This window comes from Rhyacophila brunnea, unplaced genomic scaffold (genome assembly GCF_057557595.1).
Source record: "Rhyacophila brunnea isolate RB1 unplaced genomic scaffold, BYU_Rbru_1.0 scaffold_13, whole genome shotgun sequence".
Classification (NCBI taxonomy): Eukaryota; Metazoa; Arthropoda; class Insecta; order Trichoptera; family Rhyacophilidae; genus Rhyacophila; species Rhyacophila brunnea.
This window is the reverse complement of record NW_028232785.1, coordinates 16,998,530-17,070,618: the sequence shown is the minus strand read 5'-3', so window position 1 is coordinate 17,070,618 and position 72,089 is coordinate 16,998,530. Positions and strand designations below refer to the sequence as shown.

The following is a 72,089-nucleotide window of genomic DNA, read 5'->3' as shown; positions in this document are numbered from 1 at the left end:
TATTCTAATAACTTAACGGTATTTATTTTTATTACAGATCATTTTAAAAAACAGTAGGTAAGTATAATTATATAATTTACTGCATTTTTCCTTATGAAACTGACATTGATCCATTCAAAATCATAAATAAATAGATTAATGTTAAGAAAGTTGAATGATTTTGTAATTTTGACACTTTTGTGTAATCAAATTGTCAATTTTGAGGTAGTCTATTATAAACCGACATATTTAGTGAGCCTTATACCGTTTTGGCTATTTTGAGGAGACTCTTTTGACTGGATGTTCCAAACGGATGCGATCGTTTTTGTTCAGGACATTTTGACGGGGTACTTAGTGAAAATGGAAAAATGCGAATTTTTCGCGTAATTTAAATGGAAAGGCAATAAAAATTTCATGAAAAATCATGTAATTAAATTACTCAAAGGTGTGCATTTAAAAAATGTGGATAAAAAATGTTTGGTTTTAAAACTTGACGGCCACTCAAAATCTAATTACTAGCTTAATATAAGAGATAAATTACGTGCTAAAAGTTTACATAAATTAACTTAATTGGATGCACTAAACAAAAAAATTTTAAGGCAAATTTAACGGTTCAAGTATCAAGTCACTAAATTTTAAAAAATAATATCTCTCACGATATAATCGATAAAACAAAAAAAGCACGTGCACAAACGTAAGCCAATAATAGACAAATTGATGACTTAATAAAAAGTTAAAAAAGTTTGTTGGGTGATTCTACTTAACGTTAATTAAATATTTCATATAGAATAACTCACGCACAATATGAGAAAAAAAATAAAAAAGTATAAAGAATTGCGCACTAGCTATGCAACAAGAGATTTAACTACAAAATATTTTTTTAAGCCCACCCAGTCAGGTTTTGCATACAAACTTTAAAATTAAATAGCGCGCTGAATATAGGTGAAAAAGCAAAACAAAATCGCGCACTAACGTTCACTACCAACGCACAAGTGTTTACAATTTAAATTTAAGGAAAAACACATGTTTAGTGACACAAGTATCCAGCATTTAGCTGGGTCACCCAAATTGAAATGCGAATAACCCCCTTAATGTGCGTGCACAAACGAAAAAAACGGGTGCACAAACGTGCACTAACGATGCACAAACGAATGCACTCGAAAAAAGTTGAAATTTCAACATTGGGTGACCCAACGTTTAGCTGGAACACCCAATTTGAAATTGGAATTTTTCGGTTATTATAGGTGCACAAACGAAAAAAAATCGTACACAAACGTGCACTAACGATGCACAAACAAATGCACGCAAAAAAAATTGGAGTTTTATCATTGGGTGTTCCAGGTAAATGGACCTATTTATTATCCCGGGATGTGAACCGTCTCGACGGATCTATGGGACGCTAGTTTGACTGGCAGCGGTGAAAGAAGGCTGGCAAGTAATAGGGATTCTTGGAGGACACCTCGTGGTGTCCATATGATTCAACTAAGGGGCGGATATGGCCGAAGAAGAAGAAGAATGAACTGAAGCTTTTAACACGGCTGCTCATGACCGTTAGCCAGTGACGTCCATAAGCAAAGTATGACTTTTAAGCAAACTTAGAATGACGTTTTCTTTTTTTTTTTATTTGTTGGGTCGGTACCTACTTCCCTATCTTAATATTTATTTTCAGCTATTTTTAACAGACAATCACAGTAGGAGATAGGTACTCGTCTATGAATTAGATCATTTCCATGAAACCTACTCTCTAAAAGTAATGGATTTAGGTATATAGAAGTCTGTGGTGCTGGCAGGTTTGGAGTCACCCTTCTAAACCACCCTAAATCACCATTACTATGGTGGTGATACTTTTTAATGAAGCGACCGCATCAGCTGCTTTGTGAGAAACCGCCAATTCACAAAAAAGTTGTAATAGGTACTTGTATTCGTTCGTAATACGTTCTTACACTCTCCGCCCAATTAATGTCTCTCCCATATACAATGCATGACATACCTACCCTCAAGGGACGTTACTGATGTCATTACAGTTATGAGCGAGATAGAGTACAATAAATTTGATGAACGATTTTTATGTAGGTAGGTACCTATCTCAAGTTACCGCAATCAACCGCGATTTACTGTTAGTGTCGTCGAGTAGGTACCAAGTTCTGCAATATTGTTTCAGAATATTTGAGGGCGTTGGTATCAAAACTCATAATCTCCAGCATATACCAAAAATGAGTTATGAATATGTGCTCATACCTACCATTCAAAGTATAAATTACTTTTCTAAGCTGACAATCTCCCATACAAAATGAATGTGAAATCTGTGTTTATTTACAAAGCTTATATTCTCCAATGCCCTATGATTTTCTAAACTAAGAATTTCTATTCCAGAGAAGGCAGCATTGAACTCTCATGGTCGACAGTATTTGTTTATCTATCAAAGTGTAAGCATCTGTTCCCCAGTTTTATTCAAGTTTTACTTAATTAATATACTTAGTTAATACATAAAATAGAATTATATTTATATTATAATATAAGTACCTATTTAATTAATAAAATGTAACTCATAATATCCTTATGGCGTAATTTCTAAACTAATAATCTCCATAGACTCACACCAAAACTAAGAATCTCCAAGTTTAAATTGAAGATATCTTGAATGTTTGACAAACATCTGTATTTACTACAGGCAAATTCTTTTGCGATCCACCATCTAATAAAACTATAATCAAACTGTTTATTCTTAACTGTAGCATGAAAACAGTTTTTTTTTGATTTGCCAAAAACACACATTGATGGAGTTATGATACTAAGTCCCTCATTTATTATGTCAAATATAACTTCTGAATTCCAAATGCGTCGCATTAGAATTAATTAGGGCGAAATAGGTGTGCTAATAATTATTGCCCTGTATACGGAATTTTCCCGGGTGATATTCGTGTTATTTTTGATCAAGAAATATAACTGAAACGTGTTACCTACCTAGTTAGAATTAATAGCCCTGCAGATATTCAATTAGTATTAAAAGGGGTAACGACTAATCAATATATTTTTATAGTAAATTAATCCTTTATTCAGAAAAGCGGTCAATTTACATCCTAATACTAATAATAATATGTCTATTTTGTGAATAAAATTGTTGTGTGGATCAACATATTATAACATTCACGATTCTATTATAAATCAAACATACATATTATTGTAATGCATGTTTTTTCAAGTGTTTCAGCCACATAAACTTTACTTAATAATACAACAAAACATGTACCTATAATTTGTTTCCAGTTTGAATTAATTTATATCAAATCAAATCAAATTTACTTATTTTACATATAATGAACATAACAAATTATAAATTCAAAGCGTTCACGACATGACGGAAAATAAGTGTTAATAATTTTTAAAAATAAAAATACAGAGAAGTGTGAGTTAATAATACAATAAGTAATAAAATAAGAAATACAATAAGAAAAGAAATAAAGTAAATTAGATGGAAGCACACAGAGTGTACTTTGATAGACCCTATCTTAAAAACTTATAAAACATCCACCTAAGTTCACCTTCACGTAAGTGGAATATATCAATATCCGAAGCGATTTCATTAAACATGGTTATTGCCCTCCCAATTGGCAATATGACGTAAAATATGACGACCTGACCTGCAAGTAGGTATTACTAAGGATATTCACCTGGGTACCAGTTAATGCGAGCTGTCGTATCTACATAATATGGTCATTGAATGAATACACATGGCTTAACGGACATAATTATTAAGAAAGTTAGTGTCTGGCTGTGTCGTTCGCGCTGTCTTGTCTTTTAGAGATGTCACATCGTAATGTTAAAGCATTAATATTGGATGCACCAGATAGTTGCACGTTGCACCATTTGATGAGTACCTTGTAGGGTCTTTTAGTGGCCACAGATCCTGCGTGTCGTAAACAATGTCAATATAAGTGGGGCTAACCCCTACAGAGGCTGGACCAAATCATCCGGATCAAGATCCTTAGTCAAGAGGTCCAGACGAAGAATAACATGTACTATTTCATTTACATTTTTAATTTAATTTTGAATTCGTAATGTGGTCCTATATTTCTTTTAGCCTCAATTGGATGGGATCATCCCGTGAGATAATAATTCAATGTATTTTTTTAAATTTAACTGATTCTTTAGAATAAAATATAATATAAGTAATTATACATATAATTTGAGCCAAGGAAAAGTCGAGTAAACCAACCGACATTTTTGAAAAAAATGATTTAGGTGTGTTATGGTATTCTACTTGTCATAAATTATCATAAAAGTGAAGTGAGCTAAGTAAATACATACTGAAATAGTGTTTTATTGTTAAAATAAAAATATTCATTGTATTATATTGTCAAATGGTGAAGTAAGCCAAGTCATTAGCTCACTTCACCGTTCTCACCAACTGGTTACCGCGTTGTTATCCTATAGAAGCTAACACGGCTAACACGCATGTTGCTATGGTAACATGCTTGTCAGCTGTGTTCACTTCTATGCAATAATGCAAGTTTCCTACGTAATGGTGCACATGACTGACATGACTAACTTATCAAAAAGTGAGCCAAGTACTATTAGTATGTAGAGGTGAACTCGACAATATAGGCTAAAGTGAGCCAAGTGACATTAATAATTAATAATAAGTAAAGGTGAATTACAATCAATATTATCCATAAATACTTTTTTCCATTTGTTTATGTAATAAACTTCCATTTAATATAAAAAAATAATACAGCTCTATACAAAAAAAATATGTAAAATGTTCATTAAACTAAAACCTTCAATAAGAAAGTTTCACCATTTTGTCACTTGGCCTACTTCACTTCTTGAGGGCTCATTTTATACGTCATTTTAAAAACACTACAATGATGCATATTAAAAAATATCCTAAGAAAAATAAATATTTATATAAAAATCGAAGTCGTGTGCCATTCTTTAACAAACTAAATAGGTACATTGATTGAAATTATTTGGCATTATGATATTTTATTTCCTATGACAAAATTAATGTCGCATATAATAACATCATATCATATCATATCATATCTACGTAGCATACATAAATAATTATTGAAGACGAAGCAAGTTTAAGTATGCCATTTGCGTTGTATTGACAATGACATTGAAATTCCTAGACGTCGGTTAGTAATCGTTGTAATAGTAAAATAACTACCTACTTTGATTTAATAAACAAAAATCGATTGCCGAAGTAACATGATTTCGAAGAGCGCTGAGTGGTAGGTATTTAATACCCAATAGCTTAAATATTTGTCGTTATTAGTATGTCTTCCGTAGCATAATGGCTGAATGCGATGAGTTTGGGGCGTTTACCCGTTGGAGATGCCGGGTTCGATTCCCGACCGGTTGGCTTACTTTTTTCAAAAAAGTTTTTTCTATTGGTTGTGATATACTCTCTCAGTGTTTTTCTAAATTATATAATGTTCAATAAAAAGAACTTTTTAAGTAAAATGTTTTTAAATTTTCTGTTGAATCATATAAACTTGATTTGACTAGCTTAAACGATCAAAAAAAATTGTACTTGATAGAAATAATATTGAAATGTCATTTTGACATTTCATATTGATTTCCATAGTAACGCACGTATATATTAATAATTTAGTTGCTAGGACCCCAGGCCCCTAGCAACCAATAAAAGTGGATTGGATTACGGATTTCTTCCGAAATGACTTAACTGAAAATAAATTCAATTCCACTTAAAGATAGCTAAAAGTATTAAAAATGTATTGGCATCGTGTTCTGATATATTATAAAAGTTTCAAATGTCTAGCTAGTCGGGAAGTTAGTTCAAAATTGATTGCAAGATTTGTACTGAATAAGCAACCACCGGATAAATAAGAATACGACCTAATAAAAACGTTGCAATAAGACGATGATATCTTTATTACGTTGTCAACTCAGATTTAATGGCTGATTATTCCGAAGAACTTTTGTATAAAATACTACTACATAATATGGGTTATTAACCAGTATGGATTATTTTATGTGCATTGAATCTGCCAATGCGTGAGGATATAAATGGGCATACATCACACTTAAATAATTTTTCCCCTCCGGTATGAACCTTTTTATGTCTTTTTAGATTCTTGTTGTCCGATGATTTATATGAGCATACATCACATTCATATGGCTTCTCACCTGCATGGTTCATTTTATGTGTTTTTAACTGTTGTGAGTTTCTGGATGAAAAATTACACACATCGCACTTATACGGTTTTTCACCAGTATGGGTTGTTTTGTGTCTTTTGAGACTAGTGTGATCCGCGGATTTATACGAGCAAATATCACATTCATATGGCTTTTCACCTGTGTGTGTCATTGTATGTGTCTTTAGGTTGTTAGGGACTCTACATGAAAAGTCACAATAATCGCATTTATATGGTTTTTCACCCGTGTGAATCATTTTATGCGTTTTTAAGATGTGGGCGGTTTTGCATGAATAACTACAAACATCGCATTTATGCGGCTTTTCTCCAGTGTGAATCATTTTATGTGCATTAAGATTGCCGAGGCTTCTGCATTTATATAAACACACATCACACTCGAATCGCTTTTCGCCTGTATGAATCATTTTATGCTCTTTGAGACTATCAATGCGCGAGCATCGATATGAACATATATCACATTCGTATGGCTTTTCGCCTGTATGGGTAATCTTATGTTGTCTCAGAGACCCTAGCAGGGAACATGTATATGAGCACAGATTACACGCATATGGCTTTTCACCCGTGTGACTCCTTTTGTGTATTACAAGATGACTTTTTTTCCGGCATACATATGAGCATACGTCACATTCAAATGGTTTTTTATTTTCGTGTACCATTAATTTATGTATTTTTAATTTGCTCGAAGTATCACAGATATGCGAACATATGTCACATATATGATAACTTTCATCGGAGGTTTTTGTATTCAATTTATTGACAATTGTTTCAGTATGAACTATTTTGGTACTGACGTCTAGTTTGAAGTCTTGTTTGTTTACGGAAATCCCTGGATATTTAATGCCATCACTGAGTGTTTCTGTTGTATTTTCCAAAGTATATTCTGAGAAACGTTGCTGAGTATAAATCTGTAAAATAATTAGATACAAATGTAAACAATTGACAGTTAAACGTTTAAAACAAACGAATTTATAAATTCCTTATTTCCTAGATGTGTATAAAAGAAAAAAGAAATGGCGACAGCCTATTGTTACCAGACAAAAGAAAAGGGAAGACCCTGGTGCCCGACAGTTTCAAATTCCAAATCCACAATTTAATCAAAGCCAGGAGGGCCCCGGCCAAAGATTTGAATTCTCTGCCGTGCGAGATGGCGTTTCCGCTTCACCGACGACTTCTAAGAAGGGCCAATTCGCACCCAAAATTTACAGTTCAAAGCTGCGACAAACAACCCGCCCGCACCCCTCGGATATCGCGCCTTCAGGGCGTGAAAGTACCCCTCGCCACTAACATTTTTTAGATATTTTTTTGAAAGTCAGCATCAGTTCCGATTTAGCAGTGAAGCTGACAAAAACATTCCCCCGTCCGCCCGCGGTGCGGCGGACACCCGTAAGACGTGTTTCAGTTAGGATCCTCGCGTTAAAAATAATCAATCAAAAGTTATCATATCTTAGAAAAAGTGACATCCCTTTTCCCGTTATTGTGTTAATAATAATTCATATAACCACCCTTAAAACGAATCGCGTGTCCGATAAAGTGTTTCGGTGTTAATTCCCCGCAATGTGCCTAAATATATCAATTCGCCCCAGTGTCGGCGTCGAATAAATTAAAGGTGTTACGATAATGGCCCGTAATGATAATGTGTATTCTCTGTTGTAACCTACAATGTAACCAATAATGTAACGCTACCAATGCTTGTATAATTTAGTGTAAATAAATCCAGCCTGCGCACGCTGTTAAATCAAAATAATATGTGTTATCTATAATTATACCCCGCGATGTCCACATACCCCTAACCGAAATGACGCTGACGAAGAATGCTGCCAGTCTACATGTGAGTCCATAAATTCTTCTTGGTATCACTATATACCTACTAAATATACAATACATCACCATTTTTGATCCTAATTTGGGCGTGCACAGAAAGTGGATTATTAATAGATTTTTAAATTCTAATCGATTCAAGATCTGTACTATTACATTTAACTCGTTTTTTGCGACCCGGGTTTCGCCTTTCGGCATCTTCATGCGTCGTGTATACTCACAAAAGGCAAACACACACTGACAACGAACACTCTTAACTCTACCTTATATATTAAATCAATACAATAAAGTAGGTTAAAACTCCATTACCTATATTATTGTATTGAAGATGCCGACAGGCGAAACCCGGGTCGCAAAAAACGACTTAAATAGAATAGTACAGAGCTTGAATCCATTAGAATTTAAATTCAAATTCCATCAAGTACCTTCGGTCGATAGTACTAATATTATAATAGATTTTTGTTTTTTAACAATAAATATAATATTTTGGCTACAGTGACCAACTTAATAGGTCCATACTCTTGATCCAACGATACATCGAAAACATATGAATTTGCTAGAGCTGGGATTCAAGCCCGGGACCCACGACACTATAGTTACCGCTCGGATAAAGTGAGCGTACTTAAGAATTCATATTGCAATATATAAATACAACGGCTGCAGTTTCAAATTCTGTCAAAGAAAGTACAACTGGTTTGTTAGTTATATTCTATATTTCCAGGATTTTAAATTATGTTTATTTTCGAAGTTTTAATATCAATATAAATTAAAAAATAAATCAAGTGATTTGCGTGAAATACCTGTGATAATACGTATTCTAGTGTTCCGTGGCGTAATAAGGATTTGGAATCACTAACATAAGCTACCTATGTCTATATTTTTGATCACTTCATTTTCCACCGGTTTTGCACATTCAAACCAAAAAATATGCCCGAATGTATCGAGAATGGCCCCCACAAGGGGGGGGGCTGACAGGGCTCTAGCCTGGGGGCCCGGGTTCAGGAAGAGCCCGGTGAGGCGAGTCGACCCCATAAATGAGATAAATACAATAATACAATAAATTAATAATAATTTTAGTTAAAAAGAAACAATGATGCGGTCCGTCGATTGTATAATGTACGTACGTAATGTATCTACGTATGAATACGCAGTCATCGACTGCCAGGCATTTATCACGGCTCCCGATACGCACGCACACTATCGACTGACTGAATTATTGTTTCGTTTTTACTGTAAGTTCATATCTATTAAAAATACAAAAAAACGCTAAAAAGACACCTTAATTTTACCGCCATTTTGGTAAACAATACTGCAGCGCGTCACACTACCTTTACCCTCAGCGATATATAGGACACCAACCATCCTAGCATGGGGGCCCTCTTCAGGATGTGGGGGCCATGGTACCGAGAAAGGGGTTTTACATAGTGTTTGGTTTATAAATCTAATTGTTACATGATATACTTACTTGTGTATCATTAGCGGATGTTGACGATTCGCCAAGCTCTCTAAATGAGTGACAGCTTCCATAGGCCGAATGGAATTGTGGATTCTCAGATTTTACTTCCATCTGAAATTGCAACACAACAATTAATATTTCAGTGATAAAATTCGTAATTCAATGAATACTGAAGTAAAGAAGTAAAAGTGATCAAATCAAAGGAACTCAACTCGAGCAGGTCAATATTTACAACTACCTACCATGGTCAAAAACTGTCCATATTAAGGCTGAAACGCCTCAGACAGAATGTGCTGTCCAGAATTCAATGGTGCTGAACAAATTTGTGAATCAGCAAGTCAATTTAAAAAAATACAGAGTATAATTTTATATAAGAGAAACATGTCTGCGAATAAATGCTACTTTGGCACCAAAAGTCGCAACAAAGTTAGATATTGGTGCATACAAGTTTGATACAGTCGGCAGTTTCATATACCTTGGATCTCTTGTAACTCGATATAATGATATTATAGAAGAAATCAACAAGAGAATCATGTCTGCGAATAAATGCTACTTTGGCCTGTTAAGACATTTTAAGTCCCGCATACTATCTCGCCGAACTAAAAGCACTCTTTACAAGACACTTGTAAAGCCAGTGCTCACCTACGCATTGGAAACCTGGACATTAACTCTGCGAAATGAACGAGCCCTGAACATCTTTGAGAGAAAAATTATCCACCGTATATATGGACCGATCAAGGACGGTACCAATTGGAGGAAAAGATATAATGCTGAGCTCTACGGGTTGTACGAATACTGCAGCGCAATTCAATCAATTAAGATTGGGAGACTGCGATGGCTAGGTCATGTGCACCGTATGAATGACAATGAACCAGCAAAGAGAGTGATGTCCAGCAATCCAAAAGAGCGTAGATGAATAGACAGGTCAAAGATTTGCTGGTTGTATGGAGCTGCCAGTGACTGCCGTATTCTGGGGGCACCGAATTGGAAAGCGGCCACACTGGATAGGGACAGGTGGAGGGAGCTGTTGGAGAAGGCCAGGACCCACACCGGGTTGTCGCGCCCCTGATGATGATAATGATAATTTTATATGTCACGTTTATATTATCACTAAGATTTCCAAACATCTCCCAAAAGAACGATATGAATCTCGAACTCGCCAACAGGCTGAAGAGAGGAAATGCAGCAGTTTTCACACTGAAGAGTCTACCTATTTAGGTCCAAGCTTATGTCCACAAAGACAAAATTCCGGGTAAACAACTTGAAACCAATCGCTCTCTAGGGTGTGAAACCTGCAGCCTAACGGAGAAACAATACAAAGCTTTCCAAATATTCGAATTGATAATTCTATGAAAAGTAAGTCAAATATAGTCAATGTCTTGAAGAGGCAAAGACCTAGATAGACCGATCACGGTGATAGGTGCGATCAATGACATTATTAATGGACAACGCACTCAATACAGTAGCTAGCAAGTAAATTCGCGCATAGCGATATTCGCACATATATAGGTAGACGTCAAGCAATTTCCATTATGCGATATCACGCATCGGGAATTTATAGCAATATCACCTTTATTGTAATGACGTTAGAATAATGTTTCTAGCAGTGGCGAAGGGTGGAGGTAGGCTGTTAAGATTCGCTATAAATAGTTCACACTAAACTTTTTTAGTCATATGTATTTGTTTTTATTGAACTAAGACTACAATTTACAGACGGTGTTAGTTAGTTTTTAAAAATCAATTAAACCATGCCTAAATGAAACCATAATAGTTTTGGTCTAATTTGGGCAATACGACTAAATTGTGCACACTTTTTCTTTCATAGTTATTTGTTTTCGTTGGATTAAAAATACATATTACACATATTGTTGGTTATTTTTTTAAATTCATTAAGCCCTGGCTAAACCAAACTATAATAAATAAAAAATATTATTCTATATAATATAACATATTGAAAGTTATGTATGATTTAATTGTATAATGTTAGATATTTTATAGATAGACATGTATTTTTTGACTATTATCTATTATGGCTTGGTTTCTCAGGGTTTATTAAATTTTAAAAACTAACCAACACTATCTGTAAAATGTAGTCTTATTTCAATGAAAACAAATATGTATGTCTGAAAAAGTTTAATGTGCACTGTTTATGACGGATCTTAACAGCCTACCTCCACCCTTCGCCACTGGTTTCTAGTGTCAATGTTCATTTGAGCGAACCCGTTCGAATCGAACCATTCGGCAGACCCGACAAAAAGTATCGAGAATTTATAGCAATATCACCTTTATTGTAATGGCGTTAGAACAGATTATGGCATTCGGCAGACCCGACAAAAAAGTGAGTGTCATTTTTTTTCCAGATGCTTCGTCCATATTAATGTCATTGGGTGCGATGGATAATATGAAGGATCCCCTGTACTTCGGAGATGGTGGATAACGTCAAAAAGGATGCAGAGTAGCTGAGTGTAGCCGACTGGAGAGAGAGAAAGATCGGGATAGAGATTCGTAGATGACTGTTGTCGGAAATACATCTGAATGGTCTATAGCACCAGCTCGAATAAGTAAGTAATTTATTTATCATATCCGACATATAGGTGTTGCTAAGTGTGTCTACAATATTTTAACTTCAGGGCTCGAAACCGGACCGCCTTTCCGGTTCGTGGAATTGGTAAAATTATCACTCCATCTCGTGGAAAAAATAAGTTGACCTTCTGAGCAAGATAGGCCATATAATAGAAAATCTAACACGCTTATTTTAATAAAATACACATACAATTTGATAACTATGTAAATATCTTCAAAAAATTGTTGAACTTTTCCATTTCGAGCGCTGTTTAACTTACATGTGAATCACTTTGACTCATGGGCGAATGGGTGATTTTTTCGTTGTCAAGTTGTCTCCGTAATAAATCGACATCGGGTTTTGTATCCATTTCAATTTTGATGTCGACCTAAAATTAAAACAAAAAATATCCAATTTAAGTGTGATGGCTGTTATTTTTTTATTTTAAAAATGATACCTGAAACCTATTATAACAATACGTCTAAATTTATATCATAGAAATAAAATCACCTTTAAGGGCCCACATGCTCAGCGTAGGTCAATATGGAGCTTTTATGGTATTTTAAGAGCATAACCCTGGACAGTCCTTAAACGTTGTAGATGATCTATTTATATAATTTTGAAGCCTTATTATCCTTTATATTTATTTTAAACATTTGATGAGTTTTATTACATAAAATAGTAGTCTTTTCATCCTCTCGCTCTAATGTTTTAGAATATAGTCATATTTCAGTACAACCATGTACAACAGTGGTGTAAGGATTTTTAGATTTATTACTTTTTAAACGCATTTAGTAAATTAATGTTAACATTATATAGTGACATATTTACGATAAAAAAATATATTTTATAATCTTTGTGATTCCGAATTAGGCATTTTATTAATCAAAAAATTGGCACGATTAACACATTTGAAGATAATCCTAAATACACTAATTATAAGCTATGTCTTTGACCATTCAAATTTGATAAACATCCTACGAATAATGATTGCTTTATAATAATTATTGACCTAAGAATAAGGTAGTATTTTTTTGAAATACGCCATTTCTATTGGCATTTCCCAGTGGCTAAGCTACAAAATACGGCCATAAAAGCACCATTTTGACCTACGCTGAGCATGTGGGCCGTTAATAATAAGTTTTAATACAGCTTTTCATATTTACCTTTGAATCATTTTGGTTCGGGAACGTAGTATGGTAGTTTTTATTGTGTGTTTGTCTACATAAGAGATCGTCTTCAGATGTTTCATTTATTTCAGGTTTAATCTCAATCTAAAAACAAAACAATATATATAGCTACAACTATACGAACAGTATTATTGTCAGAAAGTGGCAAAGGGTGGAGCTAGGCTGCAGAGATTCGACATAAATAGATAGTGAACAATCCAATTTGTTAGTCATATTTCATTGGTTTCAATGAATACTACAAATTAGATATGGTACTGGTTAATTTTTCAAACTAAAGTAAACCCCGCCTAATCCAAACCCTAATAGTAGAGGTAGGCTGTGAAGATCCAACAAAAATAATGCACACTTTGTCAGTCATATCTATGTATTTTCATTGAATTTAGAATACCAATTGCATATGGTTTTTATAATTCGCTTAAACCCTGCATAACCAAACGATACTTAATATATGAAATCATTTAATTGATTTATTTGAAATCATTTAAGGCTAAACCTCAGTTGAGGCATGGTCTAAAAAGATCGTGGCTAAGCGATAAGCGGATTGTGTAAATGACGCGTGCCGAACGAAATATAATTTGTCACATAAATCCAACAGGCGGCCATTTAAGTTTCTGTTTATTGTTCTATTAGTAACAATAATAATATATTCATTGACATGTTTTCTTTTTCAAGTAAATGGGTAACGTTTCTTAGTCATCTTTATACGATTTGAGAATAAATACCCCCTTCGCTATCACGAAACAAATTGACGTGTTCACACCTCAACTTTCGCTCTCCGATTGTCTCTTCAAAAATTTCGTCGCACCTATAGTTGAAGTTTATATCCTGTTTCACTGAAGTATGCTCTTAACTATCCCTAATAATAAAATTGTTTAGTAAGTATAAGCATGTGCCAAAATATTTAACCATTCATTTAGGTACCTACCATATAGGATAGGACTTTAGCTAAATTCGCATAGGTAGATTTGATGCATACCTACACATTTTCTAATAGTTCCTAAGAGCCATTTATTGGTCGGTGTATAATAATTATTAAATGATACGCAGCCAATGAGGTGTTGACTAAATAGTATGGAGTGATTTCCAGCGAATGAGATAATATTATTACCTATATAGGGTTTGCCCGAACTGAAAGTGGGCAATGCACGAGTTCAGTTAGTAGGAACGTTTCTATGAGCGCAGCGAAAGAAATCAAATGTCATTGAACCACACCTTAGTGAAATTCGATATACATACTAATTAATATACATAAGTGGAAATGAATATAGATGTATTGGTACTGTTCGGTTATGAGGAATACAGCGGAAAAAACATTTTGAAAATAGCCGATATAAATACTGAATTATTTGTTAGTTTAACCTAATCAAATCTAACCTAAAATAATGCAAACTAACAAATAATCCAGTATATCGGGTATTTTCAAAATGTGTTTTCCGCTGTATTCCTCATAATCGAACTGTACCGATGTATTATATATATATAGATATAGATGGATGTAACACCAAATAATTACAAGATAAAAAGAACTTTTTATATACAACGTTTTTAAATTTTCTGTTGAATTATTATGCTCAAACTTGTACTTGATATGAAGTAAATAAAAAACAAACAAATATAGAATACTGAAACGTAATTTTGATTTCCATAGTAACTCACGTATATATTAACTCTTTAGTGCCAGACTCAAATGCTCACGTTAGTGTCACCCGTGTCCATATGGACACGCAATTATTGTAGTACAGTTTACTTTGCCTAATTGTTATTTTAAAATAATAATTTTGTTTATAAACGTTAGTCAGTTGAAATAAGTACACTGCTTCAATTGTTCGTCATTTGAATGATCTAGCTGACATAATAAAGTTAATATCAAGTGTCAAAGTGGCCATTCATTTTATAATCAAAAAATGATGGACTTATGTTAAAGTTAACCGTGGTTTTCTGATTATATTGTTTCAAAGAATAATATTTCTGTCATTGAATGCATTATAAACGTGTTCACTTTCATGATATGTAATTACGAAATGGAATTATTTTTGTTCATGTGGTGTTATTGCACAATGAATTAATGAGTGTCCATATGGACACGCGTGCCACTTAACACTACAAATTTAAATTATGATTTGTTATCAGTGTTATCACTATATTTTTTATAAATTTATTATTCTCATTTTGTCAAATTATTTAGTTTCTGGGATATGTCTTAAGGTTCAAATAGACTATATGACGATCGGGCACATATATGCTAAGAGCGTTTTAGTGTCTATGATCAAATCTATGCCATTCCGACATTTATACATACATATTGTATGACAGCTATGACATCGTATTTACACTCTGTGACACCCTATGACACAGGACGCCAACATAAGAAACAGGTTTTTCGACATATATATGACCGATCGTCATAGAGTGTATTTGAAGCATAAGATTGAAGAAAGAGAAATGCTGGTAAATAATGCATTGAATGCACTTTATGAAGGTAGTGATGATGATAATGTCGACGAATATAATATTATTATTTATCTCACCACCGACCAGATCCTGCGGTTTTAACAGATGAGAATGGTGGTGGAACAATCGATAATTTAAATCATAGACAATTAAAAGCAGATACACAAGTGAAATCTCGGAATGCAAGAACATAGATAGACCAATCTGATATTTTATACTGCAACTGGAGATTCTACACGCAATTACACCTAGCTGCACAAAATATCAATTTTTCGGGGAAAATGTGGAAAATAAGAACGCTGATGGATCTTGATAGGATGGATATTCAAAACTATGTACATCAAAATCAATGAGTCTAGCAGATATTCGATTTAATGGGTTAAATTATTTTATTCAAAAAAATAGAAAAAATCGACGCTGTGACTGATTTTTTGAAAGAAAAAGAAACATCTGAAATCAGAACGCAGTGAAGAAAATGCAATATTAGCTTGTGAGTAATGTGTATTGAAAACTATAATACTTTATAATAATACTACTAATAAACCATACAATCCACAATAAAAATTGATAACATAAGTGTCACGCGTGTCCATATGGACACGGCTATTATCTCAAAACTTAACGTTATGAAAATTTTATTTTCACTATTCATTCTCTGTTATATTACAGATACATAAAAAATGTAAATAAACAATTTTTAAAACAAATAAAAATTCATGTCACACCATCAACAAAATTGATGTGTCCATATGGACACCTGTGCCACTAATGAGTTAATAATTTAGTTGCTAGGACCACACCCTTAGCATCCAATAATAGTTGATTACGGATTTCTTCCGAAATAACCTTTCATACAAAACAGAATTAACTGAAAATGAATTCAATTCTGCTTAAAGATAGCTAAAAGTATTAAAAGAATGCATTGGCATCGTGTTCTGATATATTCTTAATGTTTCAAATGTCTAGCTAGTCGGGAAGTTAAAAAGGTAGTTAAAAACGATTGCAAGATATGTACTGGACAAACAACCAGCGGACAAACAAGAATACGAGCTAATAAAAACGTTGTAAAATAACCTGCAAACCGGAACCATCGTCATATTCCTGCTTGACGTATGATCGTAATGTATGGTCTTCAGGGCTGAGCGAATAGTTAATTGTCTTTGTGGTACCACTAGACAATGTTCCTATATCCGATTCAAAGTCTGTTGGTTCGATTTTAATGTCCATTTTGAACATGAAATGAATAATACGCGCATGTGCGATGTTATATGGGAGGACAATATTTACACGCTACAGAAATGTGACAGCCAGAATGGGTGCGTGAACTTGCAGCCAGTGTTGCCAAGTCAAAATTTAAAATTTCAGTAGTTTTGACAAAAAATTCAGTAGTTTTCATAAAATATCAGTAGATTTTGAAAAATGTTGTATATTAGATATGATTTAAAACTAATAAGAATAACAATAACTAATAATATTAATTTATTGTAAACAATGATGATATTAATGGGTAAAATGGCGCTCTTGGGTAGAGTTACAATGCTTTTTATGTCAATTTAGAAGTGTATAACATCAAAAAAGGTCATGCGTAAATCATTTCAAGTTTATTATTAAAAGAATCATCGGTTAATTTTCCATTATGGAGAAACACAAATATCAGTAGATTTCTTGAATTTCGAAAAAAAATCAAAAATTTGGAAATCGGCAAAAAATATCTTTTGAATTACTGAAATTTCAGTAGACAAGGCAACACTGGTACTATGTACTACAGTGTTGCCAACTAAAATTTTCAAAATTCAGTAGATTTCTTCAAAATATCGTTAGAATGACAAACATGTATGAAATTCAACGATTGCGTTTGGTGACAGCGTGTATATTGACATAATCTCACAAGTTTCTTTTAAAAAATCATGTAAAAATGACTTTTATTCATCACAAATCCTATCATATCTTCTTTTTTTCCTGGCCAAAATTTCAGTAGATCTACTGAAATTTCAGTAGACATGGCGACACTGATGTACTGAGTGTACCATAAACATCAGGACTTCGATAACAATTTTTAATTGTCTATGCTCTGGGGTAAATAAAAAGGGGTTCGACGGAATGGTTATGGGGAAAATGAACGGAGTTTTACTTACCATTAAAACTCTTATTATTCTTGTTGACTCTGAAGTCCCTTGAGATGTTGATCGTATTTTTTGCCTTGTGTTCTTCTGTGCTGGCCCCTTTTTACCCCTTTTTCTTCTCGATTATTCACCTCTCTGGTTGCTTATCTTGTTTTACCGGCTGGCAGGACTGACGCTTGTATCGTAGCGTGCTTTGTCTTTGGTTATTCAATTGATATGTCTCAAGGAAACCAGGTAGGTGTTCTCTGGACTTCAGAGTCAACAAGAATAATAAGAGTTTTAATGGTAGGTAAAACTCCTTTCATTATTCGCTATTGACTCTGAAGTCCATTGAGATATCTGTTTGTTATCACCTGGTAAAGCGAGATAGATCCTGCAAGATAAGGTGGATGAACCTAACATGAGAATTAGGTATGGCATCTCCTTGCTTTTAGGCTCAGTGCACCGGGCTGAACAAAGAGGTCAACATATCTTGGCGCCAATTACCTCTCTGCAGGATGTCATCTATGGGGTAGTTCTCTAACCAATTTAGAGAGGCGACTGCTAATCGAGTACTGCCTAGTGATTCCTGTACCCCTGCATCAGCGAGTACTGACTTCACCCAATTTCCAATAACTGATCGAGTCGTCTGTTTTGAGGGGCCTCGTGACGAGATAAATAATGCCGGAATATTACCACCCTCTTCTCTTCTCTCATTGGAAACGCAGATAAGTTTTCGTAGCCAAAATACTGGATCGATGTTTTGGCAACTGGAAGCGCTTAATTTCCATCCAGATTGGCGGTGCTTTGATGTGTCCGTCTTGGAACCAAACACTGGCCATAGAATTATATGGTCGCCATTATCATCTAGGCCATTATCCGCTACGCTGAGTAGGGTAAGGTCATAAACCCGTCGTCCCGATGCGAGTAATAATAGTATAGCTGTTCTGCGTGAAACTTCATACAGGTTGTATACTAGTGGTGTTGTTTTCTTGAGGTAGTCCACGATTATTCTTGGATCCCAAATCGGTGGTTTTGTAGGTCTAGTCTTGCGGGTGGATATGGCTTTTAAGATATGACGCACTACTATGTTACTGCTGATGTCTTTACTGATCATTGGTTTGCAAAAAGTAGCTATGGCTGACTTATGTACAAGGATAGTGTTATATGAAAGACCTTCCTTATTGTATAATCTAGCCACTTCAATCGGCTCGGGGGTATTATAGCTTATCGTGTTGTCTATGCACCATGTCTTCCATTTGTCTCATGCAGGTATATAAGTCTTCAAAGTGGATGGTCGCCAGCCGGAAGTGAGAAGTGATTTGTCCTCTATCGACCAGCTATAAACTAACTCTGCCCACCCAAAATTATCCATAACTGGAGTGATAGGTCCCGGACTTGTGGAGGTAGATGGTTTGTCACCGTATCTACTAGAAATGACTCCAATTGCGGGATCAGGTAGGGGGGTTCCAATGATCTCTGCTGTAGGTCTGCGCTCCAAAAACACTTCTTCCACCATGGGGAGACTAGTAAATATTTTCCCCTTGCCATGTTCAGGTGTGCCAATACTTGTGGAGTTAGATTCGGTGGCGAGAATATCCAGGATAGTTTGAAGTCCCACTGTCGACTGAAGGGATCGTGGAACAGTGCAAGGGCATCGTTCGGATTTCGTGAGGCATACGTTGCGACAACATAGGCTGTGTTGAACGCGAACAGGTCTACGTCTGGGAGTCCCCATATTTGAAATAGGGGAGCTGTAGCCGCCATAACTAGGTGCCATTCTGGAATAATTTTGCTGCGTGAAAGATGGTCTGCAACGCAGTTGTATTTTCCTGGAAGGTATTGTGCAGTCAATGATATTATACTGGCCTGGTTGGCGATTTCCAGGATCTGTCGGCAAAGACTTAGTAGGGTTGCAGACTTTGTGCCCCCTTCGTTGTTGATTTAGGCCACCACTGTTTTGTTGTCGGTTTGTAGGAGTAATTATGATCCCCTGAGCGTTGGCTCCCGGAGTTTTATGGCTGAGAGTACTGCATACAGCTCTTTTCGGTTCGAGTGCCACGTGGATTGGCGTTTTGTCCATATACCTGATAGGTGGCACTCGTCTAACTGCGCTCCCCAGCCTGAATCGGCTGCGTCTGTGGTGAGGAAATGATTGTAGGTTGCCCTGTGAATCTTTCCTGAGGAGCCCACCGCTCGGATCCACCACACGGTGTCCTCTCGAGCTTGTGGTGGAATCGATGTTGAGTTGTGAGGGTGGCTCCTTGATAATTGAGCGCTCGTACGTTGTAGACGTCGGCAATGCTACCTCCCCTGTGGAGTGACGAAGGTTGCAAAATTGAGTCGCTCGAGGAGGCGTTGGGCCTGCCTGAGCGACCAACTGCCTTTTTGGATCTGCAATTGCAGATGGTGACGAAGTGATGTGCACTTCTCTGTTGATAGATATTTCCGATTGTTGTGAGTATCCCACGTGATACCCAAGAACTCCCGCTGTTGGCATGGAATCAGACAAGATTTTTTCTTGTTGATTATCCAGCCTAGTAAGTGCCTGCATGAAATCCATCATATATGTCAGTTGCAACAGAAGAATCTCTCTGGACTGATTTGCCATCAGAAAGTCGTCTAAGTAAGTAACGATTCTCATACCCTTTCCCCGGAGGTGTTCGGCCATCCAGTTTGTTAATGAGGCAAACAAGTCTTGGTGCGGCCGACAGTCCGAACGGAAGGCACGTGAATTGAAGGAGTTCTCCTTGGTAAACTAGCCGAAGAAATCGGCGATGTTGTAAAGCTATAGGTGCATGTAGGTACGCTTGGCTTAGGTCTATTTTTACTAACCAGTCTTCCCTTTGCAGGAATATTGGGACCTTGAAATGGTGGAACAGTTTAAACGGCCTTGGTTGTAGGAAACCGTTTAGGCGTTTTAGGTTGAAAACGGGTCGTTGACTGCCGTCTTGCTTCCTTACTAGGAACAGGGTTGAGAGAAAGCTCGGAGATGGCTCTGCCATTTCCAATACTCCCGATTTCTTCAGTTCCGTGATTTGTGAAGTGATCTCCGGCAATTGTCGCGTTTGGAAATCCTTCTGGAATTGTATGGAAAGCATTATTAGAGGAGGTTTCTTTATAAACGGAATACGGGTTCTCGTTATTATTTTTAATAATGGTGGTGGTGCACCCTTGGCATGCCAGATTTCCTGGAAATGCTGGAGGCGTCCCCCTTTGAACGTGGTGAGGGACCCCCGGTCACCTGCGTCTAGGGTAAATGCCCCTCGCACCACCTCGGTTATCTCTGGGAAAACCTCGGTTGGATGGGCGTGGGCCTCTCGGCAAGCCACCCCTAACCTGGTCTGGTATCCTCCTCGTATATCCCTGCCTCCGAAAGGTGTCCTTGTGTCCACCTGACGAAGTGCTAGGTTGACTCTCCCTGCCCTGGTCAACCACTTTAGTGGTCTGATCGAAAACCTTCTCACGACCCCCACCTCTTTCTAGGAACCCCGCCAGTTTATGTTTATGTTCGGCGCTAGGTGGGATCTTGTTAAGAGCCTCTCGAGTGAAGGTGTCTTTTATACCGGAGAGGATTTCTTCCGCCTCGTCTGAACCAACTCTGCCCGTTTTCCACAAAGGATTCGGGTGACGTCCTCAGACACTTTGTTTAGTGCTGTAGAGGGCCCGAACTCCTTTACGACCGTCTCAAAAAGAGCCGTACCGATGGTGTGGTCGCTGACAGAGTCGACCACTCGCTGTAACGCGTCCCGAATACACTCCTTTTGAGCGAGCATCGCATTTTGGAGGCCGGCGATCGTACGCTCCATTAGATGTATCGTTTGCGATGAACGATCGTAGGGGCGTAACTCATCGTTGGGTCCCAACTCAACGAAAGACGGGGCCGCCAAATATTGTTTTTGGGCTTCAGCGTAGCGAACCCCCGCCCAATTATCTGTGTCGAACAGTTGGAGCCTGGTAAGTTCCGCTACCCGAGCTTTGTCTGGCGTCGGAAAAGCAGGCTCCTGAACTATGACGCTAAATACAGGCAACGGAATCCTGTTGGGTTTTTCCGCTGTTTCAGGCCTTGCGGGTGGCCGTAAAAAACTTACCGGAGAGTCGATGTTTACCGTCGGCCTCTGCGGAATAGGCACCACTGCAGGCAGACCCTGTTGGGTCAAGATTGAAAAAATCTGTGATACCTTGTTGTCAAGAGACATTACGGTTGCCCTCAGTTCACCCACTGGATTGTCCAACAGCAATTCCGACTCATTCGAGTCGGTCTCCATCGCTAGTCCCTCCGCGACGTTGCTGGCTTCATTACGCTCCATTGTTGCACAAATTTCACAATTTAACTGCACTTAAAGGTTTCGTCGCTATAGGATTTGTTTCCCGAATAGACCAAATGTCAATTTTTCAGGAGACGAAAAACAAATTTCATTGTCGTATATTGAAATATCAGTAGATGTATCAATCATTCTTTCTACACTGTATGATTGCAACATTATCTAAGAATAGATTCCAAGAATAATATACTGGTATAAATCAGTAAATGCACAGAAAATGCGTTTTATTTACAAGTACTCGTTGTGGATATTCGGGAAATTTTTAGCGCTCTCTCAGAATAATGGATATTCGGGACAAAACATGGACGTTCGGGACTTAAGACCGTAGCGTATTGCTGCACGGCCCACGGATTACTGAGTGGTTAAAAAGTACGCACCTCAAATGTTATATTTATTTACACGATAATTGGTAATGATTACTTTTACTATTTAAATACCTAATGATCGTAATAACCCAAGTTCGTAGGTAATAATAACATGCGGCATTCGCTTTTTTCGGGTTTTTTCGTAATAAGTAATAAAATAGTTTTTAATATTCTTTTTTTTTTATTCAACGAATAATTCACAAGATTTAAGAATGTACCATTCTAATTATTGAACATACATAATTTTAAAAATCACTTCTGAGAAAATATATTAAAACCAATAGAAAAAATCTTTTTGAAAAAAGTAAGACACCCGGCAGGAATCGTCCCTGCATCTCCTGGGTTTACGACCAAGTCCACGAATTATCCACTATGCTACGAGGTGACATACTTATGACGACAAAATTTAACTATTGGCCTGTTAATACCTGCTCATCAGTATTCTTCAAAATCAAGCGACTATTGGCTATCGGTTTTTGTTTAATAAATAAAAGTAGGTATCTACTACTTCAATTACTAACCGACGTCACGGATTTCTCCAATATTTTTTGATGGTACTTACTCGTACTTGCTAACAATTTTATATTATTACTTTTTCAAAAAAAAAAAAAAAACTATGTATATATATCTGTATATTATTATACCTATATATTTCTATAATTAACAATTAAACTTATTACAAACCACCAAATAAATATTATATATTTACTATTGGAATGACAACACAAAATAATAGCATCTATAAATTAATTACCATTGGCTGCTAATATTAGGTAGGTACCAATATCCTAAGTATATAATATTCACCAAATAAATAGTTACTAACATACATATTAAATTAAATTAACTATCAGCGCATTCAAAAATAAATCATAGCATCGCCTTTATGTTTGATTAATAATAATTTGAAATAATAATTATTTTTTACGTCATAGTAGTTGCCGGGTCATACTGTAGAATTCATATAACCGTTGGGATTTTGTGTCATTTATCAAGACAAAATGCAGTTATTTAGGTTAAAATACTCACTTTCATAACTTTACTATAAGTTCAGGGCAAACTGGTGATGTATAAACAATCTCTTCAAATTAGATGAATTCACTATAAAAACAATAGTAACTTTAAAAACAATATCAATAAGATGAAATTTGAAAGAGGATTCCAGACGGCCGAAAAATATGAAAGTGGGCGTGATTGTTTTAGAGCTAGACAGCGTGAATGCGGGAGCGAGATGCACGGCGTCAGCGCGGTTTGATTGACTTAAAGTCATATTCGGGAAATAAAAACTCAGCCAGAGATTTATTTCGACCGAAATTAACTTGGATATTCAGGTACGAATAGTTGGACATTCGGGAGAACAACACGGAGTAATTGTAACTTAACATGGCGTATTCGGGTTTTTCAAAAAAATATCTCTGTTCCTAGATAAAAAAATATTTCTTTATAAATGATTTCGGTAGAGTTCGATAAAAGAAATTGAACTGCATTAAAATGTCGATTTCGACAAAAATGGATATTCGGGAAACAAATCCTATAGCGACGAGTTTGACAAATTTTTTTCGCTTCGAACAAAGGAAATACAATCAAACAATTAAATAACCAAAGACAAAGCACGCTACGATACAAGCGTCAGTCCTGCCAGCCGGTAAAACAAGATGAGCAACCAGAGAGATGAATAATCGAGAAGAAAAGGGGGTAAAAAGAGGCCAGCACAGAAGAACACAAGGCAAAAAATACGATCAACATCTCAAGGGACTTCAGAGTCAATAGCGAATAATACAATATTCTTTGACTGTTACATCCATATTATTCTAAAACATTTGTTGGTTCTTGTAAATTTACAGGAAGCCAAAGAAATTTTGAAAATAACCGATTAGGTATACTGCATTATTTGCTAGGTTAGGTTAGGTTGGGTTTGGTTTCCATTCTTTAATATAATAATATTTATTTTTGCCCTATACCTACCTTATGCTTCAAATACACTCTATGACGATCGATCACAATATATATGTTGAAAAATCCGTTTCTAACTCTGAATACCGTGAATACACATAAAATAATTTTGTTTTAGGTACTCTACCTACCAATTTATAACATTGGGAAAAAGTCGAATAATGTAATGCAACATTTTCTCTATTAAGTAAGGTTTCTAGATATTTATAAAATAGGTAGGTTCCCTTTTCATATATAGAATAGATTCTGTTTATATCAAGACATTATTATACATAAACAACCTTAATATAACGAAATAAGGTAATTAATATTTTCGATACTGGTAATACTGAATTTTATAATATTAACTTAGCTGTCAATATTTGCATTTCTTGATGCGTACCTATTATAATAGATTATATAATAAAGTGAGTAAACACGAAAAATGGATATAAAACGCCAACCGAATGAAGAAGAATGTAGTGCAGAAAGACAAATGCCGAGTCTCATTTGGTTTAATGTTCCATTGCCCAGTGGAGTGGACATAAAAAGCGAACCAGGTGAAGGTGAATCTAGCACAGACGGAATGCCGGATCTGGCCTGGTTTGATGTACCAATACAACCTTCAAATAACCAAGATGGCCGTACGTGTGTCAAACAAGAAACTGTAGATGAATCTAATTGCAGTTTCGAGGTTTGTTTTTGTTTTCACAGTATGGTTTGCTAACTAGGTACCTACCTAGCAACGTTTGTATAGGTTTCAAGTGTTTGCGAGTTAGTGCATCATAATTATTATTATAACGTATTTACTTCTTCTACCGAGTCCAATACTTATGTAAAGCATATTGACACCACACGGTGCCTACATGAATTCCAGTCGTGTCATTCCAGGTCATGCCAGAATTCTATAGTTCTCTTTGCAAAATGACATCTCCTGTGATGTCTACATATTGATATTATATTGTAAATATTTTCCGGTGGCGTATTCTTTACCGAATTTATTTCAATACTACGGAGGTGGCCACGTTGTCCAGTACTTAGCCCACTGACCTTTCATCCGGGGGTTCCGGTACTTATCGACTCGGTGAGGTCACAATATATTTTATGTAATTTTCACAAAGCCTGGCTGTTTGTGATTGTTTCACTTATATTACAAACCACATAGCTGCCATTGGGATTCATTGCCTATGTGGTGTTATATATAAGTATATTGGTATAATATTTATATATTACAGTGACGAAGGTGGGCTGGTAGGCTGTTAATAGGGCACACTAAACTTTTCCAGTCATACGTATTTGTTTTCATTGAACTAAGACTAAAATTTACAGGTGAAGACTGATGATGGTAGGGTATTTTTTTAATTCAATTAAACCCTGCGAAACCAAGCCATACTAGATAATACTGAAAAAATATTCTTCTATCTATAAAATATCTAAAACTATGCCATTAAATTTTAAGTACATAATTTTGGATATTTTATAGATGGAATATTATTTTTTATCTATGGTGGTTTGGTTGGGCAAGGCTTAATGAATTAAAAAAAAATAACCAACATCGTGTGTAATAATATGAAGTATTCCTAATCCAACGAAAACAAATAAGAAAGAATGAAAGAGTGTGCAATATTTTGTCGGACCACCTATAACATACGAACGCTGTTAAGGTTTGCTTTGGCCGGGTTTAATTGATTTTTAAAAACTAACCATCATCTTCTGTAAATTGTAGTCTCAGTTCAATAAAAACAAATGCGCAAATGACAAAGTTTAGTGTGCATTTTTTATGTCGGATCTTAACAGCCTACCTCCACCCTTCGCCACTGGTATATTATAACATTATCCAGTGATGTCACTGGTTAAACTGACGCCCTGAGGTAGTCTTCGAATGCTTTTCATTTTTAGTCTCAAATGTTACACAAGATTGTTAAGTTCACCTAGGTACTTATTTTATTATTTTAAACTGACATATTCAACAAAAATATAAAAAAAAACGTACCCATCATCCACTGAAGGTTGGAGTATTTCTAACAAACGTACTCTCAAACAGGGATGGTTTTAAGTAATATGTAGATGTCTGCCCCCTTGTGGCTTTTTAAAACTAATATGTCGGTACTTTCTAACGAAGTGATGGCATTGTCAGCACACTTCTTACAAAACCTGCAATGATAGAATTTATGGGGATAAAGAACTCAATTCGTGTCAGCATATTGATCGACGATATTAAATACATTACCGCAATTATAAATTCCTTAATATCTATTTCCCGTAACGTCCAATTATGGCAAACTCAGTGAATAGCTTACTGCAATTATAATAATTATTTCCTAAATATTATTAAGTATCTCAGTCTGCATCGCTCCGTGTAACATCTCATTATACCATGACTCAGACCTTGGAATCGTAACATAAGTATTGCAACTTAACTACTATGACATACTCTCGTCCCGACTGTTTACGTTTCATATAAACTCGCTCCTCTATTCATTGGAACAACCACCAAATCGCGACTTTTTTATCCACAACACTATACGATGAACATCCACAGTGGATTGCACAAGCTAATTACTGATTTTACCATAATTGGACACTACGGGAAATGGATATTAAAGAATGTGTAATTGCGTTGTTGTATTTAATATCGCCGATCAATATGCTGACACGGATTGAGTTGTTTATCCCCATAAATTTATTACTGAATTTGCTGCCCTTTATAATTTACTGCATCAATGTAACACATGATCTGTCTATCCCCACGGGACGTCATTGGTCCCTCCCTATTATTTATTTTGATTTTGTTACAAAGTTGTCACTTCCCTCCAACAGACATTCTTTGATTCGATCAATCGATCACATGGTAGTGCTGAAAATTTGAGGCTGTTTACCGATGAGATTTGTCTTAAAGACGTCACAAATCAATTTCATTTTGGTATGCATTGTAAAAGTTTAAATAAGAAATGTATATACCTACTCACATGTTTTTTTTAGATTGACATCAAACCTGACGTCGAACTGATATCTGAAACCGATCCTCTGCGTACACAAGCAGTCGATAATAACTGTCAATCGTTTGAAGAACCCAGCCAATGCTCGAATGACCCAATGCTGCCGAAGGATTTACAGGTATAAACATACGCATAGGTAAGATAGCTTTGCCACGTAATTGGTCATAGTCAGAGCAGAGTAATGAATAAAAGGGATTTCAGTAAGTGGAGCATAGTAACCGTAATAATAATCACAATAGCCGTTCCTAATTGGTGCACAAGAAGAAATTTCGTCTCTGCATTCTCATGATGTATCTGTGGGGAGTCACCACTGTGGGAGTCATGGTGTTGTGGATGAAGAGGTCGTCATAAGGAGAGATGAGAAGTTGAAATTTGGTGGTTGCTTCGATGGATGGAGGAGCGAGTTTTACTTGCACAGTAAACAGTCGGTAAGAGAGTATTTAACAGTGGTTATATTACAATACTTATGATACTGTTCTGAGGTCCGATCTCGGTAGATGAGATGTTGTGCGGAGCGATTCTAAGACAGATACTAACAGACCGGAACTTATATTCGAGTGACATGTCCAATGAATTATGATTCGCTATTTATTGTACTCACAATCAAAATAATATCTTGAAAAGAATATTTAAGAAATAGTTATTGTAATTGAGTTAGCTACTATATTATGGAGTTTGCGTCGTCGGATAAAGATGACTATGTCGAAAAATAGATATCGCGGTAACAATCTGCAGTAAACTATTTACTGAATTGACAATAATTGGACACTACGGTAAATGGATATAATTAGAGAATTTGTAGGTAACATTTATTTAATATCGTCGGTCAATATTCTGACATGGATAGAGTTATTTATCACTGATCTATTGTTTACTATACATATTGACATCGAAAAGTTTATATTGAGAGAAAGTTTGTTTTAACGGTAATAAAACCCCAGATTCGATCAATTGAATATTAGATATATTTTACTAACAGGTACCTACATTTCGGGACCTCCTAAAAAATAGCATATTTTAAAAGTATTTTATATAATAATTAGAAACCACAGTATGCAAAATATTTGTGTTTGAAATATGTACATGCAATATTACATAGCAAAAAACCAAATTTTTGGTTTTTGCTATGTAATATTGCATGTATATATTTCAAACACAAATATTTTGCATATTGTGGTTTCTGATATAAAAATGATTTATTTATAGGAAAATTTCTTCGCCGCTTGCTATGCTTAATATGTTAATCTTTTCTTGGATGACAATTTGTGGATTACTGTAATTTTGTCCCCATAATATGGCCAAGTTAGTTTTTTTTGATACTACACAGAACTTCTTATTCCTTTCTATTTGATTTTTGCTTCGACATTAATACTATCACCCGGTCAGTCCTAGGAATTTTGAAGATACGTCTATACTCTATATATAGGGTCACAGTAGATTTCAATCAGTCAATTCATGAATCAGGAAACACATTCTTCATAGTAGAAAGGTCTATTAATTAATTAATTAATAACAATGGACGAATATGTTTATTTTTTCGTAGGTTTTTACACAACGATGTTTCGATGGAAGTCAAGGTACAAGTGGCAGACTACAAAGCAACCAAGGCATATTAATACAGTCTTCAGATCCAACAATAGACGAAGAAAACATCAAAAAGGAATTCTTATTTACAAATTCTCCAAAAATGTTAAATAAAAAGTCTCGTACCAGTAAAAAACTTGAATGCGATGAGTGTACTTTCACATGCAAATCGTCTCTACACTTAACAACACATAAAATGAAACATTCTGGTGAAAAACCATTTAAATGCGATGAATGCTCATATGTATGCTCGCAGTCTTTTAGTCTAAGAAGACATAAAAAAACACACACTAATGAAAAAATACACAAATGCAATGTGTGTACATACACGAGCAAAACGCTTCAAACATTAAAAACGCATTTAATTATGCATAGTGATGAAATACCATTTACATGTGAAGTATGCACATTTACATGTAAAAAAAAATGTCAATTGAAAATACACAAGATGACACATACTGGTGAAAAGCCATTCAAATGCGACGTGTGCTCGTATAGTTGCAGACAATATAAAGATTTAAAATCACATAAATTGAGACACATTGACGATAAACCATTTAAATGTGAAGAATGTTCGTATACGTGTACAACGACTCGCCGGTTAAAAGTACACAATATGACACATACTGGTGAAAAGCCATTGAAATGTGATATCTGTTCTTACACTTGCAGGCAATTGGAACACTTAAAATCACATAAAATGAAACACAATCAAGAAACACCGTATATATGCGATGTGTGCTCTTTTACGTGTACTAGGTCTCAGCATTTAAGAATGCACAAAATGATACATTCTGGTGAAAAACCGTATAAATGCAGTATTTGTTCATATCAATCATCGCGACTAGGTAATTTAAAATTACATAAAATGCGACATACCGATAAAAAAACACATTTATGCTATGTGTGTTCTTATTCATGTATTCGGTCTCAAGATATGAAATCACACAAACTGACACATGCTGGTGAAATAGAGAATGTCTGAATTTGTTGCCGTAGAAAGAAGAAGTTGCCAAAAAAACGTAACCAATCATTTGTTTATACATTCTGATAGCTTTTATCTATCAGCACTCCTAAAGAAGAATAGAGAGAGCATAGTGGCGATATATACCTTATTCAAGTCATAATTCGAAGTCAACTTTACGGTTTGTGTTTATTTTTACATATTGATGTTACAAGATATTTAATAGTATATCATTGTAAACAGTCTTCCGCAGTACACTCTTCAAAAGTTTGACAACGACAACTTTAACTAATACCCCGTTTACACATGCATAGATATACTGCTGACAGTACGTATTATTGTGGCCTTAATAATAAAATTCACGCGTAAACACGTTATATCTTGGAAGTTGCAAGGTTCTATGCATTGATCAAAAAAATCAGCTGTTTTTAAATTTACACGTAATTATTTAAACTTGCATAGCGGATGCGCGTGCTCAGTAGAACGATAGTGGCATACCTATCGGAAATAGTATGAACTACACCACGCAGAACATTTTTTAAGTTAACAATTTTTCACAACCTATCAAATAGCACCATACAATGACTTACGCTTGAAGACTGATTGGTGAGACAGTCAGCACTTTTGCGCGATAATTTAAAATACACACTATCGGTGTCAGTGAAACCATGCACGTGTCCATGCGCTAATAGGGTGAAGTGATTTTCGATTTTAATATTCGATACAATATACTCACAATGCGACACTAGCAGCAACGCCACGTCTCAAGTTTTTGTGTTTTTAGTAATATTGTGAAAAAACTTTATTAGCAGTTTTGGAAACTATACCACGTGAGAGCAGAGAAAAATACTTTAAGATCATAATTGACGTACGAGCTTCGAGAGAATAAAATGCGAGCATGCCTTGAAGAAAAGTTTGTCGGGAAATACTCGTTTGAGAAACTGTTAAAAATAAATGTATTTATTTACATTAAAATAAAGATATCGAAGAAATTTCTTCTGAACACTCTCTAAAACAAGCTTATAGGAAACCTCATAAGGACTCCAAGTTTTTACTGCCAAAAGTTGGTAAGTATCGAAATCATGTTATGGAGCAGTGTTTCCTAAGCTTTCTACATCTGCAGACCGGTGAAAATATGACAAACATGTCGTGGACCGTTATTTCAAAAATAAATCTAGTATTTATATATGAATGACGTGTTTAATAGTTTTTAAATCTTGTATTTATAACTGATGGATATAACAGACATTTTAAAGTCAGATAGAAAAAATATTAAGAAACCTGTTTGTAAATAATTTTTAATGATAGTGGGAAATTTGCTGCAGCATCTTTACTAGAATAGTTTACGAATTACTGTATTGACATCAGTTACTCTATTTAATTTTAATTACTGACATGCCTGATAAAGTCTTATAATATCAATCTGTAAATGAAACTTGGGACAATAATTTAAGTGATTTTAGTGATATCAAAAACTGATTCGTATGTTTAATTTTTTAATGACAATTTGCTTGTGGTTTTTGGTATAATACAGTTTGTAGAAATTATATTTGATATACTAATGTTACTCTAGAGTAGGTACTTGATTTATACATGTCTAAATTTATTGAATTAATGATTTGTAATTTTATGTCAAATTAAGAAAATAAAATAATAATAAAAACTGAAAAAATTCTAGACAATTCATTGTACCCAAACGTACAATTATTCTTGTGTTTGTAGTTTTTCTCTAGTCAAAGGAAGCTCATTATATTAAATTAGGCAAGGATTAATTGAATATTAATAACTTAAAAAATACTAGGTACCTATCTACATATTGAAGTCTTAGTTCAATGAAAACAAATAGGTACTTAAAATTTAGGGTGTTTCATTTATCACAGATGTTGACAGCCTACCTCCACTCTTCGCATCCGGTTAATGATAATAATTAATATAATGAGATTACGATATAATAACGTCATGTTTGAGTCCAGTAAATAAATGCAAAGCTTTTTATCTACCTAGTAAAATGAACCTCAATAGTAACAAGTCATCATTTTCTTATTTTACATAAAAATTGCCGTCTGAACTTCTTGCGCGCTGTAGGGGTACATCGTGCCAAACTGGGATAAGCGGATATTCTGCTAAACCAATCCTCCAAAGCTATTACGGTGTGGTCGGGCAGGGATTAATTGATTTTTAAAAACTAACCAATACCATCTCTAAATAAATCTGTTATGTTCAATAAAAACAAATACGTATGGCCAACAAAGTTGAATGTGCACTATTTATGGCAGATCTTAACAGCCTCCCTTCACCCTTCTATGCTGCTTTATATAAAGTATTCAACGGCCTTCCAGGACGTTAGAATTCGGTCGGCTTGAAGATCAGGCAAGCCAAGTTTCATGAATATTATATAAGTCTGTCTTTGTTACGATTTAATGTAGGTATTGTCCCAGGTTACAAAAATTGACAACGATTTTCTACAATGAATGTAATATTTTAATAAACAAAAATCGATTGCCGAAGTAACATGATTTCGAAGAGCGCTGAGTGGTAGGTATTTAATAGCCAATAGCTTAAATATTTGTCGTCATTAGTATGTCTTCCGTAGCATAATGGCTGAATACGACGAGTTTGGGGCGTTTACCCGTTGGAGATGCCGGGTTCGATTCCCGACCGGTTGGCTTACTTTTTTCAAAAAAGTTTTTTCTATTGGTTGTGATATACTCTCTCAGTTAGTGTTTTTCTAAATTATATAATGTTCAATAATCAGAATGATATATTCTTAAATCTTGTGAATTATTCGTTTGAATAAAAGAAATAGTTAATTAGTAATATTTTAAGTTCATAGAAGCTGCATTACATTCAAAAATGTAATTTTGATGTCAATTGATTCAATCTCCATTAGATTCCTAGGTCTCGGGTAATAATAACATTATATTATGGGCCTCCACAGGGTGGAGGTTTGTATTAACATTTTTTTTTGTTTTCACGAGAAATGGAAGTTAACCACTTGCTCAATTAGAGCATACTCACAAATTGAGTACATACTCACAAATTTGAAAAACAATATGTTTATTTGCAAGACCCAGGATTCAAACCTGGGAACCACAACGTTTTAAGCTGATCGGCCATCGTGGGTATATAATTTATATGCTAATATAGTAGGTACTGTTATATCCCGGGACCTGTGGCTAGCTCGGGATGTTGGTGGGACCCGGGATTCACAAAAAATTAAAAACTAAATTGGTATTTTACTCGAGTTTTATTTGTGTCACTCTGAGTCGTGAGAGTCAGAATATGTCAACCCTTTGGCTCGCTACCATTGACTGACTAGCAGTGTTGCCATCCTCTCCTCACATACTCCTTATTATTAATTAAATACAATAATTCTTACGTGCTAAGTACATGTTGAATATTTTGACCGTTAATCAAGGAATAATGGACGTACGTACGCCCATTGTTGACTAGGAGGTCAGGTGACATGGTTATACCTAATAATTAATTTTATCTATCGGGAGAGGCCCAATGATCATGGGTATGACAGTACTTACTTTAGTTGTGCACTGAAATGTGTCGTTCTATGTCGTTTGAGATTACTAAGCTGTGAGCATTTATGTGAGCAAACGTCGCAATGATATGGTTTTTCGCCGGTATGTGTTAGGTGATGTATATTGAGAAGACGAAGACGCGAGCATTTATATGCGCATATATTGCATTGGTAAGGTTTTTCATCAGAATGTGTTATTTTGTGAGTTTTGAGATGAGAAATATAAGAAGTTTTGAAAGAACATACATCGCACTGATAAGGTTTTTCACCGCTATGAGTCAATTTATGTGTTTTTAGATTGCCAAGCCGTGAGGATTTAAACGAACAAACATCGCATTTGTGTGGCTTTTCACCACTGTGAACCATTTCATGTTTTTTTAAATCCCATATTTTTGCGCATTTATATGAACACAGGTCGCATTGAAATCGTTTTCTAATGGAATGTGTTATTTTACCTGATTTTAGGGCTGTAAACTCCACGCATGAATTTTCGTGATTTTCTAGATTCTTTAGTGACCCAAAGAATGCGTAACAAATACTACAAGTAAAATAATGTGGAAAATATTTCACTTTTCTCAGCTTAATTCGAACCTCCTTTGGCAAGTGAGGTATATGTACTTCATGTTTGATGCTTTTTTCGTCTACTGTTACTTCGGCATGCTCAATATTCCCATCTTGGATTTTTTTGGTTCCAGAATCTATGTGTTCGATGACATCATCCCGCCTGTCTACTGTGTTCTTCCTAATAATGCCCAGTGGAGTATCATACTTGGCGTGACGTTGCTGTGTGGTGATCTACAAAAACATTTATTCAAAAGAATTACACTAAAATGCCTACTGTTTACCCGTCTTGGATAGGCATTTTAATAATCAGTGACGTCAGGTGAGAGTAGGCGGGTCATGCGTTCCATAGGGGCACATTATAAAGGTAGGCAGATGAAGGAACATAAACATATTACAATAATCTGTGGCCCTCATGGTGCAGTGCGAATGACGTTGGCCTTTTATCCGGAAGCTCAGTATTCAGGATGAGTACACAATATATCTATGTGATTTTGTCATACCCTGGGTGTTTGTGTTTGTTTCACTTCTATTACTAAATATTAAACTGTTAAACTAGGTACACTACTGTCATTTTTGCCTCTAGGTATGTTGGAGTAGTAGTGTAGCTTTCATTGTGGGCAGTGGGGGTTATAAAAATATTTTAACAAGTATAAATAAAGATAGATTTAACTACAGTAAGTTGTTTTACAATGATTTATTCTGCCAAACATAGAGAAAGTTAGACATAAAGTATTTTGTAAGTAATTATTATTATATGCTTTAACTTGCTGTAATTCTGCTTTATAAATTTTATTATTCGAAATTTTACTACTAACAGAGATACAAAAGTGGGCGGTAGATATAAAAAGGGTGACTGAGAGCAGTGGCGTTTTTCCTTGAAGCAGACGATGCGCTTACTTAATTAGTCCAGTCAAATTAGACCGAAAAATACGTTTTGGTTGCAAAAGGTGGGGTAGAAGATTTTTTTTCCTACTTGTATATATGATAGTAAATAAGAAAAGAACGAGTTTGCCAATTTGGATGACTTCGGCACAAGTTAGTAACCGAACTCGCATTATTTATATTACGACACCAACAGTAAATATGTCAACAATTTTCAGATGGTTTAAAGTGACTTTTGATTGCCAACTATTTTTCTTTGTGTAGATTAATGGCTTTAGAATGACTTGGTACCTACCTATATTGAATTCTAAAATGACAAAATTGCAAAATGTGACTCACAAATTCTAATTATGGTTTATCAGCGCCTAAAACCTAAACGTACCTATACTATGAGTAATTTATATGGAGATTGCACAACTCTCTTTTTGGCAAAATTCATGAAATCAAGAATGAAAACATAACCTAGCATAATGACACGGCCACAAAATGCTGGCTAGTCGGCATTTTTGTAGAACTATTTTGACGACACAACTATTTCGGTCTAGTCTCTGTAGTCGATTCCTTCACTAACATATGGACGTCTACCCCACGGAGAAGCTAAATAAATATGTAATGAGTCCCATAGTTTAGTCTGATCAGCTTACAGCTACTCAGCATGAACTGTGAATATTCCTAAAGGTTGACCAAAAAGGTCGTTATTAAGTAAAATTTAAGTACCAGAGATTTAGTATGAAAGATTAATTATTTTTATGTAAACAATTTATCTGCTGTCATTGTTAACAATAGCTAAACTCATTTGAATATAAAATAATTAAGTAATTAATTTAATTTTTGCATTGTATAAAGATAGATCGCGGAATGTTCAAATACGCCTTAAGTACCTTCAATGAACGGTGTTGTTCTAATACTAAGTGGCTTTTATAAACTAATATAGTGAGTGCTACCATTACTGCTATTAATCAACTGAGAACCCTTATTTGACCTCCCCCGTCCACCCCTTGTCTGAGCAAGTCACGAGCAGGGGTTCTCAACCTGGTTTGGAACAGGACCGGTTCGGAATTATAGCGCTCCACCAGGACCGGGGTGTCGTCAATAACTTAACAAATAATCCAGTATAAGGGCTGTTTTCAAAAACTGTTAGCTGCTGGCTTCCTGTAAAGAACCGTTTTTTATTTAGACATGAATTTTGTCAGTACTATATATTACCCACAGAGGTTGGACGGTGTTTAATATACGGCCATATATTTCCGATACAACATTTCACGGTGAAGTATGATACGGCGAACTGAATACGTACAAGTTTCCGGACACGAAATATGAAAAACTACCTTCGATATCCACCTTATGCATAAATAGCTCTGCTGGTGTGGTTTGGTGAGGCATTAACTTCAATGTTGATAGTCCACTGTTTTAAATAAAATGGAGGTAGGTATAATATACTTTTGATAAGCTGGAAACAACAGTATATTGTGTCCTATCCTTTGTCAGCATCATACATATTATTATCTTTTATCGCAATGTTAGTAAAATATCCAAACCACGTCTTTGTCTTTACCTTTGACACCTAGCTGATTAAAAGTCATTGGACGCTAAATACGCACTAAGCTCGTAACGATCAGGTGGCCACTCGATATAATTAGCATGCAATTTAAATGTGGTAATTAAAAATTAATTATCTAGTCAGCAGTCAATGTGTAATACGGCATGCCCAGGATATGAAAATGTTCCTACCAACTGCAAAATGGTCACCAACGTTTGATAGAAGACAACGCCAAGAGAAGCATTTACAATAATTCAACATACCTGATCCACCGGTCTGTATTCTGAATACGAACATCCAGGTTGAGGGTTGCCATCATAATAATATAATGGGTGAATTGAGTCTTCAACTATCTCCCGTTTGACATGAACTAGCTGACTGTCGGACTCAGGTTTTACATCGGTGTAATTCGTTAGAACATACTAAAATTAATAACACATTAATTAAATATAAACAATTTAATGCAAAATCAAACAATTAATGTTCTAATAAACCATTTTCATTCAACGAATAATTCACAAGATTTTAGATTGTAATACTGCATAATATTGAAAATACATAACTTGAAAACACCTCACATAATATATCCGTACAAGAAAAAAACACAATTGAAAAAATATGACGCCCGACGGGATTTTAACCCGTATTTTGACGTGGTTTCGCGTCAATATGCCTTAAAAAGTTAAAGTTAAAAAAAATTAAGCTACGGGCCTCTTACCTAAGTATGATAATTTATACTAGTAGGTTTTACATGAAATGCTTATCAAATTGTATGAACAATGACTATCGGTATTTGACGACTTCGACGACGACGCCCGGCTCTCGCCAAATATTTAGTTACTACGTCTACTTGAACTTCCTAACAATTTTTAATAAACCATTTCTTTTATTCACCGAATAATTCACAAGATTTAAGAATATAACATTCCATATATCGAATATTCCATATTTCTAGTAGGTATATATCTGACGTGTTTTCAAGTTATGTATGTTCAATAACATGTTCGTTTGGTTACTTAATTCATTTTTAAAGGAAATGTATTGCTCTTATGGAAATATTTGTATAATAAATACCTAATAATAACAGAGTTTATTAACATGCTTTTATCCACAGAACACATTATTAATATAAATGTAAAAACCATCGCGATGGACCAAGCTTTTGTTGCAGGGTATTTTTATAGCGGTCAGGCAATAAACCACAAGTATAACAAACCGTACCGATTGCCCTTAATATTGAATGCATGTTACATTTATGGAGGGTTTTTTTTTAAAACAAAGGTGCCGGAACTCATTTCTTTCCAAACTTCTTACCTACTCAATAAAATTATATTGAAATATCATTTAAATCAACTTTTCCTATGCCACGAAGCGCATAAAAAATTAAACAAACAAATAAACAACTAAAGTTGTCAATAAAACATCACATATTTGAATAAAAGTATAATATAGCGATTTCCATGGCCCCCACATCCTGAAGCGGGGCCCCAGTCCTGGATCTTTGACGGGCCCCCTATCTATCACTAAATTTAAAGGCAGTGTGACGCTCTATAGTAGCGTTTTTCAAATGGTATTCGAGGTAAAATTAAGGGTATTCAGTGTATCAATAAACATTACCCAAAAAATGCAATTACACAGCCACATACTTAAAATCGTTAATATTCCTGAAGGAAAATAGCGCCGCAAGTAATTTTTTTTACGATTAGAGCAAATTTGTTGTGTGGGTTAATCTCGCTTATCTGGTCAATTCCCAAGGCTAGAGCCCTGTCAGCCTCCTCTCCCCCCCCCCTTTTGTGGAGGCCACGGTGATTTCCTAAGTGCGATTTTCGTCTGGCAAATCATCTCGATTCCTTTTCTTAGTGTTAGAGTTTATGGCCGAATGTCTTTCACTGAGTAACCACGAATCAACGTATTTTAAATTTTGGCATTTTGGCGCTGCCGAGGGGCGGCATTTTGTATAGGGACGTCACTGTCCAGTGTCCAGTAGGGTGAGCCAATTCCGACAAATTTTGTGTTACCTGCTTTTATCAGTAGCTATTTCACTTAATTTGGGCTATGGGTGCCATGCAAAGTTGCGTCGTTAAACATACGTTCTTAAACACGTCGCAGCAACATCGAATGCAGAGATCCGTAGGTATATTATCCAACCATGTCCGATCCTAATAGGATCATATTATTATTATGTGCCTCCACAGAATAGAGGTTTATATTAACAGATTTTGTTATTTTTACGAGAAATGGATGGCAGCCACTTGCTCAACCTATTAGGTCCATACCCTGACTCACACACAAATTGAAAAACAATATGTGCACTTGCCAGACCCAGGATGCGAACCTGGGACCCACGGCGGCAAAGTCCAACGCTTAAGACGCGCGGCCACCGTGGCCAAATATTTAAAAACTAACCTCAAAATTGCAAATGGAATCATCGGCATTCTCTTGCTTTATTTGAGTGCCGGCTTCCGGGCTGTCATGTTTCTTAATAATTAGCGGTACATCAAACCAAGGTTGCCCAGCTCCATCAGATTGCCCCCCACAATCGCGCTTTAAATCCATGTTTCTGATGGCATTGTCTAACAATTAGGCACTTTTTTTGACAGAAGTTCCCGCAATGTAGGTACATAATATTATTCCATACGTAGTTTGTATCATTAGACTTAGATCATGGAAACAAGAATCAACTGACAAACCGTTTATCCACACCAATGCTTTTAGCGGTTATGTTTAGATGACACAGGTAGTTAATTAATTCTTGCAGCTGCCACAAAGTATTGCCATAATATAAAATTCAGATATTTAAGGATAGGCAATATATTAAACAAAGAAATTTGGACGGTAGGTACAGACCTACAAACTTATTTGGAGAATCGCCAAAAATTGTACTACGAACCACCATAGGAGGACATATTTAAAAACGTCATTGGAATGTTAGATTTTACCAGTTTCGAGTCGTGATTGGGTAGTTTTCGACAGTGGCTCTCCTATCTCATTCTCCAGATAAGTTCGTAGGCAATGACATTATTAATGGACAACGCACTCAATACAATAGCTAGCAAGTAAATTCGCGCATAGTGACATTCGCACATGTGTAGGTAGACGTCACGCAATTTCCATTATGCGATAATATCACGCATCGGGAATTTATAGCAATAATACCACCTTTATTGTAATCGCGTTAGAACAGTGTGTCTAGTATCAAAATGTTCATTCGAGAGTAGCCGTCGAACCGAACCATTTGGCAGACCCGACAAAAAGCATTGAGAATTTATAGCAGTTTTAACTTAATGTAATGACGTTAGAACAGATTATACCATTCGGCAGACTCGACAAAAAAGTGAGTGTCATTTTTTTTCCAGATGCTTCGTCCATATTAATGTCATTGTTTGTAGGTAATATGACGTTGCATACCTAAGTACTTAAGTACCTACATCATCATGCAAATTTGTTCTAATATTTCAGAATGGTAAGATATTAATGTTGTTTACAAAATTAACCTGTCATTCCTCATTTATTATTGTGCTCTTTCGATGATCGTCCGTTGACCAGTAGCAGAGAAAAGATAAATCGTATGACTTATTAATTGTCTACAAAATTTTGACTCGTCCATAAAATACGTTCACAATCTTAATAATAACTCCAAAATAGTTGAATTATTAAATAAAAACCCAGATATAGAACAATTTGTGTCGTAGATAATTTCCAAATAAATATAACGTAACTAAACAAACGAAATGGAATAAGGAAATTGTTATTTTTTCATTTACCAATGGCAATGTCGTCGATTATTGAATTATTGTCTCTGATTAAAATATGTCTGTTGTTCGCGTCACGACATGTCAGTCTATATTCTATAATATAAGCAACAAGTAAATTCGCAAAATGGATATAAAGCATGAACCGGATGATGACAAATACGACACACAACAACAGCAATGGTTTGATGTTCCCATTACGCGCTCAGACGGTCCTGACTCAGTATATATAAAGCAAGAAAATGTCGACTATGGTAATTCTATTATTGAGGTTAGTTTTTCTTTTTTATCAAACTAAACCTTTAGCCTGTAGATGTCCACTGGTAGACATACTATAGGGCTCTCCAATTTGTACATTGCGTCAGGACCTGTGTCTTCCTCATTCAATCTGTTAAAAGTCTTTTGATGTCATGAACCATTCTTAATTTGGTAAAGGTACAGTACCTACCTACCTAATTCATATCGTCAGAAAACCTTGACAGCGAGCCTTTTATCCACATTCTTAAATGTATAAATAGGTATGCACCTCATGGCCCCCACATACTGAACTGGTTCCTCATGCTAAGGATCTTTGGCGGGCCCCCCTACTTATCTCTAAGGATAAAGGCAGTGTGATGCTCTACAATAGCGTTTTCCAAATGGTGTATGCGGTAAAATTAGTGTGTATTTAGTGTTTTTTGTTGTATATTTTAATACATCCATTTGAATTAATGATATGTCGAGCTTCGATACACAATTAAAAATTTTATCGTATAATATAATTTTAGGTAACAACATTATTGAAGGAAAATAGCCCCCCCGCAGGCGACTTTTTTATTATTAAAGCAAATTTATGTTGTGTCTTTATCTCACTTATCTGGTCGACTAGCCTCGCTGGGCCTCCAGGCTAGAGCCCTGTCAGCCCCCCTTGTGGGGGCCATGATGTACCTACCACACCACTTTGTGCATTATAAAACAATAAAAAATATATTTCATTAAGTACCTACCAATAATACACATGATTCAATTCGAATTATCGACGACAGAACATCTTCTAATATTGAGATCTAATATACCTATTAGAAACACAATCTATTGTAACTCAGAAACAAACGAAATGGTGCATAGGGTTTTATTAATATCTGGGTTTCTTCAGTAGGTTGTGTTAGGACACTGGAGCAAAATTGGGTATAATAAACACTCAATGCAACTGGACATTGTTGTGCTTCTGTCAACGTGTGTATTTTTCAAGTAAAACAATCTTATAAGCAATAGATTTATTTAAATTGTGATAAGTACATATTATAAATATGTGTACCAGCATCCGTTTATTTTTATTTTTACAAATGTGAATTACGGACCGTTTTTCAAGTATTTTTTTGACAATACAGAGAAGTTATTATATATTTGCATTAGTTTTGTTCGCTGACCTTTATCGTCAGTGCTGACCATCTCCCTCAATAACATTTTTAACATTGGACAGTTCATTCACTCCCGTGTCACTCGTAATTTGTGTTAGTGTACGTACAGCGTTTGCCAAGTTCCTGGTTTCCAATCCTTATGTAATTACAGGAAAGACACATTGACCGAAACCCCTCGTTTTGAGGTTTAAGCAGTGTTGCCATCTTTTTCTATCTTGATTATAGTACAAAGGCGTAAAAGTTATAGTATTTCTGAAAAATATATAGTACAGGAACATTTTTCATCTTGAATTCTTTAAAATTATAGTACGAGTATATTGGTATATTAGGCGTAAAATTATAGTATTTTACATTTTTCGCGGAATTAAAATTATAGTATTGTACTATAATTATAGTACGGTTGGCATCAGTGGATTTAAGACATATATATGTGTATATAGTATTGATTATAGATTATAATTATTATATTAAAGAAACCCGCGTAGTTTTTAAAGTAGTTTTGAAGATAAATGTTTCAAAGACAAAAGTAATGATAAACTGCGATCTTCAGATCAAAACTAATCCGCATCAATGACACTCAATTCGGGTCAAAAACTACTTCTATCTCGGACGATTTGACGGTGGTATATATTATGACGAGATCGTTCGCAGAACCAAACTGGCAAGGAATGGATTTTGGCGCCTGAGCCTTACGGGTAAAATGTTATCCGATGTGTGCCGCCAAAGCGTTGAATTGAAAACTGCATGTTGGGTATAACATGAAAAAATCACAAAAGAAACCAATAAACAAGGAAGTAGACAAAAGTGTCTACGCAATGTGATAGAGATCGCTAAAAGATGAAATGACAATGGGCTTGAATGTCGCTCGACGAGTGGACTAATGTCGTCATACAACCTCAAGGGGTACTAAACGACTACAAGGATCCACTAAACCCTCTGTATATGTGAACTCACAAAGTTCGATGGATGTACGTGGCAACGAAGAACTAGGGACTGAGAAGAGTAAAGGAGCTACGGAAAACCCTTGTAGCTGTCATTATATTATTGATCAAATATATATTTTTAATGTATCAAATTATTCGACCGCAATAATAAATTCCCAGGGACTCATATGCCGGTAAACAACTGTTAACCTGTGTCAGCAAATTGATTGGTGATAGTAAATACGGTATCGCAATGGAAAATTAGTCTAATATCCATTCCCATAGTATCATATTATATTATGACTGTAATAATAAATAAAATTCACAGCTACTCGTATTTAAAACGCTGACTCGTTCAATATAATTATGTACTGGAATATAATGTTTATGTATTACTTTTGACAGTATAAATTACGAATAGTGATTTATCAAAATATCACTCGAATCTAAGTACCAACTATCTCAGTACGTAATATGTACTGTCATTGTATTTATACTATCGTACCGACCGTTACGCTGCAAATAAAACTCGCTCCTGCATACATCTTCGACTTCTTCATCATCATCCTCAACACCATAACCCGCACATCGAACACTACACCCTTACAGTGGCATTTCTTTAATATGAGTTACATATTTTTAGAAAGCTGTATGAATTCTTTGAAATTTTCGATGGTCACGAGGTCACGAAACCTTGATTGTGATTCAATTAACATAGTTCTGTTTTTTTTTGTTTTCAGAAAAAACCTATGGATATGGGCGAATTAAAATCGGAAATAATTGATTTTCAACCATTTAACATCAAAAGCGAGTGTGCTAATGACACAGCTCTTTCAATCAGCCATGATAATGATCCTATTGCAGGATGCACATATACAAAAATGACCAAACCAGTAAATGAGGTATTTATTAACTTACCTGGCAATAAAGACTACCCAATTAAGAATTCTCTCTCACTTTATTAAAACAGATTGACCCATACTGACCTTAAGCGTCAATGACATTGAGCTACTTTACGAGCTGCTTGTTGGCGAATTTACAATATGCCTGTAAAGACGCCCAGTGTCATCATAGAATAAGCTAACAAGCAGATTGTAAAAAATACACCGAGAAAAGTTGAAAGCCGGTCAACTTTACGCGCCATACGCCGGCGTGTTGACCTACTGCGTCTGCGCAGTAGAGCGTAGTAGCGACCTCCCGGTAAAAATGAACTACGTTCTGTCAAAATAGTCACTAGCTTGTTGGCTTCACAGCGAATGGAAAGTTTTGTGTGTCATCGTCACATTCGCAGTAGCTGAATTGCCCGCTTTTAAATTCGCCAACAAACAGCTCGTAAAGTAGGTCAATGTAATTGACGCATTACTGTATGCTTTTGCGCAATCTCGGTTGCACATCTTTTTACTACCATACATTCACACATAAAAACAATCACGGGTTTATAGATTGTGGGATTACCTCCACAAAATTATCAAACATCATATTGTTTGCATGGTACTATTTTTTTTAAACTTTCATTCACAATATTTTTTTACCAAGCTGTTTACCATACGATATCAAATCAAATCAAATTTATTTATTTTACGTATAATGAACATAACAAATTATAAATTCAAAGCGTTCACGACATGACATAAAATAAGTGTTAATAATTTTTAAAAATAAAAATACAGAGAATAAGTAATACAATAAGAAATAAAATAAGAAAATAAATAAAATAAGTATAGAAATAGAAGTAGAAGGAAGCACACAGAGTGAACTTTGATAGACCCTACATTAAAAACAGATAAAACAACGTCCACCTAAATTCACCCTCACGTAAGTAGAATATATCAATATCCGAAGCGATTTCGTAAACATGGTTACTGCCCTCCCAATTGGCATTACTAATGGCAGGTAAGTTCTGCACCGTGGGAGAACAAACAACGGTTGCCCTCGATTCCTAATGTAATTATCAGACACACAAGCCAACACTACCAAGAATGGCAGAGTTTACATTTACACCGCGTATAAGTCTGAAAAATATGTAGCTAAATAAAGATCCCTTCTAAATTTTAAGCTACAGTATGTAAGCATCTCTAAGAGAAAATTAGTCGGATAGAGCCACGGATAATATCCATACAGCCGAAAGTAAAGGAGTCTTACAATTTTCTTTTGGACTCTCTCCACCATAAGGCCGTACTTCAACTGATACGGGTGCCAAACGATAGACCCACTCTCAAGTCTGCTTCTAACTAAGGAGATTGTGGGCTTACCTCCACAAAATTATCAACCATCATATTGTTTGCATGGTTCTATTTTTTTTAAACTTTCATTCACAATATTTTTTTACCAAGCTGTATACCATACAATATTTTCTTCTTCATCTAATTAACTCCATGTCTACACCTTCGGCGTACGGCAATCATGTCCAACTTCAAGTTGGCTGTGTATCCACATCAAAACTGTCTGATTTGTAGAGTCTAACTACGCACCATTTTAAAGCGTGTGATTCACATATTCTATTTAACTCACTCCTGCAGCAGGCCGTGAGTGATGCAATACGGATAAGGCAATAACGCGGGCTTCTTTATGGTTAATTTGAATACGACTATCATGTAACCTGACATGAAGTCTGATCTTTAGAAGATAACGTAGGCTCCACAGAGTGAAGGTTTGTATTAACATATTTTTTTGAAAATTTGCACAAGAAATAAATCTTAGATACTTGCTCAACCTATTAGGTTCATACTCTGATTCCAAACACACTTTGAAAAACAATATGTTTATTTGCCAGACACAAGATTAGAACCTGGGTCACACAACATTATAAGCCGACGCGTTAGCCGCTCACAAATACAAATAGGACTACTTAATGATTCCCTTTTGGTTTTTAATAAAATCACATTTTATAACGACAAAATTTACACGCACGACCAAAATCCATGACGTGATTGACATGCCTGATTTACAGTACAAGTTTTTTTTTTCAGATTGTATCTCGTAAATGTTCTACAGGACTTCATAATGCAGATGCAATCCCAATGGCTTCCACGTCTTTCGATAAGTCAAATACTAAAGACGATCCCATAAAATTCATATCAAAAACTGATGTAATACAAGATGGAATATTGGAGTATTCAGATGTAACAATAGATGAAGGAAACATCAAACGAGAAACCCAATCTTTTCATACTACAAGGGCAGTTCCAATTAAGTTAATTAATGAAAGTTCCCAAAGTCTGGAAGAAATACATAATAAGACCCATGCTGAAAAGCCATATAAGTGTGACGCTTGTTCATATAAATGTATGACAATTAAACGCTTGAAAGAACACATATGCCTTGGCGAAAAACCGTATAAATGCGACGTTTGTTCCTTTTCATGCGTAAAGTCTCACAACTTAAAAACACACCAAATGACCCATACTGGTGAAAAACCATATAAATGCGATATCTGTCCGTATACATGTAAACGGCCTCAGCATTTAAAATCGCATAAAATGACACACAGCGATGAAAATCCATTTAAATGCGAAATATGCTCTTACACGTGCAAGCAGTCACAACACCTAAAAAATCACAAAATGTCACATACAGGTGAAAAGCCGTATAAATGTGACGTGTGCTCTTATACATGCAAGTGGTCTCAACATTTAAAATCACACAAAATGACACATAGTGATGAAAAACCACATAAATGTGATCTATGTTCTTATGCATGTACACAAGCGCAACAGTTAAAATCGCATAAAAGAATACACACTGGAGATAAGCCATATAAATGTGACATATGCTCATTTCAATGCTCTCATCTTTGTAGTCTAAAAACACACAAAATGACTCATTCAAATGAAAAACGTTATAATTGTGATATATGTTCATATACATGTATAACGATTCAGCAATTAAAAACTCACAAAAGAAGACATACCGGCGAAAAGCCGTATGAATGTAATGTTTGTTCATATAAATGCTCGCACAAGTGTAGTCTGAAAAAACATCTTACGACACACGCGGCTCCCTCTACGGAGACTTTCGACGCGACTCCAACTTGAATTCCACTCAGAAACCCATTCAATATTGATTTTCCGGAGAGAGGTGTGAAGTCAACTTGCAAGGGCTTTTGTCCATTAGTGAATAGATTTAGCAGATAATGATAAGTAATAATTATATATCTACGGCTGGTTTCCATTATTACTTCTGTGAAGAGGTGCATAGCTGTTAAATCAGTATATATAGGAGTTGGTGAAAACCGTGTAAAACATGGACAACATGGCATTGAAAGATGCATGTTCGGCATAACGTGGAAAGATCACAGAAGAATCCAATTTATAAGGAGGCAGACAAAAGTACGCGACGTGATAGAGGTCACTAAAAAGGTGAAGTGACAATGGCTAGACAAATACTTTCATACAGTGGTACCCAAGGGAGACTATAACTTCCTGAAATCCTTTGAATTGACTAACTCATAAAGTGGAAGATGTATATGGCAGCGACAAACTAGAGACCAAGATGAGTGGATGGAGTCAGTGAAGGCCTTCATCAAGCGGATGATCGATACCGGATGATGATTATAACTAATGCATTTGAGCAATTCTTGCGACTTGGGTTTCGTCTTTTGACAGGCACACTCGCCATGGAAAAATGTACGCTGTCACAATATAGTTAGCTCTCGCTCATATATGAAATTAATGCCTACATCACACAGCAAATTATTATTAAATATAATTCCGATAGGCTATTACCCAATACACTACATTTTAACGCATGTTTTGAATGTGAGTTTATTCTGTTTTTGTGTGAATTTTTCGTTGGTGCAGGAAAATGCCAACTGATGAAGGTCAGGTTCCAAAAATGTCTCAAATGGAATAGTACAACACATAAGTTAGGTAATTGGAATTGAAATTAAAATTCCATCAAGTACCGTCTGTAATATTAATTTATTTTTAAATTACCTCATAGGTATATCTTATATTTATAGGTCTCATATAATTACATAGGTGCTTATTGTACATACTTAAGTGAATAATAATATAATTGACAGTGTATATAATACAATATTCTTTAAATATTTCAAACTAGGTACCTATTGCACTCTTTATTAGAACATTTTTAAATATATTGTAACAAAGAAAAAATTTAAGCATTAGTGAGTTATTAATTAAACTGACTCTTATTTGGTAGAACTCCATTATGAGAGTTTTAAAAATACGTTGCCCTTACAGAGTTAGATAGTTCTGTAGTATGTTAAATCTAACTGCACAGACCTACAAACTTATCTGAAGAAGTGATGGGAAGCCACAGTTGAAAACTACCCAATCAAGACTCGCAAATGGTCAGAATCTGACATTCGAATGATATTTTCAATATGATAGTTCGTAGTTCCATTTTTGACCGTTCTCCAGATAATTTTGTATCAATTTGTACATACGAAAATTTTATTAATCTATTTTTTCTTCGTTTTTAATATTATTTCACTGAAAAGATTTACTTATACAGAAATATAATATATTTGAGTTAAAACAGTTTTCAACAATTTTATTAATCTTCCGTCATAAGTTTAAGTGAATGACCATTGTCACATAAATGCACAGGTATATATTATATGCAAAACAAATTATTAATTGACAAGGTGGTACTTATGTATGACAAAATTACTCGCAGAACCAAACTGGCATGAAGTGCATTTGGGCGCCTGAATAGTATCTTCAAAAGTGACCTTCCATTGAGTCAGAGCGTAAAGTGTTATCAATGTGTTCCACTGACGCTCATGTATGCATGTGAAACATTTACTCTTATAGTAGGTAAACACGCATGTTCTTGCTCGATGGTTTTACGCTGATTCCAACATGTCTCAACGTGTGTACCATCTGGCTCGATGGTTTTTTGTTCGACATCGAACAAATTGCGCTATCCGAAAAAGATTGAAGGTCCGTAATTCTTGCGTGATATAATTTGAGTGATGGAGTGAGAACGCACCTGCAAGGCTAGTGTGACCTCGCTCTCATTCCTAGTCGAAGTCGTGGCGGTGCGATGGTGGCCTCACAGCGTGTTGTGTCGAGTTGCTCGACTGTGTGGGCGCAACGACGAGCATGCTTCCAAGTCAACATGCTCAATCGAGCAAGAACGTATATGGGTACTAGGCTTTAATGTAATTGAAATCAAAAAATGACAAGGAGCGTAACATGGCATGGAAATGTGCATGTTGGGCATAACGCGTAAAGATAACAAAAAAATAATGAATAAGAAAGCAGAAAAGAGTACACGATGTGATAGAGGTCGATAAGCAGATTAAATACCAATGGGCCGGACATGTCGCTCGTTGAATAGACAAATGCCGGCATACAGTTTTAAATAAGGGGCACTAAACGCCCACAGGGACGCTCTAAAACCTGCTCGATAGACAAGCTTGTAAAGTTAAGTAAATGTACGTGGCGGCAAAGAACTAATGATCAAGAAGAGTGGAGAGAGCTAGAGGAGACCCTCATCTATCATCTTCCCTTCCCCGGTTGCTGATGATGATAATATATTACTTGCCTATGAATTGAATCCAAAAAATGACCGCTCCCTTATTAATATTGGTCATCGCGAATTGTGAATTCTATCAATGTACTGTCCAACAATAAGACTTAGGCACAAGCCGGAAGGCGCTGTCATCGACTAAATGGAAGGAGCTTGTTATTTCACAGTGTTAACACGTATCCAAGAAGTTCTTGTTACACAGTATTAATATTGGACGACATTTGACGACACAAACATGCGGTCTGACCGATTTAGTTAAGCCTCCTACTAAAATAAAGTACGCCGACCGCTTGGCAAAGCGAAAATAATCATGTACCAAAGTCCTACAGTTTATCCTGAATGATCCAAACGACCTCTCAGGGTGAACTGTAGATGATATAGGTCGACCGAAATGTTCATAGAAATGTATGGGTAATAAAGTAAAATATGATAAAAAATAACAAAAATATTAAAAGACTTTATAGTATAAAAATTATAAGATTACTTAGGTATTTTCATAACATATCGTAATGCAATATCATGTTAGGGGTTGTCTTCTTTGTGTAGTTCCATTGATTGGATATAGTACCTACCGAAGCAATACTTTCAACCATTTTTCTGAGTTGAACTCTTCAGCTTGTTGACTATGTGACACATTGGAGAAACTGCTCAAAACAGTCAGCGTGGTAGTCATTTATTAAAGTAATTTGAAAAACCTTGGGTTGCAATCAACTCATTTAGTGCTGACATTGCGACTGGCGCGTTTGTCTTACTTGGCCATTAGATATAATTAACATATTTAAATGTGGTAATTAAAAATAATTAACAGGTCAAAAGTGATTGTGACTTTCTAATGGAGACTTTTTTCTGTAAAGCTTCTTGCATTTTAGGTTGATTTATAAGAAAAAATAAGAATAATCTCATTCTTTGAAAATATTTTGGTCACAAGAGAAAGTCATGTGCAAAACGAAAGAATTTATTTTTCACTTGATATATATTTTTTATAATCGATTATAATCTTCACGATGGCCGCGCAGCTTAAGCGTTGGTCTATAGCGTCGTGGGTCCCAGTTTCAAATCCTGGGTCTGGCAAATACACATATTGTTTTTCAACTTGTATTTGAGTCAGGGTATGGACCTGATACGTTGAGCAAGTGGCTGATATCCATTTCTCGTAAAAATAAAATCTGTTTATACAAACATCCACTCTGTGGAGGCCCGTATTATAATCTTATTTAGGATAGAAAATAATTTAAGGTCATCCGATATATAGAAAATGCGCACAAAGAAATTATTATTATGCCTGATTTTAAAAGACATGTCAAACTTCAAATTGCAATTAGGTACTGCATAACATGATTTCGAGACTTACCTACTTTTAGCAGTGACCCCATAATATAATATTTAACCGTGCCGCCAATTTTGGCTGGTATCCATCATTTTATGTTGTCATAATATGATCATTTCGCGTGCATATATTATTTGAACAATTGACACATTTAAAAGGGTTTTTACGTATGTGTGTCATTTTATGTATTTTTAAATGAGCAAGTCTCGTGCACGTGTATAAACAATTACTACATTTATACGGTTTGTCTCCAGAATGCGTCATTTGGTGTTGTTTGAGCTGGTTAGAGGTGATACAAGTAAATAAGCAAACATTACATTTAAATGGTTTTTCGCCTGTATGTGTCATGTTATGTTTCTTAAGATCACTAATCTGAGTGGATGTATACGAACAATCATTGCATTTATATGGTTTGTTTCCGGTATGTATCACTGTGTGCCGTTTCAGTTGATAATTACGTGAGCATGTATAAGAGCAAAAACTGCATTTGTATGGCTTTTCTCCGGTATGTGACATCTTGTGTATTTTTAAGTGCTGAGACGATTTGCATGTAAATGAGCAAAGATCGCATTTAAATGGTCTTTCATTGGTATGCGACATGCTATGTCTTTTTAATTGTTGAGGTGTTTTACTTGTAAAAGAACACAGATTACATTGATGCGGCTTTTCACCAGTATGTGTCATTTTATGCGTTTTGAGACTGTTTCTTTCCGAGCATGTATATGAGCATACATTGCATTTATGTGGTTTTTCATCGGTATGTGTTATTTTATGTCTTTTTAAGTTTTGAATCCTTTTACTCACATAACTGCATACCTCGCATTTGTGTAATTTTTCACTGGTATTTGTGCTATTAAACAGTTTTAAATTTACAAAGTGTCTTTTACCAACAATTTCCACGTAAGATAGATTATTTAAAATTTTATTATTATTGTGAGAAAATTTGTGAGTTTTAAGATCACTTACGCATTCAAATACTGAGTAACAAACACTGCAAATGAAATTTTGTGGATAATATATAACGTTTTTTAACACAATTCGAACCTCTTTTGAAAAATCGGGTAATGGCACTTCTTGTTTGATATTTTGTTCATCTATAGTTATGTCAGAATATTGTTTCAATCCATCTTCGAATTTATTGGTTGTGAAAGTCAAATTGTTGTCATGAGTATCCAGGTTGTTGTAACTACGTTGTGGTGGAGACACCTATAAAAAAGAAATATTTCCTGTGAATATATGCAGGCCGTCTTAGGGCGATGGACCGATTGGTACCATTCGGGCTTCGTGGCGTAAGTGAATTTAGCCGTTTTTTTTATATATCTTAAAATAAGTACACCAATCAAAACATAAAGCAATTGTGCATAGAAATCTTGGGAAACTCTCAAATCATAATTCAAGAACATATTCTACATGTCTCTACTAAAGATCATCAGAAAATACTAGTATCTGCTGGATTCGCGCCAGTATGCTTTTCCAATTAAGCTACGGGTATCTTACTAAATTACAACGATTTTAACTAGTAGTAGTCAAATTGCGTTAAAACGTTTCGAAGTATTTATGTTTAATATGTAGAATGTTGCATTATCAAGTCTTGTGTCTTATTCGTTGAATAAAAGAAATAGTTTTTTAGGTTTTCACCTTAAAAAAATTAATGAAGTGGACACATATTTTGAATAAGAAACAATCGCTCGATAAATATCAATGGCGTGGTAGGAAATTTAGTAGTAGAAAAAATATATCTAGACAAATAATACAAACCAAGTGCCTGGAAGATATGAAATCAGTTTGGAGAGGCTTTCATTTAATGGTAGATGGATCCACGCTAATGATAATCCGGAATAAACTGGGTGTATATAGAAAACGAATAAAATTCCTTACTTGATCTATACCGATGCTTTCAGAATGCGAGCAACCGGGTAAGGAATCTTTATGATCACATGATGAGCCTCTGGTATCCTCAAGCATCTCGCGTTTGCATTTTATATCCAACACTAAATTATTACTATCTGGATTTACACACGACGTGGTGCCTAAAATAATATCTTTCTGAAAATAGATAATTACAGTAATGTTAATGGACTTGTATTATTTCATGAGTTTTAAGGGCCACTGCCCATGGATATCTGTAATTTTTTATTTTACCACGTTTTTCTTAGCTCGTATTCTTGTTTGTCCGGTGGTTGTTTATCCAGTTCAAAACCTGCAATCGATTTTACCTAACTTCCCGACTAGCTAGACATTTGAAACTTTTAGAATATATCAGAACACGCCAATGCATTTTTTTAATACTTTTAGCCATCTTTAAGTAGAATTGAATTCATTTTCAGTTAATTCTGTTTTGTATGAAAAGTTATTTCGGAAGAAATCCGTAATCCAATCCATTATTATTGGTTGCTAAGGGGGTGGTCCTAGCAACTAAATTATTAATATATACGTGCGTTACTATGGAAATCAAAATGACATGTCAGTAGGTATTCTATATTTGTTTGTTTGTTTGTTTGTTGCAAAATAGCAAAAAAATGATTTGTTGACAATTGCCTTATTTGCCCTAAGTTATTAATACATAGAATTGTCAAGTTTATATGATTCAACAGAAAATTTCGTCACTGTTCTGGCAGAAGACACTAATTCGAAAAAATGACATATTGAGTTAGTTATACCAAAATGTTCGTTATTTCAAACTTTACTGTCTGGAAACCTTTTTAATAAATAAACAGTCTTTATTTTAAAGTCATCCTTTTTATGATTTTTATGATAGACAATTTCAAACATTTTAACAACTTCAAAGTCAAATTACTCAAAACTAGTATTCTCCAGTTAGTTTGTTCTGCCAGAACAGAGACGATTTATAAACGTGGTATATAAAAAGTTATTTTTATCTTGTAATTATTTATTATTATTCTCTAGTTACGCAGCTCTATCTCATCTTTCACAGAATGACCTCGATATTACCTACGCTGTAGATAGAAAAGAAACATTTCAAATTATCATCACTTTAACCCAATATCTCTCTACCCTTCTCTCTGCTGCAACATTCCCATTCTATCTTAGTTTTTATACCCAGTTGATATTTCTACATAAATTTAGGTATTCTAATTTCTCCTTTCCGTCATATTGAAGAACAGTCTTGTTTGTTTGAGTGTATTGCACGACTATGCATACATTATAGTAATATTATAATAAGCGAAATATAATATTGAACGTGTATTATTTTTAAAACTAACCTGACAAGTATAACTGTCATTGATGGCATTCTCCTGCTTTATGGTGATGTTTGCGCCCGGGCTAATTGGATTCGAAATCATTGGTACATCAAACCAATTATTCTGATCATCTTCTTCAGCTTTCTCTCCAACTGGTTCGAGTTTGATAACCATTATGCGTACACAGACACATTTAAATGACAATAAATATATATTGGTACCTATTCTGTCAAAATTCAGTGACGTTTACCAAAGACAATGAAATATTGTGTCGCATACAACATAATATCGTAGTTATTTTGGGAAACTACTTTCCTACTTGATATTTTTTATTAAGGTAAATAATATAAATACTAACTATTCAGTTCCTTTACTCAAAACACATCGTCAATAATAAATATTAAATTGGTAGGTTAAAACCAAAGGCTGTCTTCTCCATTGATTACACAATGACATGATATGATATAGGTACAAAAACAATTTTATAATCAACAATATAATTAATTATACCAACCTACTAATAATTTGATTTGATTTTAATGTAGGTAGGTACATATTATACAACACATAACAGGTTAATAAATAGAAATGTAAAAGCCATCGAAATGGACCAAGTATTTGAAGCAGGGTATTTTATTACAGTCAGGCCAGTCAATCCTAATATTATAGCAAACAATGCCGACTGCTCTCAATATTGAATGCACGTTATATTTACGTGACAAACTTTAATGCATAGGTGGTATTATTTCACCAATGCATAAACCAGTTCCCATTCGTTTTGTATTCATATACCTAGTAGGTAAGTACCTACTATTCAGATTATATTATTGAGGTAGGTACCTACATTGACAATTGATTAAATTAAAAATAACTTATCTAGGTAGGTACCTAGAACATTTCAGAGAGACGTGGTCAAATATATAATGAATGAAGCCCTTTTTCTTTTAACCTACCTACCTACTCAATAACTAATACCTAGATACTACAAATTTAATAAAATACGTACATAATATTCATGGACGATAATTTAGGTAGGTATATTGATTATTCATAAATTATTAATTGGCTTTTGTGTATATTTCGTAGGGGTTTGTTTTATTTTATTACCTCCACACTTTTTTATTATTTTATTGTCTCTAACTATATTAGTATATTATTGTCTATGCTTACGACTTGTCAAACTCCACTTTCTTCTAAACGTATCTTGCAAAATATGAACCTAAACAAGAGAAGGAAGTGTTCTAACGAACAACAAGAAATGCTGGTGACATACATGGAAGGTACGCAGCACTAGAATCGCATGCGTTTATTAATATACCCATAATATTATAAACTTGCTTATTAGGTTGTCATAGTGGCGACATGGTTTTTAATGCCTTGTTTTTAGTACATCATGACAACAATCAGCGCCATATTTAGATTAATAGTCGGCAATGCAATAATTTATCCGTTCATTGTCCACTGAAGAAGGAAGCCGATACATTACACGACTGCTACTACTTTTCGCCCCTCCCGTTGTCTATAGATGACCTGCCATTGCCTATAGAGTGTTCATAATGACGCGTCTGTCGTGTTCACTTGTCGGAGTATTCTTAGTTTCAGATTTCTTTCCGATTATTTTAACGTATTTTGGAGACCTTGGAATTCATCTGATTTAGTGGTTATGTGTTATTAATAATCAGAAGTGACGATCAAAGTAAGTAAACTTCTTATATGTATAATAATATCATAATACACTAGGACGTTTGTCAATGTGACAGTCGATTCTAAACGACAACAACCAATAACTTATTTATACTCTTCAGTCATTATAGAATACCAAACTCTGCTTGCAAGTACATTATCAATAAATAGTATGGCAGTGGACTACTCGTTGCTTGTGCAAAAAGTTATGCTCAGGCTATATTAATCTAAAAATGGCGGTGGTCTGGTTCAAGTGTTCTAGTAATCGTAATTCATTGAACTAGTCAGCTATCATCGTAACGAACACCAAACTCATTCATTAAATGTGAGCATCCACGAAAAATATAACTTTTACAACTAATGAGAAACTTTTATTATTATATTATAAATAGTAGGCACATTGAGGCACATAGTATTATTGCCCAAACATAGGTAGGTACCTACCAACCAAAGACTGTTTAAAAATTGACAATAGTTTTGTATGTCTAATGTCAAAATATTCAAGTAGATAAGTTCTTTAATTGTTATACAACTGTCGTATTAATTATATAATTAATAACCCTCCTAACTGACATTCCCTATGTTAAATAAATATGTGGAGATAAATATTAGATCATTCGTCATTGGAAAATACGATGTTATTCTATAATTTGAAAGGAAATAGATAGGTTAGGTCAGGGGTCGGCAAACTCTTGAACCAAAAGAGCTAAATATGAGTGGCACAACGGTTAAAAAATATTTCGAGAGCCACACGTATATTGTTAAAAATATGATTTGTTTAAATGAATTAATTACATTTTATGATTGTTTATTAATTATTAAGTTAAGAAGATTTCCCGAATAAAACTAACGTAAATACTTAATATTATATAATGTTTTTAGTGTTGACATTATAAATATAATTTTTACAGAATATGAATTACATACAATTTTGACGCATTCCTTAAAACTAATGTGAACAATGAATGACCTTCCTTGCATTTCTTTGGAGAGTGTGTATGTTTGGTATGTAACTTGTAGTTTTTAATTTCAGGCGCGACTCCAAAAAATTCTCATCGGTTATTTGGATTTTCTAAATGCGATTTATATTGTTCATGTTTGAAAATGATTGTTCACATACATATTATTATGTAGACTTGAATATGAGTTCGGAAAGCTATTCCATAATATGTATTAAACATCTTAGTATCTACCTTATGTAGATCTTTTAAATTGATCCACATGTGTTGTGAAATTAAATTGCATTTTTCTCTCTGCAAATCCTCAATTTCGGTGGCAAGACCTACGAAATTTTGAGCTCCATAACTATTTGCTTGTTAAATCCACCAATAAAATTGTATTTCAAAAGTGCTCGTGTCAATATCAAATGGAGAAAATTTTGATTTGTCGACTTTTGCAATGGGCGGATTTAAAACAACAACAATCAAACCTTTTTGCATCAACCATCACGGTGGAAAAATTAGGCTCGCGATAATGTCATTATATAATATAATAAGTGTTCAAATCAATGACAAAAAATAAAAATTGTGAATTTTGCAAAAGTTTTTGTAAAAATTGGGAATTTAGCAAAGAGCCGCACGCCAATACCCAGAGCCGCGGCTTGTAAGCCGCGGTTTGCCGACCCCTGGGTTAGGTTATGTGAAATTACACAATTACATTGAAGCGTAAATAATTTCTTACATGGCCCCACATTCTCAGATCAAGATTGTTAATGCCCTCCAAACCATCTAGCGCTAAGGGGGCAGTTCGAATCTCTACATGTTTCCTAAATTGTTTTCTGCGGTACCCAGGTTGTCTACTGTTCGAGATAATTTGTGATCTGTATACCTGACTTAGATGGTCGACGCACTACGCCTGGCCCCTCCTAACCCCGGGACCCTAAGGCTTAAACCCAGTCAGCTCCCTCCTCCCTCGTGATGGCCATGATTTCTTATAATAATAAACCTGTTATACATTTATGGGAGGTCAATCGGTGAATTGATTTAACTCATTTAGCGCTGACAACGCGACTGGCGCGTGGCCATTAGATACTATTAGCATGATAATTAAATGTGGTAATTAACTAGGCACCTAGTAATTAACTGGACGTTGCGATTTTCAGATAATCCAGTGTTGGTGGGAAGCGTTCCGACCAAGCCGTTCGGCTTGGAAGACCTGATGAAGCTATGGGTGAAGCTTGGTAAGAAGTTAAATGCCTGCGAGAACGGGGCGCAGAGAACAGCACACTCTTGGCGTAAGGTGATTATAAACATGCGTCTATTAAAACAAAATTTACCTACTCCATAATTATATAAGGAGGCAAATGGAGGAATGCATACGATTATTACAACTTTTGAAAACAGTGGTAAATGAGACTTCCAAAATTTCGGTTGCATTTGTTTTAGATTATAAAATATGCCAACTGTCGTTGACAAAAACATGCCAGACGGGTTATAAAAACTACCTATTTGGCAGGAAAAAAACGCTTTACCTACTTTTTTTTTTTTTAAAAATCAAGTAAACTTACTTATTTTACCAAGAACGAAGTAAATACATTTGCTTTCGCGTACCAAAAAAAGTGGAAACATCGAAAAAAAATTGATAGTGTAAAAACCACACATTTTAACAGAAATATATTTCAAAATTGAAAATAAATATTGGGCCAACGGCGTTCAAGTTTAGTTGTAAGTTTGAAGACGAGAGCGTCTTTCTTGTAGGAAAGATATAGAGAATTAAAGAATATACCTTTTAGATGAACACTAATTTTTATACACGCAGAGTTACGAAAATATTAATTTAAGCATGAGATTGTTTCATCGTGTTTTATTTATTACTAAAATAGATGGATCTACATACATCAAGTATCTGATAGTCATAAATTTGATGCGCATGAAAAAAATAAACTTAATATCCAGCGTTTTTTCAACACATTTAAAGCTTAAAGTTGGAGGCATTAAAAACCGCTAGTAAAAACGCCACAAGCCAGATACATTTTTTTGCAAGCTATATGCCTATCGAAAAATGTTAGATCTGGCAAGGCTGTTTTCACCTAACAACTTTACATAGGTACAATTTGAGATTAAAAATAATTACAAGATAAATATAACTTTTTATATACAACGTTTAACATTTTCTGTTGAATTATTATGCTCAATATGCTCAAACTTGTACTTGTTAATATGAAGTAAATAAAAAACAAACAAACAAAATAATATAGAATATGTACCTACTGAAATGTCATTTAGACATTTCATTTTGATTTCCATAGTAACGCACGTATATATTAATAATTTAGTTGATAGGATTACCCCCTTAGCAACCAATAATAGTCTTTTACTTTTTACGGATTTTTCTGAAATAACTTTCCATACAAAACAGAATTAATTGAAAATGAATTCAATCCTGATTAAAGATGGCTAATATTAAAATAATGCATTGGCATCGTGTTCCGATATATTCTAAAAGTTTCAAATGTCTAGATAGTCAGGAAGTTAGTGAAAAATCGATTGCAAGATTTGTACTGGACAAACAACCACCGGACAAACAAGAATACGAGCTAATAAAAACGTTGTAATAATAATTTAAAAAATTGGACACCTTTCTAAGTCTGCTTAAATCATTCGCTGCTGAGTAGATAATGATGATTTAATTGCCTCCTTTAAAATGCACGTTAATTACATCGATCGGCCGCCTGGTCATTACGCGCCGGGTGCGTCTTCCGCGTCCAAAGTATTAAGGGCGGCACTTTGGCTAGAGGCGTATCTGTTTGGGGATTTAATGGATTGATTACTCCGGAATCGATGAGTTACTCGATGTATTTTAAATAAATTACATGTTTATCGTAGTAGAATTTTGGGTTTTCACCGTGTGTCCTTCTTCCTTCTTTACTAGACGTTTCGAGAAACCCTGAAAATATTAATAGGGATGATGGATTACGGTTAAAAACGTCACGGCTTCCGGCACTATCAGCAAAATCCAATATTCAAGCCGATATCCCTGGTCGTAACGATTGACAGATTACTCTGAGCAACGTTTGCTCTTAGCTAATCGGATGCCTTTTGACATTCTTAGAGCAACGTTTACATTTACATACCTACACTACATTTTCATCATAAAACAAATCATCTCTTTATAATGGCCTCTGCAACGAGACCGAAACGCCGAGTAAAGAAGAAAGAAGGACACACGGTGGAAACCCAAAAATCTATGATAAAAACAACCGTGAAAGCCTCAAACATTATAAATTACGTGTTTGTTTCAGACGTGGCACGATTTACGGCAGTCAACCAGAAAAGTGGTGCTAAGAAACGAAAGAGCTGCCTTGGATAATACAAGCTTAACAAATTTAACGCAATTGCAGGAAAGGATTTTGGTGCTAATCCACCCGTCTCCGATGCGTGCACATATCATAGAAGACCCGAGCCTTAAACCTGCTGTAAGTCTATTTTTCTGCTTGTTTACTTTAGGCGTGTATTTTGAAGTAAGTATTAATCATAGAGGTATTAAATGAAGAGAGGGGCAAGGAACCTTTCTAATACAACTGAATGAAGCAAGCAAACAATAGCCGAAGACATACGAGAAATAGCGACGCGATAAAAAAAATGAAGGGCATCATAGAGGTTGTGAGTGTGAGGCTGTCTTCCTCGTTTTTAATTTGAAAACAACTCTCAAGTAATCTGATGACTCCAAACACAAATTGAAAAATAATATGTGAATCTGCCTGAGCCAGGATTCGATCCTGGGACCCACGACAAACCGGGTAAACCGCTCGGCCATCGTGGACTAACCGTTATAGTAGTATTATCCATAAAATATTGAAATATTTTTTAAATTACATACTTATAATAGTAAATATAATGAAACTGCAAATAATAAAATAAATAATTAGTATAAATTAGTTGTTCATAATATAACATGCAATAACTTCACAATTTCTTTATCAGTGACAACTGACATATTAAATAAATGCACGCACAGTGAAATTAGTAATAATAAAATTATTAAAACATATTTTTTATTTATTATTAAAATGGCAACACCTCTCCGTGTTCATTAATCCATAGAGGTATTAAATAAAAAGAGGGGTAATGAATCGGCTTTCTCATACCACAGAATGAAGCAGGCCAACAATATAGCCGACAATTTACGAGAAATAATAGGGACGCGGAAAAAAATGCAGGGCGTCACGGAGGATTTACTTTGGTCATTATAACGTACCCATATAATATAATCTTAACATGGAAATTTTGCCGAAAATTGATTACCAACCTGCCTCACCATACTTGCCTGCTTCACCATACTTGCGTGCTTCACCATACTTTCATATAACCTGCCGCAATAGCTATTAATAGACAATTTTGAAAAGTTTTTAAATTTCAACTGTCAAAATTTTTACCCATTTCTGATCGTCCGAGAACGGTTTGATTTTCAATGATACACTGAACCAAACGTCAATAATCTCAAACCATTTCCGGTAGGTATACTTTCTACTCATACAATTTGTACCTATATTGTGTATGGTTAGGTTTGTTTATTTGTTTGATTCGGTTTCAATGATACGAACCTTTTACATGGGATGCATTAGAATTTATTATTCATACTCGCACGTAAAAGATATTTCGCGAGCCTAATACTACAAGGTTCTAAGTGTTCGTCCAAAAAACTCAAACTCTAAACTCAACAATGAAGTAGTATCCTAAGCTGCCACATTGTTACTTTTGTTTAGTCAAGGACAAACACTTAGTACCTTGTAGTTCTCCACTCGCGATAAGTCTATGTTCGCATGCCAAATTCATGAATATTCGATAAAAATAACCAATCTCGTTGAAATAACCATTATTGTGATAATAGAAAGAACACCAACTCAGAAGTATCGAAAGTGGAGCAAAATATTTTTTATTACCTATATTATTTGAATACTTGCTATTTCAAAACAGGTATTCTATTATTTATCGATACCGAATTACCGGTTTCATAAATGCAAAATAGCGGTATTTTTGGTATTAAAAAACCATACACGTTTATGTTTTTCGAAAATGAATTTAATGTTATCTTTTCATTACTTATTGTTGTATAAGTTTTACACTGCCAAAACGAAAATATTATATTGTCTGAAACCAATAAAAGTGAAATAATATTAGAACAAAATCCCTCAAATATACTTCGGTATATACACATTTCGAAAAAGAAAATATGCGTGCAAATCATTATATAAATATTGATCCAACATTGATAGTACATCCAACAAACGCTGTATTTGAGAGAGATTTTCCTATACCCAGACCAATGACATTATTAATGGACAACGCACTCAGTACAGTAGCTAGCAAGTAAATTCGCGCATAGTGACATTCGCACATGTAGGTATAGGTAGACGTCACTCAATTTCCATTATGCGATATCACGCATCGGGAATTTATAGCAATATCACCTTTATTGTAATGGCTTTAGAACAGATTATGCCATTCGGCAGACCCGACAAAAAAGTGAGTGTCATTTTTTTTCCAGATGCATCTTCCATATTTATGTCATTGACCCAGATTTATAGTGTTTCTAAAATATTTCCACAGGACATCAGAAATTTGAACATAGTCTGTTCTGTAAACTCTAAATCAAAATTATTTTTCATTAAAAATTTACATTTATGAAGAATACCCATATTTTTTATACCTCGGTATTATTTAATAATTGTATGACTGGTTTGGAGGCCCCCTTTAATTTTTATAACGAATCAGTTGCGTAATTTGCGTCAATGAAAATCGCCGCTGCATTTGACAAAAGAGTTTTCTAACATTTTTACAACTGAAATCAAAATTATTACACTTCGTCGTTTTTGCAGGTTCCGGAAAGTTTGGCCAATCCCGTAAACCCTGCGACCGGTGAGGAGACACCGATGGACGAATCACACGATAGTGAGGTAAAAGGGGTAGAATTTTATTACCTACCCACTGTTAAAGGGCTTAGCAAAGGTTCTGGACTAAGCTAGGTTATGCTTCACCACGTGTCAGGACACTGCTACATAAAGACATCTCCCATGTCCCTCCACCCTACTAGTTCCTAGGTAGTCTTATGCCGGCGCTCCATTAGCACGCAAGTTAGACAATTTACAGTCTTCGGACTTATTTTTCGTGTGGAGCACCCCCGATCTGCGGCCTTTTTGATCCACAGACCAGGCTCGTTGGATTTCAAACATGTTTGATATTTTACTCTCCGAGTTGCCAGACTTCGTTCATCGATCACTACGTAAAATTGATTTGACAATCATACGCAATCATTCCGACTGAAAAAAATCTGTAATTGTTTTAAACATTTTCATTGATTAATTTGTTAATTTATACATTAGAAAATGAGAGATTTATCAATTATTTTTTTATTTCTATTTATGAAATTCATAAAATAAAACGTAAAACTTATGTTGTTTGTACTTCTCTAACATTATATTGCTCTCTTTCCTTACAGCATTAACAATCTATAAATTATATTTTCGATTCAATGTACAATAGATAAATATTAGTGCAGACGCTTTATGATTTATTAGTCCCCACTCATATACACATAATATAACAGTGGTGAAGGGTGGAGGTAGGCTGTTAATATTCGACATAAATAGTGCACACTAAACTTTAACACCCACGGTGGCCGCGCGGCTTAAGCGTTCGACTATAACGCCGTGGGTCCCAGGTTCGAATCCTGGGTCTGGCAAGTACACATATTGTTTTCCAATTTGTGTGTGTCAGGATATGGACCTAATAGATTGAGCAAGTGGCTGACATCCATTTCTCGTAAAAAACAAAATCTGTCAATACAAACCTCTACTCTGTGGAGGCCCATAATATGATCCTATTAGGATCGGACGTGGTCGAAAGAAAAGAAAACTTTGTCAGTCATACTTATTTGTTTTCGTTGAATTAAGAATACATATTATTACAGATGGTGTAGGTTAGTTTATTTTAATCCATTACGTCCTGCCTAACCAAACAGTAATCAATAAAAAAATATTCTTTTATCTATAAAATATCTAAAATAATGTATGGTTTAATAGTAAAAATTTAAATATTTTATAGATAAACGAATATTTTTTGACTGTTATCAACTATGGCTTGAATCAGGCAGGGTTTCAATGAATTTAAAAAACTAAGAAACACTATCTACACATTAATTATTTTTTCTAGATGCCTTTATGAATACCTCGCGTTTACTATCGAGGTTTCTTAAGGACTTTGACACGCAAACTACTCTACTTGATGGTAGTCAATTGAAAATTGTGCCGGCTGAGAGAATATGCCTTATTGAAAACTATTTTTCTACCCGCATCGGGTATTGCTAATTTGAATTCGGCTAGGGCCTACTATCTACACATTGGGCGTAGCTTAGTTACATTAAAACAAATACGTTTGACTGACAAAGTTTAGTGTGCGTTATTTATGTCACATCTTAACAGGGTACCTCAACCATTTGCTACTGCCTTCTATATTTTTTTTATTAAAATACATTTATTTGGTTTGGTTTTATTCTTATAGATTCCTGATATCGATCCGTTAGGCAGCCCTTCAAGTCCAGCAGCTGACGATGAAATATTAATGGAAATAACAGTCCCCGCCTGCGTACCTATTGAGCCATCCACCGAGCTGACAAGTAGACTCCGGTCACCTATTACAGTCGACTCAACTAATGTTCCCAACGCTACATCAAACGTACCCAAGAGGCCCAAACCATCCAACGGAAACGTATCATCTCTTTTGGACGTATTGACAAGAACAAAAACTGATCTTAGCATCACCAAAAAGAGTATTCGTAACATAAAGAACAGTTTGAATGGCTCTGGCATATCAAATAACAGTTTGGGAGTATCTAGAGAGGACATAGGTGCCATTACCGATAGTATAAAGTTGTTAATGGAACAAATGAACGCTACAATGGAGCAAAATACATTAATTATGGAGCAAAATAAAGCGATTATGGAGCAAAACAAAGCAATTACCAAACTTCAAATGGAGATTATCAATAAAAAACTTTAAATCAAATAAATTATCATTGTTTAACAACTGATTTAATTAATTCAAAACTGATAATGATTATGTAATACGTATTTACCTAATCAAATCATCAAAATATTTCATGGAAATTTATGTTAAGACTATATTTAAAAAAATATATATAAATATTTGAAACGAGATTATGACAGCTGCAACAAACGTCGACAGCATTTGGTTACCACCGCTGACTGTCTTAGAGAGACCGCCATGTGATCAAAACTGGACACTTCATGCAACTTTCTTTCGTGCGTATAGGCAAGGTCATGTCGGGACGGTGACGTCACACGGCAAGCCTAAGTGCGACATTTCGGGTTTATACTTACGCTACATGTCAGCTGTTTTTAAAAACTGTCACGCTGCTACATGCGATGTGCGGCGGTACATTTAGTAACATGTGTTTTGTAAATGCCAGCAAAATGATATCGGCCATTGCCGACTCAAGTAGAAAGCCGATACATTCACAACGACTGGTCCTACTTTTTCCGCCCCTCCCGTTGTTGTCTATGGATGACCTGTCATTGTTCTATAGAATGCTCATTTTGACGCATCTGTCGTGTTCACACAGGGAATGGTTTGATTTGGATAGATGAGTTTCATGATAAATAAAACACTAGCGTTAACATACATTCTACCAATATAATGCATAGATATTGATCTACATATTTTTTGGAAAACGATATTACCACCGGTTTTTTGTGTGAAGGACTAGTCTGACTTTGATAGCTGATGAATAACATGAATGTATGTTATTTATTAATAACACTGATAGTTAATATATTTGATTTGAGAATTTTTTATAATTCAATTTGAAACGAGAAAGGGCGTCAAGCAATCTGGGCTCTGATTTTGACAGCTGAACGGTGGACCACTCGTTGCTTGTGCAAAAAGATATGCTCGGGCTTTATTTAGATAGATTCGACGTGTAGCAGTCGGACGAGATTAGACGTGCGAAAGGCTAAAAGCCCTTTCAAACTACCTATTTATATAACAATGGTATGAATTGTCAAAAGTATTAAAACGTGTTATATTACCTATTAAAATATTCATAGACATGACAAAAAATTCGTATATATCTTACCAAGGTGGCATTATGAGTTTTCGTGTGTCAGCAACATTGATTATAACATAATATGACGAATTGGATATTAGTAATTATTATTGTTTAGTGATGCGTACACATTCTATGCATCTCTGCTTAAGGCTATACCTCAGTTGAGGCATTGTGTAAAAAGATCGTGGCTAGGCGATGCGCGGATTGCGGGTGCAAATGACGCATACCGAACGAAATATAATTTGTCATATAAATCCAACAAGCATCCATTTAATGTTCTATTAGTAACAATAATAATACATTCATTAACATGTTTTCTTTTTAAAGTAAATGGGTAAAGTTTTTAGTCAACTTTACACGATTTAAGAATTAATACCCCCGTCGCCATCACGAAACAAATTGACGTATTCACACCTCGACGTTCTCTCTCCGAATGCCAGCAAATCCAAAATTTCGTCGCGCCTATAGTTGAAAATTATTTGCCGTTTCATTGAAGTATCGCCTAAGTCAGTACGTTGAAGGATTCATGTGATTTTTTACATTACAAATTAGTATAAGTTCTTATTTTAATAAGTAACAAGCATAATAATAATTGTATTAATGTATTTATTTGTATTTATTATAAGGGAAATAAATGAATTAAAAATACATTTTTATTTAAAACTACAAATACATATTTGTTTTAAACCACTACTTTACGCTTTATTTTTTATTTCACGAAAAACATTGCTAAAAGTGCATTCAAATTCTTATTTTTAAATGAGTTAACTTACATGCTAAAATTTTCACTGCATAATTCTATCAAATACCTAACATAAAATAAAATACATGAGGTGACAAAATAATAATTCCACATCTTCCTATAACCACGAATATAATTCTGATGTACCCAGGGAACACGAAGCCTGGGCCAACCAGGCCGGAGAGTGCTTCGTGCACAGCCGTGTCAGCACTATAATGGTTGAATGCGTGTGCGGAAACTTGTACGTATGTCAAATGTTGTATCATAAATATATGGCCGTATATTAAAGACCGTCCAACATCTCTGGGTCGTATAGTGGGTCTGATAGTATCGTCATTTATCACAACATTGATTTATCTCTGCCACAGAACAGATTAATAAATGTAATTTCGATAGGCTACACTACATTTTGATGATTTTTTCACACATACACGTGCAATAGTGTGTGTTGCAACCTTCAAATACACTAATATTAATTGAGTGTCAGTGCATAAACCTAGAGCAGTTGCCAGAACGAAGAACAAGCGTATTCTTGACATGTATTTAAGTTTATCCCATATTCCTCCACATTTGAGATCGGTTGCTTGTTCCTATACATCCGTTAGGTATTTCAGTTCCCATTATTTCTGAAATCCCTGAAGTATACGACTCACATCAAGAGACGGGATCGTTCCTCTCTGCCACTGCAGGAACTATTATTTTGGAATAATTGTGGAAACCGTATTGGCTTAGTGAACTTTACAAATTTAATATTGTATGGATTGCTTTAATATTATGAGTCTTGAAACCCTTAAACAAAAAAAATTGTAAATCATTCAATTAAAATCACTCTAGGTAGGTACAAGGAAATTATGAAAATGTACTGACATACTAAATTGGTATACTGAGACTGACATAAAATTCATGCATAAACAAAACACGGTTCTTGTCATCATTGAATCTAATACAATTGGAGACCGTATAGTACATTACGGAAGTTTCGAAGGGTGAAGGTAGGCTGTAAAGATCCGCCATAAATGGTACACACTAAACTTTGTCACTAATATGTATTTGTTTTGATTGAAATAAGACTACGATGTACAGATGGTGTTGGTTAGTTTTTAAAATTCAAATAAAGCCTGCGAAACCAAGCCATAATAAATAATAGTGAAAAAATACTCGTCTATCTATAAAATATCTAAAATTATGCAATTAAACCATACATAACTTTAATATTTTATTGATAGAATAATAGTTTTTATCTAATATAGTTGGTTTTAGGCAGGGCTTAATGAATTTTAAAAAAATAGCCAACAATATGTGTTATAATATGTATTCCTAATCCAACGAAAACAAATAAGTATGAATGAAAAAATGTGCACAATTTTGTCGTATCGCTCAAAATATTCCAAAATTATTATAGTTTGGTTTAGGCAAGGTTTAATTGATTTTTAAAAACTAACCAGCACCATCTGTAAATTGTAGTCTTATTTCAATAAAAACAAATGCGTATGACTAAAAAAAATTAATGTTCACTATGTATGGCGGATCTTAACAGCTTACCTCCACTCTTCGCTACTGGTATACGGTCATCTCATTCCGATAAGAAAACTCACGGTGAAATGTTTTACATACACTTTAAATGTAACCGGTTGAATGGCGTGATGTAGGATGCCCGAGCGATTTGAATTAGGTCCTAAAAGAATTCTTCATTTCGTGAGACCATCAGCTAAGTCTTTCTTTTTGTGCGCATTCTCATGCTTTTTTAAATTACTCAATACATTGCATTTATAAGGACATTGACTGCAAACGTACGGAAACTCTTTGCTATGTGTAACCATATGTACCGTGAGGTGACTATTTTGGCTCGTTTCAAAAGGGCATTTATCACATTTGAATGGCTTTTCGCCAGTATGTGTTCTCATGTGGTCATTGAGGGCGGTTAAATGTTTGGCTTGATAAGCGCACACTTCACACAGGTATTGCTTCTCTTTACTGTGCACAACGCTATGTTTCGTCAAATATTTGAGATATGGAGTTTCGTACGGGCACAATTTACATGCAAAGATTTTTGGTTTGTGTACCAGCTCGTGTTGTTTTAAGGACTCAACACTTTTGGTTTTGTAATAACAAATATTACACTCGAGCAGCTTTGCTATGCTATGGTAACAAGAAATATGTTTTTCTAACTCTATTTTCTGCAATGTCTTATATTTACATATGTCACACTCTAAAATTATAGGTCTATGCGTCTTGGTATGCTGGATCAACTCGCGTTTACTTGTGAATTTTAAATTGCATATATTACACCTAATCTCTGGTTTATCTTTATCATGCGTTAAGTTGTGAGCGATTAATTCTTGCCTCGTTGCAAAAGTCGCATTGCAGACTTTACAAATAAAAGAATTTTGACCCGTATGCACAGTATTGTGCTCCATAAGTTGGTATTTCAACTCGCTTTGGAAGGTACATGTCTTACAACTAAAGATTTTTCCTTTATTTCGATTTACTATTGTCTCTTTAGTGTCTAAATTCGAATAGTGGACAATCTTATGTGTTTCTAACTTATCGGTCTGGTCAAAAACTTTAAAGCACACATTACAGACGAAATTTCTTCTAGAATATGAAACTCTTTTTAAAGCAACACGTGCATCTGTATAGCTTTTCAAAACGGATGTATTTATACGACACTCTTTTTGTTTGCGGAATACAGTTAACGCTAGTGATTGGGATCCGGTAACGAAAGAAGTGGAGGATGCTTGCCGAGTGCTTTGTTCAGTATTAGAAGAAGAAGAGGCTTGCCAGCCATCGATCACTTGGGACGCCTCTCTTCCAAGAACCAAAGCAAGTTCTTGTTTTATATCTTTCTCGTCAATTGTAATATCGTTCTTATACTCTTGAATTGTTATATTGGAATGTGATAATGTTTGTTTTTCTTCTTTTTGCGAATATCCTGGGCCTGAAGAGTTGTCTGCAATGTCAGTTTCGGCAAATAGACCAGAAGACATGCGAAGTCCTTTGAAATTACTTTTGCCATACATATTGTGATCGTCTTCAGAAGAACTGTCATTGGTGGAGTCACACATCTTCATATTTTGAAGGTAGTCGAGTTATCAATCTAAAAAATAATAAAAACAATATTGATATAATATCAACTGAAAATTGTTACACTTTCATATGGGGATTCGACTCAGTAAGATCACAAGATATTTACCTAGATATGTGAATTTCTCAAAACCTGGATGTTTGTGGTTGTTTCTCTACTAACTAACTACACTACTGTTACTGGGTCTCATGATCTGTTGTAGTGTTAAAAAGAATATATACATACTTAAAATACATGTATATATTAAAAAAAAAAAAAAAACCAAAATTAAACTAAAAAAACCGCCTGCGGTGGTCAATTCATATTAGTGGTAACAAGTCCGCTTATGTAGTCGTGGGACTCGGGTTCGACTACTGGCAGTGACGTCCCGTGGGGGTAGGCAGATTAAGCGCCGTTTGGGGGCGACAGTTATCCAAAGGGCGGCAAATCGAGGAGAATCACTGAGTATAATAATATATAGAAATACGTAGGTATATAAGTATTAACGGAAATTCTTTCCATTAAAAAAATCAGCTCACTGGTTGGAAACAAAATGTAATAATTAGATACTATAAGAGTTTTAACAGGATTTCTTTGTCGGGTTAGCGATGTCTAGTTTACTTCCGTTGTCCTTGGAAGTCACGTTATTGGTAAACAGCAATAACGCGTGCAAACCTAATTAAGTGTATTTTTAAAAGTACCTATCTGAAACCGTAGACTCAAAATATTGTATATTGAAGCAGAGATGGCATTTAAATTAGATTTAGTGGAATAATATATCTTGTTAGTAATGTATCGATTCAACAGATTTATTAGATATTGGAGTAATGAAAGGATGGTAAAAAGTACTGTATAAAAAAATGTGTCGGCATTTTGGCACTGCCTAGGGGCGGCATTTTGTCTAGGGACGTCGCTGATTACCGGGTATAGTCTAAAGTCTGAGGTCCGTGATAAATATTACAATGAAAAAGAAATTTTAATTACCGAAGTACATAGTCTACCTTTATCTAGACTCACATGTAAGTAAAAGTAGGCACCTATTATGAAAAATAACACATAGGGATGATAATATTATTAGTACCTATATTCTATTGTGAGAACTTTAATTGTGATGTGAAAATGTGAGAAAATTACTGAGAACTCACAGAGCTGCTACACTGGGTAGAGGTAGAGAGTCGCTAATACGGCCTCTTTATTAGTAGGAATAAGACCAAGTTAATGGTTGTTGATCGGGCCAACCTTCTACCAACACCAAGTACACTCCAAAACCTCGAAACAGTCGACGAGTTTGTATATCTTGGATCGACCATCAGTGGAAAGGGCGGATGCGAATAAGAAGGCGCACACAGATTGCAAAAAATGCGATGACACGCCTTACCACTATATTATGGAAGGGATCGGGGAATTTCGATTGCCACAAAAATGATGCTTGTGCAAACATTAGTGTTCTCGATATTTCTATACGGAGTCGAGTCGTGGACCCTGAAGGCAAGAGAACGGAAGGCAATTGATGCCTTTGAGATGTGGTGTTGGCGCCGAATGCTTCGCATTTCTTGGACGGAGCACAGGACGAACCAGTCAATCATCCAGAGACTGAAGATAAAGCTCTCGAAGATATGTCTGAGAAGGATTCTGCAGTTTTTTGGACATATTGTCAGGTGCGGAACGGACAACTTGGAGAGACTGGTAGTTTTGGGTAGCCTTCAGGGAATGTGAAGCAGAGGAAGAGCGTTTGCGCGATGGAGCGACCAAGTGAAAGAGCTGACTGGGGGCACCATCCATTCTGCCCTGAGAGAAGCGGAAGATCGAGAAGGATGGAAAGTCTTGGTCGCTCAAAGGATGGCGAAATTTAAATGTGGTCACGATCCTCAGCCATGAGTGCACGACCATGAAGAAGAGATTCTATTATGTACCTACACTGTACAAGTACGTATCTGCTATAATCTTTTTGATATTTTAGTTGCAGGGATTTTGTTGTGCTTTGGGTAATACATTGTACTCAATCACCGCCATCTTTAGATTAATATCTTCTTAATTATTATCTTATAATTCTTTAGTGGGCAATGACTCAATACTTAAAACACACACACACCTCTTGACATTCTCAGAAAAAATCTCTTTCTGAGGCGGTCAAATTCTTAAAAATAAATGGAAAACTGCTTGCCAAATTATTAAATAAATTAAAAATTAAACAAAGCATGAGGATCCAAGTTCAATAGAGAGTTATCTAGGAAGCAGATGACGTTCATTATAAAGTACATACGAATACAGTTTACCTCTACTAAGGTTAAGGGCAATGTTATGCTCTACACCTAGAGTAGTGTTTCCCAAATTCTACACCGGAGTCCGGAATTTTTATTTAAGTAGGTACCAATAGCAATTATCATATCATACCAAATTGCAACCCACAACTACATATTTAAAACATTGAACAACCCCGCAGGTGATTTTTTTATACTAATAGGTACCGATAGTAAATTTGTGATGTGTTATTAGCTGGTCGACCCGTCATGCCAGACCCTCAGGTTAGAGGCCTGTCAGCCACTTTGTGGGGGGCATGTACAAGTATGATAAAATGCGTACATTTCTCGACCTCAGTGTTAATAATTACAAGATAAAAAGAACGTTTTATATACAACGTTTTTAAATTTTCTGTTGAATTGTATAAACTTGACTTGACTAGCTAAAACAATCAAAAAAATTTGTACTTGATAGAAATACTGAATAATGAAATGTCATTTCATATTGATTTCCATAGTAACACACGTATATATTATTTATTAATAATTTAGTTGCTTGCGGGTCTATTCATTACTTATCGACCGCTAAAGTGATAAATATTATTAAACTTAGGGTAGGTTTGTATCAAAGTATTAGTACTTATTGTAACAATTATAATCGGGTCATATTTATCACTTTATCACTTTAGCGGTCGATAAGTATAGAATAGACCCCTACGACCCCCTAGCAACCAATAACGGTATCGAAATAAATTTTC

General features: G+C 35.0%; 4 protein-coding genes and 1 long non-coding RNA gene across 6 annotated transcripts; 3 read left to right on the top strand and 2 right to left on the bottom strand.

Annotated features, from left to right (window-relative positions):
• Positions 1–5,863: 5,863 nt before the first annotated feature.
• Positions 5,864–16,957, bottom strand: LOC147076696 (uncharacterized). Its single transcript, XR_015069817.1, has 5 exons — positions 16,717–16,957; positions 13,168–13,275; positions 12,282–12,389; positions 9,448–9,549; positions 5,864–7,069 (listed from the first exon to the last, which is right to left on the bottom strand). It is a non-coding gene; the product is annotated as an uncharacterized LOC147076696 (long non-coding RNA).
• Positions 16,958–24,708: 7,751 nt separating this feature from the next.
• Positions 24,709–34,682, top strand: LOC147076695 (uncharacterized). Of its 2 annotated transcripts, none has more exons than XR_015069683.1 (3): positions 24,709–25,060; positions 27,349–27,483; positions 28,909–31,552. XR_015069683.1 is itself a non-coding variant. In XM_085941322.1 (3 exons), the coding sequence occupies exons 1-2, from the start codon at positions 24,812–24,814 to the stop codon at positions 27,487–27,489; spliced, it is 390 nt and encodes a 129-aa protein (XP_085797448.1). In that variant the 5' UTR covers positions 24,725–24,811; the 3' UTR covers positions 27,490–27,793; positions 34,141–34,682. The 2 variants fall into 2 exon arrangements, 1 of the variants encoding a protein (XP_085797448.1); XM_085941322.1 differs by lacking the exon at positions 28,909–31,552 and adding an exon at positions 34,141–34,682 and having other exon boundaries at positions 24,725–25,060; positions 27,349–27,793.
• LOC147076694 (uncharacterized) lies at positions 33,144–39,133 on the bottom strand. Its single transcript, XM_085941321.1, has 3 exons — positions 38,838–39,133; positions 36,695–36,853; positions 33,144–34,240 (listed from the first exon to the last, which is right to left on the bottom strand). Exons 1-3 carry the CDS (start codon positions 38,985–38,987, stop codon positions 33,446–33,448), a joined length of 1,104 nt encoding a protein of 367 aa, XP_085797447.1. The 5' UTR covers positions 38,988–39,133; the 3' UTR covers positions 33,144–33,445.
• Positions 39,134–43,252: 4,119 nt separating this feature from the next.
• Positions 43,253–46,668, top strand: LOC147076693 (uncharacterized). The gene is made up of 2 exons (XM_085941324.1): positions 43,253–43,408; positions 45,476–46,668. The coding sequence occupies exons 1-2, from the start codon at positions 43,256–43,258 to the stop codon at positions 46,538–46,540; spliced, it is 1,218 nt and encodes a 405-aa protein (XP_085797450.1). The 5' UTR covers positions 43,253–43,255; the 3' UTR covers positions 46,541–46,668.
• An 8,073-nt stretch (positions 46,669–54,741) lies between these two features.
• On the top strand, positions 54,742–64,955 carry LOC147076692 (uncharacterized). Its single transcript, XM_085941476.1, has 5 exons — positions 54,742–54,817; positions 57,322–57,458; positions 59,461–59,634; positions 62,038–62,115; positions 63,719–64,955. The coding sequence occupies exons 1-5, from the start codon at positions 54,751–54,753 to the stop codon at positions 64,214–64,216; spliced, it is 954 nt and encodes a 317-aa protein (XP_085797602.1). The 5' UTR covers positions 54,742–54,750; the 3' UTR covers positions 64,217–64,955.
• The last annotated feature ends 7,134 nt before the right edge of the window (positions 64,956–72,089 follow it).

Coding starts and splice junctions, on each gene's coding strand:
- LOC147076695 (XM_085941322.1), top strand. CDS start 24,812: ATGGATATAAAACGCCAACCGAATGAAGAAGAATGTAGTGCAGAAAGA. Junction 25,061..27,348: donor AATCTAATTGCAGTTTCGAG/GTTTGTTTTTGT, acceptor TGTTTTTTTTAG/ATTGACATCAAACCTGACGT.
- LOC147076694 (XM_085941321.1), bottom strand. CDS start 38,987: ATGGATTTAAAGCGCGATTGTGGGGGGCAATCTGATGGAGCTGGGCAA. Junction 36,854..38,837: donor ATTCCATTTGCAATTTTGAG/GTTAGTTTTTAA, acceptor TATTAATTTTAG/TATGTTCTAACGAATTACAC. Junction 34,241..36,694: donor AATACAGACCGGTGGATCAG/GTATGTTGAATT, acceptor ATGTTTTTGTAG/ATCACCACACAGCAACGTCA.
- LOC147076693 (XM_085941324.1), top strand. CDS start 43,256: ATGGATATGGGCGAATTAAAATCGGAAATAATTGATTTTCAACCATTT. Junction 43,409..45,475: donor TGACCAAACCAGTAAATGAG/GTATTTATTAAC, acceptor TTTTTTTTTCAG/ATTGTATCTCGTAAATGTTC.
- LOC147076692 (XM_085941476.1), top strand. CDS start 54,751: ATGAACCTAAACAAGAGAAGGAAGTGTTCTAACGAACAACAAGAAATG. Junction 54,818..57,321: donor GCTGGTGACATACATGGAAG/GTACGCAGCACT, acceptor TGCGATTTTCAG/ATAATCCAGTGTTGGTGGGA. Junction 59,635..62,037: donor ACCCGAGCCTTAAACCTGCT/GTAAGTCTATTT, acceptor TCGTTTTTGCAG/GTTCCGGAAAGTTTGGCCAA.